This window comes from Mytilus edulis, chromosome 3, assembly GCF_963676685.1.
Source record: "Mytilus edulis chromosome 3, xbMytEdul2.2, whole genome shotgun sequence".
Classification (NCBI taxonomy): domain Eukaryota; kingdom Metazoa; phylum Mollusca; class Bivalvia; order Mytilida; family Mytilidae; genus Mytilus; species Mytilus edulis.
The window spans coordinates 65,977,078-66,038,740 of record NC_092346.1 but is presented as its reverse complement, the minus strand read 5'-3'; the positions used below and the strand labels follow the sequence as shown (position 1 = coordinate 66,038,740).

General features: G+C 32.8%; 4 protein-coding genes and 1 long non-coding RNA gene across 5 annotated transcripts; 1 reads left to right on the top strand and 4 right to left on the bottom strand.

Annotated features, from left to right (window-relative positions):
* Nucleotides 1–4,421: 4,421 nt before the first annotated feature.
* LOC139514470 (uncharacterized) lies at nucleotides 4,422–6,602 on the bottom strand. Its single transcript, XR_011662622.1, has 2 exons — nucleotides 6,352–6,602; nucleotides 4,422–4,783 (listed from the first exon to the last, which is right to left on the bottom strand). It is a non-coding gene; the product is annotated as an uncharacterized lncRNA (long non-coding RNA).
* A 1,485-nt stretch (nucleotides 6,603–8,087) lies between these two features.
* On the bottom strand, nucleotides 8,088–10,937 carry LOC139514469 (salivary glue protein Sgs-3-like). Its single transcript, XM_071303777.1, has 2 exons — nucleotides 10,516–10,937; nucleotides 8,088–8,258 (listed from the first exon to the last, which is right to left on the bottom strand). The coding sequence occupies exons 1-2, from the start codon at nucleotides 10,903–10,905 to the stop codon at nucleotides 8,109–8,111; spliced, it is 540 nt and encodes a 179-aa protein (XP_071159878.1). The 5' UTR covers nucleotides 10,906–10,937; the 3' UTR covers nucleotides 8,088–8,108.
* Nucleotides 10,938–15,242: 4,305 nt separating this feature from the next.
* LOC139514467 (transcobalamin-1-like) lies at nucleotides 15,243–29,656 on the bottom strand. Its single transcript, XM_071303775.1, has 12 exons — nucleotides 29,497–29,656; nucleotides 28,430–28,525; nucleotides 26,121–26,199; nucleotides 24,680–24,730; nucleotides 23,880–24,078; nucleotides 22,742–23,016; nucleotides 21,590–21,738; nucleotides 21,150–21,225; nucleotides 19,939–20,046; nucleotides 19,271–19,427; nucleotides 18,162–18,283; nucleotides 15,243–15,362 (listed from the first exon to the last, which is right to left on the bottom strand). The coding sequence occupies exons 2-12, from the start codon at nucleotides 28,457–28,459 to the stop codon at nucleotides 15,301–15,303; spliced, it is 1,308 nt and encodes a 435-aa protein (XP_071159876.1). The 5' UTR covers nucleotides 28,460–28,525; nucleotides 29,497–29,656; the 3' UTR covers nucleotides 15,243–15,300.
* Nucleotides 29,657–31,905: 2,249 nt separating this feature from the next.
* Nucleotides 31,906–42,335, bottom strand: LOC139514466 (uncharacterized). Its single transcript, XM_071303774.1, has 6 exons — nucleotides 42,249–42,335; nucleotides 42,039–42,131; nucleotides 36,478–36,605; nucleotides 35,007–35,098; nucleotides 34,133–34,392; nucleotides 31,906–32,267 (listed from the first exon to the last, which is right to left on the bottom strand). The coding sequence occupies exons 2-6, from the start codon at nucleotides 42,109–42,111 to the stop codon at nucleotides 32,047–32,049; spliced, it is 774 nt and encodes a 257-aa protein (XP_071159875.1). The 5' UTR covers nucleotides 42,112–42,131; nucleotides 42,249–42,335; the 3' UTR covers nucleotides 31,906–32,046.
* LOC139518175 (uncharacterized) lies at nucleotides 37,624–41,677 on the top strand. The gene is made up of 2 exons (XM_071309865.1): nucleotides 37,624–38,822; nucleotides 41,112–41,677. The coding sequence occupies exons 1-2, from the start codon at nucleotides 38,387–38,389 to the stop codon at nucleotides 41,675–41,677; spliced, it is 1,002 nt and encodes a 333-aa protein (XP_071165966.1). The 5' UTR covers nucleotides 37,624–38,386.
* Nucleotides 42,336–61,663: the final 19,328 nt, after the last annotated feature.

Below are 61,663 nucleotides of genomic sequence, written 5' to 3'. Positions count from 1 at the left end.
GGTGCTCTCTGACATTGCCTCTTAAAACGACTGTCATATTCCCGACTTGGTACAGGCTTAATTACCACTATTTAAAGAGGCAAAATATACCAGAGGAACAAAAGACAAACAATTGTACTCAAAACACAACACATTGAAATAAAGATTGAGCAACACAAACTCCACATTAAACTGTGTATTAACCTAGCTAAATAAAATAAATGTGCATAAAAACAGCTAACATCTGTTAATTCAATGACCACACAATTACCCTTATTTACAAAATACAGAGATAGTTCTGTCTCATTTATTTGGTCATGTGAGTGAATTATTGCAATCGAAACATCTTTTGATTTTTCGTTTATAGTCTTTTGTGTATTATTTTTTGAACCGTTATAAATACAGAAAAATTGAAAGGAGTATACATATTAATAACCTCTACCATTTGTCCATATGCGTCGAAACTGTTCAACAAATTCTTGAAATCAAAACTATGATATTTAGAGGTAAAATCTATTGATATATGATTTAAAGTATAATATATGATAATATACAATATATTATGATAAATAAGCACTTTAAATCACAAAACAAAATATTATCAAGGCAAGTTTTAAAATATTAAAAGTCAAATGTTGCTGATATAGTAAGTAGACTGTCACTCTTCATAGGAGTGATTGCCTTCAAATGAAGAATTTATTTTACTCTCTTTGTTGTTTTCAGCAAAATCTAAAGAAAATAAAGAGAGAGTTGAAGCAAAGGAACTTTTGCTGCGAAATGAAATTTGTTATTAACAGCTTCAATTTTATTTCTCGACAAATGTCATTTTAAAATTCATATAGCTGTTTTAATGTTGTACTCAAATTCTCCAGATTCAAAAAGTACCCCTTAGATATTGTTGGAGCACGCTCATACTGATGAATAGGTATAATGAATTACCCACTTCAGCAAGTTCTGATGATTTCCATTTCATTTTCGTTGTTAGATATTTGGCTTGGATCTGTAGGACAGACAACACACGCTTCCTTGTCGTTAGTTCCTGGTACGTATGATTGGTGTTTCAATGTGTCATTACAATTTATATTATACTATCAGAATTGTAGCTAAGGTAAATTTCTATAGTACTATCAGAATTGTCACTGATGCTAGTTTCTTTTATATTCAGAATTGTAAATATGGTCATTTTTTTTTATTATTCTACAGAATTTTTACTGGGTCAATTTTCTAGTATACTATCAGAATTAATTGGCATGAATGTATCACTTACATTTTTTTTTGTATTTTGTAAATAAGGTTTATTGGGTGGTTAAAGAATACAAATTCTATAGTGTGTACCAAAATCCTTACTATAAATTATTGTACAAGGTATACATACCGACGCTCGAATCAAAACATTTGGAAAGCCAAATCAAATGCGAGGTTAAAGACAATTTAAAACAAAAAACTTTAACATGTTATGCAAATTGTTGCTTAGGCACCTTTTGACAGAATATTAAACCTTATTGGTTCCAATATAAACATTTTTTTTTTATTTTGGTTCGGCAGACACGCATTTCGTCTACGCTTGCAATCAGTGACATTCGGAGCAAAACAGTTGGTGAACGAAAACAATACGAAGCTGAAAAGACTTAAAACCTGTTTGCCTCTGTTTTATTTCTTTTCTATCCTGTAACTGTTTTAAAACTTAAGACCACACATTTTTGCCATTACTTAAAGGTGATGCTATTTTTCTATAATACATGTATATATAGGGATAATATCTGTAAAAAAACAAAATATAGTGAAATATGAATTGATTTCCTCGGTATGAATAATATGATTTAAATAAACACAAACTATCTCAAACCCAAACTGACTTGCATAAAACTAAGTTAATAATGATGTATTACAGTAAAACCATATCTAAAATAGATGCAAATGAAACAGCTTGTGCACATATATATTAAATATATATTTACTGTGCATATGTACTGTGCAAGATTTTGAAAAAATACTATGTTTTGAATTTAAAACGTCTGATTTTTTAATTCCTTACCTTTAAGTAGTTTGGTTCAAAATTCGTATTCTATAGAAATAATATGTTTGTCTTTGTTATAGGTAGTAAACGTAGTCTTTGTTGTACTTAGTATTAATGTTATAGATCGATCATTGGCATTACACAGTATATGACGTATTACAGGTTATCATCAAGGTAAACAGGATGTACGAATTGTTTTTACTTTATCTAAAATGTACCTTTAGTTAAACAATCCCGTTTCATACGTAATGTCATTATCTGAAAGCTGACAGTAATACATGTTAATGTTTGTCTCAATAAAGCAAATCTTAATACTTCGACTTCAAACTCGTCTGTTAAGTCCCATTCCGTTGTGAAAAAGCAACTGTTTCTTTGAACACTGTTTTCTTTAATTTGACCTATGCTAGCACCTCCGGGATTTTGATAGAAAATTGTGGCCTCAAGCATCACTAAATATACGTTGATTGTCAAAATGCGCATCTTGTGGATAGTCTGATTCATTGCACGCCGTTGGCTATAAACCCTGTTTTGTTTATAGCTTTTCATTTATTTAATAAGCTTTGGATTGTCAAATATTTTGGCCTCAACCACTACTGAAAAGACATTGATTGGCGAAATGCATATCTGGTGCAGAACCATTGGTACCTTTAATGTTTAAGAGCTTTTTTTTTCTTCGAAATAATACTCTTAATTGCATTAAAAACGTACTGTTCGTATATTCTCCGCTGATAAATTCAAAAATCATGATTGTCTCAGTCAAAGTTTATCTCTAATGGAAAAGGTAAAGTAACATTAACACCGATCTCAAAGGGAAATTCAAAACAGAAAGACATTTTTTTTGTAAATGGACAAAATCAAAAGCTCATATACATCAAACGAATGGAGAATAATTATCATATTCCTGACTCGGCACATGCATGTAGAAAATGGTGGATTAAGCCTGGTTTTATAGCTAGCTCAACTTCTTACTTGCATAATACAATATAATTCACTTTTATGTTTTGGACCCTTATGAAATAAAGCTTATATCTCATTCGTGTATTTAGGCTTTTAAATTTTTAGGTGTAGGCGTTTTCTGTTGAACTTCATTATAGAAAAGCACTTCAGACAATCAAATAATGTATAAACCAGTCAGAAAAGCAAAAAGTGTATAATTTTTGTTTCATATATTCTTCGAGATTATTATACTGTTTGACATTCATTGCACAAACACTTTTGTTAACATTGATAATGTGTAAATTATTGGGTAATTGGTTATTAAAAAAACCCGAAACATCGGATTGAATTCATGTTATCGGTATATAAATGCAGTTCCTATTAAACTACTGGCACCTGTTGTGTCTTTTTCTCCATAAATTAAATTTCGGAGGACGTTTCGTATTCGGTTATGTCATTAATGCAAACAAGAAAGAAGATGTAATTAAACATATCCTGGAAAATCTGAAATGCAGATATATTAATGAAGTATCAAAAAGTTGTTGTAAGATTGCCAATGAGACAACTCTCCACAAGAGACAAAATGACACAGAAATAAACAACTATAATAGGTTACCATACGGCCTTCAGCAATGAGAAAGCTTGTTACAGTTGCAATGAGTTGAAATCGTAATTAATATATCTGTGGAAGCTTGTAAGAGTCAAGAGTTGTTATATTAATTGAATTTATTCATGTACAAGCAACAAGTCAGAAAGAAGCATTGAGTCAAGAACATTTACTGTTCCCTGATTGAATCATTACCTAATTCAGTTTTGTTCACTTTTTAGGTCTTTACCTTGACTTGCAAATTTTCAAAAAGTTAATTATATTATAATAGAAAAAAAATCAAATTCTTAATGTTTTCGGCGAAACTTGTAATGAGTTTAAAACCTCGGTTCAAATATGGCTTATGAGAAAAAGTTATGAGTCAACGAGATAGCAGATAGTCGGCCTACATACTTGTTTACTAGTTTGTTTGGTTTTTTTTGCTTTTTTATTCATTTTTAAAAAAAGCTTGTAAGACCATAGATGTTTGCATAAAAAAGCCATATAAATAAAATAAAACAAGAATGTGTCCATAGTGCACGGTGCCCCACTCGCACTATCATTTTCAATGTTCAGTGGACCAGGAAATTGGGAAAAAAATCTCTTATTTGGCATTGAAATTAGAAAGATAGAAAGCTTGTGTACTAAGTTTCAAGTTGTTCGGACTTCAACTTCATCATAAAATACCTTGACCAAAATTTTTAACCTGAAACGAGACAGAAGGACGAAGGAAGGACGCATGGACGAACTAACGGAGGCACAGACCAGAAAACATAATGCCCTTCTACTATCGTAGGTGGGGCATAAAAACTCGATGTCTTAATACTCATTTGTTTTATAATCTTCATAGTTTTTAAAATACAAGGTGAAAACAACATTTTGACAAAGTATTAAAAACAACTATTTCGTTTATAGTTTAATGAATAAAACTGACATCATTTTCTAAGCTTTATAAATTTATACATATTTATGATAAAGAAACAGTTAAGAAATAAACATATAATGAAGTCTTTTCCATCTTCCTTTCTCATTTTATTTGACAGTTTATTGCAGAGCAAATGCATGATCGTTGTACTCCCTGTTTTCTGTATTTGTGGCGGTGATTTGTTCTATTTTCATCAATCTTTGGAGTTTTTCGTTAATTCTCTGAACTGGTATTCGTTCGTAAACTGTTCGTTCGCTGCTATTGTGATCCATGGTTCTCCTAGCAACTGTCTTCCCGATCTGGCTGTCGAGAAGTATTTCGAGTATTCTTGTCTCTAGAGCTAAAATTATATATGTCACATGTCAGAAGTTATATTTATGATTATAATTGTTTGGTTAACGTCCAGTAGCAAAATTTATTGCATAAATAGGATGATAATTAGTATACCACATGTGGAGCAGGATCTGCTTACAGTTCCGGAGTACCTGAGATCACCCCAATTTTGGTTGGATTCGTGTTGCTTAGTCTTTGATTTTCTATGTTGCCTCTTGTGTACTTCTACTTGTCTGTTTGGTTTTTTCTTTCTTTTTAAGCCATGACGTTGTCAGTTTGTTTTCTATCTATGAGTTGGTCTGTCCTTCTGGTATCTTTCGCCCCCTTTTGCAAATTATGTATATCAAAAGGGTAATTAAGATTGCCATTGATAGGTTGTGCATGCCGGATAGAGCTTCCCTTGAAGTATACAACCTTCAGAAGAGTTATTACAAGACGGATTGGTACTCTCTCGACAACATTAACGGAATACACGTTCCAATTCTAACATTAATGCGTATTTAAACATAAACCGCAAAACAAAACAAAAATAGACATTTCTCTATAGCTAGGTTAAAGTATCGGATGAAACATTTTTCTCTACGTATGTCAAACAATGGGACGTTCAAACGTTTAAATATACAAATTGTCAAAAAGAGGGAAAATATATCAATAACATGCTATTCGTGGTGAACTTCAGTGAGAAAAACAATGCGGAAGATGTAGAATGAGCATCTATAGAGTAGCAAACAACACTTAAAGTTAAACAACGAATAAGGGCAAATGACATACACCTTAAAATAGTTCTAATTCGTCTAGCGTTTACACTAAAGTGAATAAATTGTAAAAAATTGACGATTTAAAACACAGTGCTGATGTTTCTAAATTAAGAGGAACAATTCATATTCAAATGAATGGAAGATTTTGCTAGTTTCTAAAGTAATGTATCCTTCGCCAGTAGAATTATATTATCATATTGAAACGCTAAATTTAGAACAAACAAGAATTTAAAAGACACAACCCCGTTTACGGACCCGAAACATTACATGCTTCTTTGTGTTGGTTTTATTTGGTCCCTGTGTTTTCAATGTTAATGGTGATAATTAATGTGTGTAATCTTAAGATTTAATATATTTACAAATGCATTAACCTAGTGAATTTAAGAGAAAAGATTACACAATTCAGACAATGAAATTAAGCAATTATATATTATGGTGTAACAAATAAGTGGTATATTTGGAGTTAGTTTTCACGTGATAGAAAAAACTCACCAATTGATAAACAAAACAATAGGTACTCATCATGAAATTCGAAACTTATTTAGTAAAACAGGAACTTCTAATCCTTTTGGAGCATCTTGGTTTACTCCCGGTTTTGAATGGCGCTGACTCTCGCTCAGTCTTTGTGATCGTTTTTCGGTGTAATGTTTCGGGGACTGTTGTAGACGTTTAGCCGTTTTTTGCCTAGTCATGGTGTCACATGTTTGTCTTCGACTTGTAGTTTGTAATTGCCCCCTTGTGATTGTTTCCCTTTTTTCAATATTTTTAAACTCCCGCCTTTTTATTGTATATAATAAACGTTCAAATATATACTTACAAGATCGTCGATCAAAGCGGTCATCGTCTTCTTCAATTTCATGGGTGTTCACCCATACAGTTATAGACATAATATCAAATTGATAAAAATAAAGTCCACCAATGCTGACTACCCCTTTGCCTTTGTGTGAAGGTTTTGCTGACTTATCGCGGTTTTTCGTTATTGCATTAAAAATTGCTGGTACTAACTTTCCGTCGTATCTTCCCGTGAAATAAAGGTAGAAATCGACAGTTGTTTCCAATATATTACCATTAAATGTTTTCCTAAAATATTCAGATAAAAAGAAAATTTAATTAGCTGTATACTATCATTTATAGCTGTGTTAAAATATATTGTTTACAAACTCAACCATGATCCCTTATTATTTTCAACCAATGAAAACTGTACATGTATATGGAAGAAACAATAAAATAAATAAAACTCGTTATTGTGCACGATCAACGCTTTTACGATTCTAAAATATTTCCAAGAGGGGTATTCAAGTTTTAAATACCATTTATATGCTACAACCATGACATAACGTGGTATCGAAATGTTTTTGTTAATTTTCCTAAGACGTTGTCAAGGAAAAAGAGGTACGAAAGATACCGATGGGACAGTCAAACTCATAAATCTAAAACAAACTGACAACGCCATAGCTTAAAATGAAAAAGACAAAAAAACAACAGCACACATGACACAACATAGAAAACTAAAGAATAAACAACACGAACCCCATAAAAAAAACTAGGAGTGATCTCAGGTGCTCCGTAAGGGTAAGCAGATCCTGCTCAACATGTGGCACCCGTCGTGTTGTTTATTTGATAACAAATCCGGTAAATAGTCTAATTCGGTAGGTCACATTCATGAAAAGGAAGGGGATTGTAGTTACGACGTAAGGAACATATCCGATATCATTATTGAAACGGTTATTCAATAACGGTTAACCAATTCGTGATGGCGTCCGTGAAATTTACGAAGGGATGATTTCAACTTCACCATTTGGAACTCTTGGTTTAATAGCTTCCTTGTGAGCAGCAACCCTCTATCAAGAAAATCATGATAAGAAATACAAGCATAGGAATATCGTATCAATTGGGAGATATATACCCCGTATGCAGGTGGTGCTGGAATGTTGCTACTAAGAAATGGAAAGTTCACAATTGGAAAGCTGAACTCATCTCTTTTGTCGTAAAGTTTTGTTTTCAACCGACCGTCATTGTCAATTTCTAGATGTAAGTCAAGATATGAGGCCGACTTAACTGTATCTGTAGTATCCTTTATCTCTACCTCGATTGGATAGATGCGTTCCACATAGTCACCAAATTTTGAATTATTTAGTGAAAGAACATCATCTATATAGCGAAAAGTAGAGTTAAAGGATATTGCTAACTTCTTATCTTTCTTCCTAAGAAGTTCCTGCAGATTAGACCGTTTGGTTTTCCCGTTTAAATGGTTTTACACTAGTAATTTTTGGTCCCTGTATAGCTTGTTGTTCGGTGTGAGCCAAGGCTCCGTGTTGAAGGCCGTACATTAACCCCCTTATGGTTTACTTTTATAAATTGTTATTTGGATGGAGAATTGTCTCATTTGTACTCACACCACAACTTCCTATACATTGTATCTACTCAATTGTAACATTTCTTATGTACATGTATGCAAAATCACAATAAAATGTATTTATAAAAAGAGGATCAATCGTTATGTTTTCAAGATTCGGTACGTTACAAAAGTGTTATCTACAATAATACCTCAATTGTTCCTATGTTAGAAGTTTTCTATTTTGAAACACTTAGTAGAATATTACTCAATTCTGGGATTCCAAACTGAGTCGTCCCATTTGTCAGCATATCTAACTGAGTAAGAATAGAATTGACAGTGGCTATGTCTACGTTTGTACTATTGTGAGAATTTACTTCTTCCATAACCTGAAATGCAGAATGACAATATGTATATAACAAGACAGAAGCTTTGCGTATCAATAGCATTGTATTTGTTGGAGGTGTCGTATTTTCAGAGACCTATACAAATCTTTGATTCACCCAAATAAAGTTGTTTCCGTACTCAATGGCTGCATACCTTACAGCAATTTGTTTTATTAATAAAATTAACGGTACCAATTTTCTTGCACCAGATGCGCATTTCGCCAATACATGTCTCTTCAGTGATGCTCGTGACCACAATATTTGAAATCCAAAGCTTTTGTAAAAGATGAAAAGGTCCAAAAAGTATAGCCAAATTCGTGAAAGGAATCAGAGCTTTGCATGAGGGAGATACATTCCTTAATTTATGATAATTTCTAATATTTTGTAACAGCAAATTTTAATAACACAAAAATTCCGTATTTTCATGCCAGTACCGAAGTACTGGCTACTGGGCTGGTGATACCCTCGGGGACTAATAGTCCACCAGCAGAGGCATCGACCCAGTGGTAGTAATAAAAACTGTGTACGTTATTTAAATCGGTGGCATTTTATCAAAGGTTATGGTTGTCTTTCTGTTATTGTTTAACATCTCACCCCTTATTTTATTGATTTTGTATTTACATTGTGTCATAGATATAATATATTCGTTAAGTGTATGTTCACTTGTTTGTGTTTATATGTCTTTTGCTTGAGGTAAGTCATTTCAATTGATATTTTATAGTAATAAAATTTAGAATGGAAATGGGGAATGTGTCAAAGAGACAACAACCCGACCAAATAAAAAACAACAGCAGAGGGTCACCAACAGGTCTTCAATGTAGCGAGAAATTCCCGCACCGGAGGCGTCCTTCAGCTGGCCCCTAAACAAATATATACTAGTCCAGTGATATTGAACGCCATACTAATTTCCAAATTGTACACAAGAAACTAAAATTAAAATAATACACGACTAACAAAGGCCAGAGGCTCCTGAATTGGGACAGGCGCAAAAATGCGGCGGGGTTAAACATGTTTGTGAGATCTCAACCCTCCCCCTATACCTCTAACCAATGTAGAAAAGTAAACGCATAACAATACGCACATTAAAATTCAGTTCAAGAGAAGTCTGAGTCTGATGTCAGAAGATGTAACCAAAGAAAATAAACAAAATGACAATAATACATAAATAACAACAGACTACTAGCAGTTAACTGACATGTCAGCTCCAGACTTCAATTAAACTGACTGAAAGATTATGATTTCATCATATGACCATCAGGCACAATCCTTCCCGTTAGGGGTTTAGTATCATACCATCATAACATATATGAGAACATAACCCGTGGCATGCCAACAACTGTTTTTAGAATAAATGTGTTTAGTTCCGATGCAAAGACCTTATCAGTGACTCAATATTAACGCCAAAATATGCAATCTTTAATGACTTGACAACAGTATCGTAATTATATCCCTTCTTAATAAGTCTATTCAAAGGTTTTGTAAGTTTCTGAGGTGAATAGTGACACCTTTGTGCTTTATAAAGAATTTTTCCATAAAATATTGGATGTCAAATACCTGAAGTCTTTCTACGTTGTGATGTTACACTATTATTTCAGGTTTAGGATGGTACCCATTACAATATTTAAACCCGCAGCATTTTGGTTGTACCTGTCTTAAGTCAGAAACCTGATGTGCATTGGTTGTCGTTTGTTGGTGTGGTTTATGTGCATTGGTTGTCGCTTGTTGGTGTGGTTTATAAGTGTTTCTCATTTCTATTTTTTATAAAGATTAGACCTTTGGTTTTCCTGTTTGAATGGTTTTACACTAGTCATTTTGGGGCCTTTTATAGCTTGTTGGTCGGTGTGTGAGAGCCAAGGCTCCTAGTTGAAGACCGTACGTTGACCTATAATGGTTTAATTTTACAATTTATGACTTGGATGGTGATTTGTCGCATTGGCACTTATACCACAGCTTCTGATATCTATTGTAAATTATATTCAAAAGCAGACTTTTCTACTTATCTATATCAGTGCATGGTATAATTTAAAACAAAGCATCACAAGTTCTAGATAAAGGGAAAAGATACTTAGTCGATTACAAACCATAACATTGTGATTTGTAAATGAGGCTTAGAAATTCAAACGACAATGTGTAATCGTCATAACATTCATTTTGTATTTGTTTATTTTTATATTTTAAATATTAACTTTTATTTAATTGCGTGACAGTTTGAATGTAAATTAAATGCATATAACCTAGATTAGGACATTATTTTACTTACTGCTTTAAGCGTCGGTGGCATATCTGTGAACGAGATGTTTAAGTTGCTGTTGTCTATAACATGCAGCAACAGGTCCAAGAAGTTAATGGTCTTCGATGGTGAAGTACTTTTTGAAACAGTTGTCATCGACACAAGGTTAACCGGTGTTGGTTTAAAGATTTTTGTCGTTGTCGGAAATGTAACGATGCGCTTTGTTGTTGTCGGAAACGTGACGGCAGCTGTTTTGCTGATATACGATTGTAATGTTTTGCTAACATAATCAGTTTCTGCTGTAGGTAATACAGTAGTGGTATTAGTTGTTGGACTGGTTGTTTGTGATGTACTAGGTGATATTGTTCGGTTCATTACTAATGGAGAAGCCTGCAAAAACTTAGATCTCCATCTCCACATTCTTCAGTTGATATGTTAATAGAGGCTGAAGCTATAGTAGTACCTAAAATATATATAGCACAAACATACAAAAATAAACCTTTAATCAGACATGAGAAAAGTTGGTTGATTCTAAAATACATGTTAGTTTAAAAAAAAGAAAAAGGCTAATTCATTGGGTTCATTCTAAACTCAGGATACCTTGTATAACGACATTATTGTATAGTTCCAATTACGTTTATTTTTTGTTAAATTATTACTGAGCTATGTTAATAATTATGTTCTACTTTTCTTCATCGTTTCTCTATCAAGTGTTTTGATTACATGAGTTGCGGTTGCTACTCTTTATTAATCACACCTGGTAGTAATTCTGTGGAAACTATGTGTTTTACATCACCAACAGCCGCTACTCTGTTTGACATGGAATCATTATGTGTTATTGTCCTCTCAAATGGAGATGTGTTAAACGTCTTCACTACGACAACTGTTGTAACAAAGCCAGTTGTTGTCAGCCTTTGTGTATCTAGACGAAAAGGTTAGAAAGTATCATGACAAAATCTTTCAGATAATCCTTGTCTTTTCCAAGCTATTCTATACCTCGAAAGATTAAGAGCTTTTATTATCTAGATATTTTGACATAGGTATGCCTTCTTTTTACATCGTTGTAATTACACTCCCTTTATCTCATATTTTGTATTTATAAATACATTGTATGTACAAAACTGGTGATTATATAAAAATACAAAAATATTTTTTGTCCATAAATTATGGTAATTTATCAGATTCAGTTTTACAAAACATGAATAAAACTATGCTTTGGGTATATGGTAAAGAATAGCCTAAAAGACGTTTGTGTATTTGTCCTTTACAATTAAAAAAATCTACATGTTCACAAATAGCGATACTGTACCTGAGATTTCACGTGATGAGAATAATCTTGACTCGTTTGTCGTTGTATCTTCAGAAGTTAATATACTCTCAGTTGTTAGCTGTATAGGATAAATCACCTTACAACAAAACACAAGAAGTCCTACGATAATTTCTCCTGAAAGAAAATGAGCTGTTCGTCAAAATGAGATAAACCTAGAACATATAAACGTCCATACTGTATGATTTTCTCGTCTATATCATTTGTATTTAACAACTAAAACCTCCGATATTTGACAAACAAACTCGTAATAAAACAAATTGGTTGTCTGTAGTATCGCAATTGAAAATGTGTTGTTCCTCGTTCACATTATTTAGTACGTATTAAAGAATACACTACACACTTTATTCAACAACCATTACGATAAATTGTATCGGTGTATGCATGTTAAGCTTATCCTTACCGTTTTCGACAAAAAGACATGGCTCTTCATTTTGTGCGACACAATTTTATTATGTCATGATCTATGCCCTTTTTAACATTGATAGGCATTATATTTGTTGATATTGTACACTGCGCGTTAGCGAGGTGTGAAATAATGTCAAGTATAATGCTTATCCATTTTAAAATGAGCAAGGAGCATGACACGAACGAATTATTTCGATTCTGATAGGACAAATACAGTACTTTTATATGTCAAAGCGTACGCAAACATTTAAAAAAAGTAGGCTCAGCTCGTTTCTTCCCCACGGAGTCTGTACATTATATTTCATATTTTCAAAATAACTTTAAAAACTAAAAGGAGGGTAAATATATTTTGTTTGATAAACAATAAATAATAAAAGTTAATGTAAGCTGCTAAAATGTATTGATTTTTAATTAAAATAACAATGAAATTAACAAGAATATAAACAGTAAATGTGTGCGCATGACTGTGTCAAACATATATGTAATGCTAAATAAAATGTACGGTTTTGCTTACTTAGCGTAATACTGACGTCATATTAGAATATATATTTGACACATGCAACTTTTATTGAATTGCTGAATATCATATCTATTTGCAATATTTTATATTCATTGTTTTGTGGTGTATATGCGTATGTTTGTGTGAATTTCAAAACGAAACCCTTACAAAGTATATCATGACAATTTCAAAATGAGTATTTCTACGTGTTCATTTTAATTAATTCAGTTTTTATTACAATTTTGTGCAATCTTGAAGGTATTTGTAAAGAACACACCACTGTTAAAAAATAAAAGAAGAAATTGAGTTGTTTGTTTAAAAAAATCGAATGCGTTATCACCGAAAAATTTGTTTTTAAAAGTTTAAAAAAAATAGCAACGTTACATGACTATTAGAGTTAAAACAAGGAAGGTAAAACAATAATTTACCTTTTTGTTGTAACATTGTATGTGTTCGTGAATATCCAATTTCACTTTACATCTTTCCTGTCTTAGAATGCTCAACATTATGACGCCTTCGAAGAAAAATCATTTACCTTGTTTATGTGGGAAAACAACAAATGCTTTATCCGACAATGTCCGTTATGCTGACAAATACAAATATAATAAAGTCATGATTACATTCGAAATAGCCAGTTCTTCTTCTGTAAATGTCATAAATTAAGTGCTAAGTTGCGATTTTTGTATAGTTTTGTTTGAATAATGATCATCAAAGTCAAATGGATTTGTCTTTGGTGATATTTATTTGCTAAATTTATCTTTGTACTGGGTTACTCCTGTTAAGACTTTGTCTTTCTGAATTTTCCTTCAATATGAAACCCGTTTATGGTTTTCGGGAAATATGATAACAATCTTAAGTAAAAAAATTCATTGTTTTGTGATGTAAATGCGCATGTTTGTGTAATTCCAAACGAACGACCCTTAAAAAGTCATGACGAATTATAGAACGAGTATTTATACATATTCATTTTAATTTATTCAGTTTTACTATAATTCTGTTCAATCTTGAAGATATTTGTCGGAACACAGCAGTATTTTATCAAGACTACAAATTATTATAATTTGATTTATGATGTTTTCAAAAAGGAAAATTGATCAACTAGTTACCTTTTGAAAGAAAAGAAAACATTTTAAAGTATGGATGTAGGGGATACATACTATAGCAATACGTATTCAAATTAATATTAAATTGTTAAATACAGTAACAATACAACAAGATTTCACTAATCACACTTTGTAAGTGATTTCTCATTCCCGGATAAATTTGTCCATGTTTATCTTTGGTTCTCTTAAAACCTAGGTCCGTTCATGCAGGAACTTTCGGCCATTTCTAAAGTGGTTTCTTTTAGCCTATATTTTTCATCACTTTTTTAGAACTATTTCATTGGATTTCATTTGACAATTAATTTACCAAACATATTTAAAATTTACAAATACAATATCCTTTATTAGTATTATGTGTGTTTATAATTTAGGTTTATGTGTATGTTCTGAGATTAATATGGCGTCTATTTTGCATAACTGCTAATCATTATTGTTTATATGCATTTTGAAGCCTGACTCCAGATGTAAGATTGTCTTGCTGCGCTCTTTTCTACACTTTTATCTGGTTGATGTCTCTTTAACCCATTCCTGTTTTCATTCTCATGCATATGTTTGTAAATATTCATATAAGTATGTAATTGAGTATACGTAAATAGGTGCAAATACTGAATAGCAATATCTTGAGATCAAACTACACTTAAATGAAGCAGTTGAAATAAACATTATGTATTATTTTCTAGTAGTATGGCCATAGATTAGGAAATTGAGTGATCCAAACATGTCTAGGTGACGTCAGTGTTAAAGTAAGTATTAAAAAACTAAGTTATGTTCAACAAAAATAACGAGAGAATTAGTGAGTAACTTAAATTAAATTGTATTTGTTTTCGTTATTCAAAAGCCTAACGTGTGCTCCAATCTTTTCTGCATAAAAAAAAGTCATTCATATCTTTCGAACAGCAAGAAATGCACTGTCATTAAATACATATTTCTTGTCGTAATAAATTCTACATAGCACACCTGGTTAACCAAATTTAGGTATGTTTCTCGTGGGAAGCTGTGCCATGGGTTCATACCAAATATCTTTTTTAATTGGTCAAAAATCGTCTCAATTTTACAGTTTATTTATTCTAAGGAGACTGACGATTTGAGCCAATTATCATTTAGCTGCTTAAATATAAACGGTTAATCTTAAAGTTCTAGGCACAGCATACTTTTTAAAATATTCTCTATGTTTAGTGAATATCAAGACATTAGAAAATTACTTCCTTTTTAAAATTTATGATCTATTGTCATTATAATGTCTTTTTATCAAAATGACATTTAGATTGATTGATTGATTGTTGGTTGCTTAACGTCCAGTGCAAATGACATTTAGAAGTCTATAACATATTCCAGGAGTATTTTAAAATCCGTTTAAAAAGAAATTAAAAAAAATGAACATTTTGATATTTAAAAGTTGATAGCTTTTTATTTATATATTTCCACTATTGTCTCCTTGAATCGTTAATGCTGTATATTTCCCGAAGTTGTACCAGAGATTACCATTTAGCCAGCTTCAGTGTAAAACTTGAACCATCAGTTGGAAAGAATCTGTCCGCGACTGAAACCAAAATACATTGTCACTTTATTGCAATACAGATTATGAATTCGATCAGATTATAGAATTAAACGCCTTCTTAAAGGAATTTATTAGTGTATAAACTCGACCAATTCACTAGCAAACAAATAAAAGGACTTTTATGATATGTTTGTGAGTGACTTGGTCCAGTTTATTCAAGAATAAATTTCTTTAAAAAAAGCGTTTAATCCTAATAATTCTTCAAACTTGAAGATAAGGAATTAAATTTCCACACTCTGAACCTCTGTCACATGTAATTTGTATATCTATGTCATCGAATTGGTTCGATGCATGACTATATATTTTGATTAACGTAAAAATAAATGTACTCCATGGCTATCTGACAAAAAAAAATAACTGCAAATATATCTTACTATCATTAAAATGAATGTTTTATGGTTTTTTTTTAATTTAATGATGCACCCAAAGTGAAAATATACATTTTTAACGTCGCCGTCGTCTTGTTTACATTGGTTACAAAAAGAAGTTCGGTCAACGTCGTCTATCGAAAAATAAACAACGTCAAGAACAACTACCGGAAGTCATCTCGACCAATCATATCAAAGTATTCCCTTATGAAAATCATATAAGAATTATTAACTAATAAACGTTTTATGTTATATAAAATGATATAACATTGTTTAATATGAAACCACTTGTAAAACAAATCAAGATCCAGTTGTATCGATGTATGATAGTGTTCTGTTATAACACTGACCATCGATGAGTTACTTAAATGGATACCTAGACTTAATTTTAACCTTTTCAGCAATTACTATACAGAAGGTACAGAGAGTTTTAATTTTACTATTCGTTTCTTACAGTGTAGTGTCAAAAGTAAAATACATTTTGTTACAACAACAACAACAAAAATGATCTCCGAGGGAAATTCGAAACGGAAAGTCTATTATCAAATGAAAAATTTAAAAACTCAAACACATCAAACGAATGGAAAACAACTGTAATATTCCAGACTTGGTATATGTATATCCTTATGTAGACAAAGGTGTCTCAAACCTGGATTTATCACCAGCTTATTTAAAACTGCTCACTTGTATGACACACGCATGGAAAACATCACATTGAAATAAACTCATAATAGAAAACGATTTGTGAGCAAAACAAACAGACATACCAATTATTCGGTATAGGGTTTTCGCATTGTTTGGGTAAATCCACGCAAATCTCCATTTGAACTGTAGCAGATAGTTGTTTCATTAAAAATCATATTACATCTCCTTATTCTTATATATAATATAATAGGTAAACAAATCATGAGATACAACATTAAATATTGTGTTAATAGTTATCAAAGGTACCAGGATTATAATTTAGTACGCCAGACGCCCGTTTCGTCTACATAATGCCGGCATCACACATTGGCGTATATACCGGCGTGCACCAAACGTACATAGAAAATTGACAAAGTCGATATACGTTAGTTGCACGACAGAGGAACGCTAAGCAATCGTTAAACGTACGCCGAAATACAAAGGTATACGCTTAGTGAACGCTACAACTCGAAGAAATTTTTATGCAGCATCCAGCTCAAGCGTGGGTCTAGCGTATACCTGTACGCTACACACACGTTATACATACGCTAAAAGTGAATTTAACGCGCTACAAATAAGTTGGAGACACGTTTAAGGCACGTTGTATACGCTCGAAGAACGTTCGGTTTTAACTAAAACGTATGCGAGAGTGTTAGTAACATACACCCCATAATAGAACGTCCTAGACACGACTGGGACGCGTCTTAGATACGTTCAAGAAACTTTTTTACTTCGTAGCGTGCAGGCATACGCCAACATAAGTTTCTTGAACACCCGATAAACGCTTAGATACGCTTCTCGTACGCCCAATACACGCTTAAAGCTCGTTGTGCACACGTTACAGATATGACAGGTTGAATGCATCCAAAATTACTAGCGTACATGTACATGATTTTTCAACACACCCGGCGTCCGTCGGAGCTATACGCTGATGTGTGACGCCGGTATTCGACTCATGAGTGATGCTCATATCGAAATATGTATAAAGTCAAACAAGTACAAAGTTGAAGAGCATTGAGGATCCAAAATTCCAAAAAGTTGTGCCAAATACGGCAAAGGTAATCTTTGCCCGGGATAAGAATCTTTAATCACTATAAAAGCATTCAACGATGTCAATAAAGGAAAGCAAAAAAGGCGCGTAAAGAATATCATTAGACAAAGCACATAAGGAAAAAAGAAAGAAATAAGTATGAGCATCGATATTCTAGTGTTGACTTAATAAATCTACCCTATCCATCGGCTTATGGGGTCTCCACGTTACTCGACAACATTGTGTTCCTGCATATTTCAATACATACATAAAGTCATAAATTATAGTTATTTATAATATTGCGAGATTATTTTTACAGACCCCGCCAATTTAAAAGTAGTAGGTATTAATTGCAAATGGGCGAGATCAGAAAAAAAGACATATACTCTGAGCGTCGTATTGTCTCTTGTACAAAGATTAAGGTTTTACGTTGTTTTTAAAATCGACATACTTTCAATTGTATTTGTTGATTTTTTAGCTTTACTTTATTAAAATCGTCAACCACAAATTATTCAACCTAATATTTATAATCTGCACTGTTTTACTGAGACCTTTTTTTACTATTTTGAGTAAAAAGAGTTCGAAGAATATGTTACAAAGCTATATAGATATACAGATATATAAGCCTCGGCATTCCCAATCCGAGAAAGATGTAATGATAATAATTTTGATTCCGGAGACAATATATTTGATTATTACCTGTAGACAACGGAATGTCATTAGAATCCAATAGCTGCCAATATTGTCTATTTACAGTTAGAGCAGCCATTCCACAAACCGATATGATCGATTGACCATATGTTGTTGTAGTACTGGTAAAGCTAAAATAAATAAAGGCAACAGTAGTTTACCGCTGTTCAAAATTCATCGATAGAGAAAAAACAAATCCGGGTTACAAACTAAAACTGAGGGAAACGTATCATATATAAGAGAACAACGACACAACAGAGACAACAAAACAAATACAACAAAACGTGAGTAGCTTCTTCAAAGTTATGGTTTCTGAGTGTACGTTGTTAATTTCGGTTTACTATTAAAAAAAATTTCAAATGTTTCAGTTTACTCCTTAAATTACTACGTATGCTCTGGTGTACATAAAAAAATGATTCTTTTTTCTCTTTTTGTCATTTTTATTATCAACTTCAAACATGTTTCATCTGGAAAAAGGTTAACTTCATGTTTTGAATCAAATTGGATCTTTGCCAAGTCAGGAATATGACAGTGCTTTTAAACTTTTTTGGATTCGAGCGTCACTGATGAGTCTTTTGTAGACGAAACGCGCGTCTGGCGTATATACAAAATTTAGTCCTGGTATCTATGATAGTTTATTTACAACCACTGGGTCGATGCCACTGCTGGTGGAGATTTATTACCCCGAGGGTATCACCAGCCCAGTAGTCAGCACTTTTGTGCTGACATGAATTATCATTGAAATTTATAAATTAAATGTTTACAAATTTTTCAATTTTTGAAATACTAAGGCTTTTCTACCTCAGGCATAGATTACCTTAGCTGTATTTGACAAAATTTTTAGGAATTTTGGTCCTCAATGCTCTTCAACTTCGTACTTTATTTGGCCTTTTTAACTTTTTTGGATTCGAGCGTCACTGATGAGTCTTTTGTAGACGAAACGCGCGTCTGGCGAATATACAAAATTTAGTCCTGGTATCTATGATGAGTTTATTGTTATCCATTTGAATTGTTTGAGTTTTTGATTTCGCCATTGATTAGGGACGTTCCATTTGGAATTTTCCTCGGAGGTCAGTATTTTTGTGATTTTACATTGTGTTGCTTATATAAGTTCTTACCTAAAAGAAGAATCCACCGCTGATAAATTTAGCAACGCATTAAATAACGTCTGACCTTCATGTATAGAAACTGACCACACTCGGTTGAAATGACCTGATACGTTGTTTCTAACCGTAATTTTAACCGAGAATATCTTCGACGAAGGAGTAGTAGTAACTGAAAGAAAATAAATAAAGTGGGCTTAAAATAACACAATATCAATAAAGTATTTTAAGCTTATTTTAAAAGATTAAATATATTTTTAATTATTTTTGAATTGTATCTATATATTTATTATAAACAAATAAATATTTCTTCAACAATTCTTCATGTGTGTTCATCACTCTGTGTAACATTTTTTTTAAAACATATTGTGAAAAAAAATTCCAACCACTGTCTGGTCAGTATAAAGTCTATCTGGACAAAACAATGTGTATATACAGTACTTCGTATATTTAAATTTTAAAAAAAAGAGAGAGAGGGAAATATGACACGTATCCGTAAAACGTATCGTACTAAAGAAGAAGAAAATCAGTACATTCTCATATGCTTTCTTTACACATTATTTCACAAGAGGTTTTTTTTAACTAATAATAGTTGCGTAATAATAGTTTAAAAATATAACAGTTTGTTTATTTCTTACTTATACTAAATTGAACAAGTTCATCTTCAATTCAGGACGCTTTACCTATTATATCTGATATACAGGGAGTTCTGCCAACATCGATGTACGACTTTTTGGCCAGGGCTGGTAACACAGACAGCAACATAAACTTCGGTGGATTATTGCTTCTATCTGCAGTAAACATTTTGAAACAAAATAACATTATTACAGTTCAACTTATCAATACCATTTTAAGAACATGTTGTTTTGCCAAACAAAATGTCAGCAGTTTAAATTTCTAAAACAAATGCAAAAAAATTAACTATCGGTTTTTCATGTTTTTGGAAAAAAAAATTGATATTGTGCAAAGGATGAAGAATTGGAATTCTGTATTTCTAATAAATCTTGTATAATACATTAGACGATTACTTAAAATATGACGGTTTCACACATATCGTAGTTAAAACTTACTATCTTCTCACAAAATACTGCGAATTTCAATCAATTTCATAGGATCTTTCAAGAATCGGTTGAGAATGTATTTGTCTGAATTTGTCCTTGAGCACTAGCATTCAACCAATATCAAGCGAAGACTACCTAAGCTAGAATTCATGTATTATCATACAGATGTTGATCCTTTATGTGCTGTACTTATCCCCTTTTCAAGTGACTGCCCATTGTGTGAGCTAGATTAAGAAGGTTTTCTGTATTCTGTTGTACTTTGACAACATGTGGACTATCATATTAAACAGAGGGATTTTTGTACATGTGTACTAGTTTCATCTCACCTCACGTTGTGCCTGTACGAAGATAGTTGAATATCTGTATTTTTGTCTCAAGTCTGATTGTTTTTGTACCCTTTTCAATGTAATATCTATATTTAAAAAAGAATAAATCGTGCTTACACTTCAATTATTTGTTTTACCAATATCAAAGCAACAATAAGTCACATGGTTGGTTAAATAGTTAGAACATTATGGTCAGTGACTGATAATCTTAGGAAACTATATAACCTATGTCGCTGAAATATGTCTTGAATATAAGAATTCAAAAGTGATCTTGTGAAACCGTCTTCTTTTTCATACATAAATTTCTGACGTGAATATATATAAATTTCAGAATATTCTTATTGAGCCATTAGCAAGACCTTATGAGTGAATGAACCAAGAGAAGAATGTGTTTACGGTTGTCACTTTTAAGCAAGGATGTATATTTGTATTCATTATTGTAGAACGTGCACTGGATAAAAATGTTAAGAACTATGAATCCTAATAAATATGTGAATATATACTTACCAATAGAATTTGCCATGAATGATATTCCAGCATCTGAGAGTGATTCCAATGATTTATTGTTGCTTGCAAATATTGCCTGATAAAGGTAAAATAAGAGTTTAAAATTAACAATTTAAGAAAGACTAGCTTATATCTGTATATCTTATTTTTGGAACAGCCATCCTGAAGTTATCATTGAATACCGTTAATGATATGTTATGGTTGTATAAGTGTGTCCTTGAGTGTATAGATATAGGAAGATGTGGTGCTGTATGTATCTCTTCACTGATATAAATATAAAATTTGATTTGTTATATATAACATTCATTTTAAAATTCTGTAAAAAAAAAAATAACTGTCTCTAATTTCTCTGGGAACTATTTTGAAACCACTTTTCAAAGTTTTAACAATTTAAATTTTTGACCGAACTATATACCAAAAGCTGGCTGTGTTTATATTACCTGTACTGCTAATGCTGTAGAATATTCATTGCCGTATAATCCTTTACTATTACGTTTTTGTAGGATATATTCTAATGCTGCCTTTGATTGTTTAGAATATGAAGCATCATTGACACAAGCATAGGCTAAATAAACCATCGCAGCTTCGTCTGAAATTAAACATTTGTAAGTAAGTTACCACATATACTCGTTTATAATCATACTATTCACGATACAAAAAAGAATGTTATTACACTATACAAAAATTGACTTAGATGTGTATATTCACTTTTGGTGTTAATGAATGTCATTAGTTCCCTTACTTGATCATAGATTGTTACTCGTATATGGTGTATTTCTTCTAATGATTGAAATAAACTGGTTTTGTAGAATTTTTAAAAAATCGAATAATTCTGATAAGTTGTTGAGCAGTTGTTATTAAACAGCATGATTCTATGTATGTCGGCGTTAATTTTTATTGCAGTTTAATGTTTTTCCTCTTATAGTTGATGTGTTTCTCTCGGTTTTGTTTTTTTAACCCGATTTGTTTTTTGGCAAAATTTTGTATAGTATTGTTTCATTTATTTAAGATGGCGAAAAGCCATGAATGTAACTTTGAAAATGAAACAGATTATTTATTTAATTATGTATTGAAATTTCAAAATAAAAATATCTTCTGATGAAAATCGTATTTAAAAATAAAGATTTTTTTTAGGGGTTTTAAAATTATTTACAACTGTGGACGACGTAAAAAAGAGAAATCCATATTTTTCTGTTTTTATAAATCATGGGGCCAGTACAGTTAACTGTAGAGAGCATTAAGTTTTTAAAATAATAGAATATTTTCAGACTTATATATATAAAGATATATATATATATATAAGGACGTCTGAGCCAGTGACAACTCTACAACAGATTTATCCATCGGATCACCAGCAGTGATGGTGATGCATGGCTGTGTACATTCTGTATATACAACTCGTCTAAACATCAACCCAACAATGTTAGATCTGTAAATTTGCTTTCAAACATAAACATACCTTATGATTCAAGTTAAGCATTGTATTCATGATATAAGCATGTATTAGTTTTAAGCTGGAAAGTATATGTTTTTATCATCATATTTACTAATTGTTATAACACGATTGGCGTCTAACTTCCAATGATACCTACCAACACCAAATGTATAGTTGCCTGGTTCAGTAGAAATATCTTTCAAATAAGCTGCATCTACAGTAGCGTTTGCGTTACATAATGCTAGAACAACAAGTGCATATGCAAACTTGTTGTTTTGAAAATGTTTCGAAGATACATTTAGATGGTTCGATAGTTTGTCTATCAAGTTATGTCCATAGAAGTTTCTTGTGTTTTGACATGTAGCTGTTAGTCCTAGGACGTAATAAGCTAACTTGCCGCGTCCCCATGCTGGATTTAATAGTGCTACATCGCTGTAAGAAGACAACAATATGTGTCATGAGATCTTATATAAGATTTTTGTTTTATTTTATTAAATATTAATACTTTGATAGCCAAGATTTTGAAACAAACACACATACCTGGTTATATATACATGCATATATATATATACGAGTCTAAATTGAAAACTACGTTCAAACCTATGACTGCGTTGGATAAAAACCGCAATTTTTATACGTGTGCATGTCAAACAAATTTCGTTGTAGAAGGATCTAAAAACAGCACAAACAACATTTCCCAAAAGACCAAAAGAGTGAAAAAGTATATTTAAACAAAACGCATTTGACTAACAGGTCGAACAACTGATGTTCTTTAACATAGAATGTTAATCGTTTATTCAATGAAATGCCACTCAAAAAGATCTTGAATCAAATTGAAGGGTTTTTGTCGTGTTAACAAAAACTTCAATACACCGTTCATTTCTGAACCAGTAAGTTGTCTCATTGGCAATCATATCAGATCTCCTTTCTTTTATATTTCGAGTGAAGATGATTTGTAACGATATTGTTTAATGTTTTAGGATGTGTTATATAATCATAAAGACCGCGTCATCAAGTACATGGGTTGTAAAATTGGGAATACGTCAAAAGAACAGCTAGCAAACACTAAGAAATAATTGAAAAACAAACATTAAAACCCAAAAAGAAACCTAGAAATCATTATCGTAATAATTTAGTTAAAAAAGTTCTTTCAAACTTGTGAAATGAAAATAATAACATTACAAAATTCCAACAAATGTCATATAAATAAATGAGCGCACTAGACTTATACAATATGTAAATACTTTAACGCATTATACTTTTTTGAAATCTGCAAATATTAGAAATTTTCATACTTGCTGATTGCAGATAACAAATCCAAGTTCATTTGTTTCACACTTATATACGAGGCAGGATCTTTCTTCGAAAACCATGCATCATTCGCCAAATGAAGTGCAATTATTGCTTCAGCCTCAGAACGCTCTCCCCATCCCCATTCAGTATTTCTTTGTTCAAGAAGCATACGAGTGCCATCCTCTATTGCGCATTGCCTAACTGTAAGGATGATTATAAAATAATAAATTATCTAGTTGCCTTTTATACAACACATATAAAACACAGCATTACAAGTAACACCAAATTTATAAATTTAACTTGTAATTGATCGTTGAAATATCCCTCTTGAACAATGCTTCCTTCAAGATGAAACGCCTAAAGGAGTTGAATAATTATTTTTCAAAAAAGTTATGAACCCTCAAATTATATATTTTTTTTCTTCTAAAGAATTGTCCATAAAGTTTAATAGATACTTGAAATAATTATTATTGGATTTTCCAAAGTCTGCAATATTTAGCTGTTCAAAAGGATTTCATAGAAGAAAATATATGTTTGCCTTTTTCTATATTTTTAATCACAAGGTTAACTCAATATAATTATATGTAAACTACCTTCGCATACTGACAGTTGTCTTCAATTACTTATCTTTACATATTGATCAGTCGCCTTTTTTTCACTTTATCAAAAATACATTTACTTTGACTTTTTCATTGACATTACTTTTTTCGTTAATTATCACATTTACATTTGAACGCTCGATGATAATTCAATTCTATAATCAATATAAAAAAATTAGGTCTTGTTTTGTCATAATTCACACCTTTGTCCCCGGTAAGCATAATTTGACCGCTGCATCCGGTATGGTTTTCTCCTACAAAAAAGCATTTGGAACATTAGCATCATGATTAGACGAGTCTTCAGATTAGTGCATATACTTTATAAAATAAATAGAAGTTTATAATATTTTGTTTCAGGACAGTTTGACAACACGAATGCGATAGGTGAATGGAAATGTTCTGGATATCATACATTACACTATATTACCTGGGGTTATTAGATATAAAAGCGCATATTTTGTCTGAACCAGATTAATAAAATCTTATGATGTACTATTGACTTTGAAAGTTGCGTGACTGACTGGAGTCGACCAACAAACACATTTGACGGCTGTTCTTTTCTTTCGAGGTTGACGAGAATTGCCTTTTTTCTTTTGTATAAAATTGAGAATGGAAATGGGGAATGTGTCTAAGAGACAACAACCCGACCAAATAAAAAACAACAGCAGAGGGTCACCAACAGGTCTTCAATGTAGCGAGAAATTCCTGCACCCGGAGGCGTCCTTCAGCTGTCCCCTAAACAAATATATACTAGTCCAGTGATAATGAACGCCATACTAATTTCCAAATGGTACACAAGAAACTAAAATTAAAATAATACAAGACTAACAAAGGCCAGAGGCTCTTGACTTGGGACAGGCGCAAAAATGCGGCGGGGTTAAACATGTTTGTGAGATCTCAACCCTCCCTCTATACCTCTAACCAATGTAGAAAAGTAAACGCATAACAAAACGCACATTAAAATTCAGTTCAAGAGAAGTCCGAGTCTGATGTCAGAAGATGTAACTAAAGAAAATAAACAAAATGACAATAATACATAAATAACAACAGACTTCTAGCAGTTAACTGACATGCATATTTGTTGTATTAAAGTATTATAAAACAGCATTCATACATGTAAATAGAGAAAAGTTTTGATGGATACGATATCAACAAAATAGGCTGAGGTTTTCAATTTCAGGTGATAGCACTGTGTTTCTAATATTTTACTTACACTCGATTCAAGTGATATTTATTGTATGCAATAATATTACGGACTTTGTTTTAGTGAAATAAATATAAATAATTATTTTAAAATTTCCATTAATGTAGAGTCAAACCCAGTCATTACATGTGTTTGATTAATGTGGTTACAAAATTATAAGTTAGAAAAAACACTTTTGAGACTATAAAAGGGAAAAAAGCTAACCGCGCTTTTTCGTTACGATTATAAGGAAATTAGTTTTTCGAATTTAAAAACAATTTTCATAATTCATATCCTATTTTGTATATTTTTTTCAATTAGGAAGAACGACTCAAATGAAAAAATCTCAAGTAAACCGACCGTCATGGAGTTTATTCGAATACGTAATTAAAAAAAATAATAAAATCAATTATAGATTAATCAAAGATCATTAAATTCCCAATCTGAAAAAGTTAAGATACCTTTAGGTAGCAGAAAACCTCCAGCCATCTGAATCAAGATGCTAAGGATGGTAATGTCTTTAAACATTTCTACCAGGATCTAAAATTGAAACAACAGCAATTTTACACGATTTTATATTGCACAACCCTTGACTGTTAAAGACTGCTACTATTTTAGTTGTAACAATTATTCTATCAAAAATGATTTTAATACATTGACAATATTTGAATATCTTTTTCTATGTTCCGGTTTGATGTACTTTTGTTTGTCTTTTTCTTTTTTTAGCCATTGCGTTGTCAATTTTTTTTCGATTTATGAATTTGAATGTCCCTCTGGTATCTTTCGCCCATCTTTTAAATGCAATTAATCTTGCATGATTAATTTTATATAATAAAAATTTGAAGGTGTATAAAACAACCGTTTTAGAATAGACATAAAACACTATGTTGTATTACCCATAACAAAGAAATTTAGCTTTTTTTTAATATGATGGACATGTAATCAGTAAAACCGTCGTGGGTTTTTTCTTCACCGGAAAGGAATATCAAATAATCAAATGATAACCGTGATTAAATAGTAATTATATATAAATACGGACCTCAGTAGCCACTGTCATTTGATGCACATTGTCTTCATTATTGTTGTCTTTAGAAATTTAAAAAAAAGGAAAAACAAACCTACTCAAATTTTCCGAATAGGAAAAGGTAAAGTCTATAGAACCTGACGAAGTCAAACACTCGACTACATCATACAGGTAAACAACTTATGTTTCTCTCTCGGTACTGTACATGTATAATAGCTAGTTTAACGTCTCATTTATTTGACAGTTGCATGTAGTACGTACTGTAATATTGCCACAAACCAATGAGCAACTCTAACATACAGTGCAAAACGTGATTATAATTGTGATCCGGAAATCATAGATATACAACATAACTAAATTGAATAATCCTAACAAATATGCACTTTATTCTTACAAAGACGCCAGTAATAATGATTTAAGTAGTTGAAAGTTAATATGGCATAATCGTTTACGTGTACTGCAAAGTATGCCTTAACGAATTGAACCAACATTCCCTGAATTCATTACAAGTATAGTGCATTTCCAGTACATGTAGTTTATAGATTTGACACTTAAACAACTTTTAATTTAATGAGATTTCGACGAAATTACATAGACTCTTTTTCCTAACATGACGCCTCTTCTTTATTTTATAACCCGGAAATGCCTAACACAAAACATCAAACAGCTTGACGAGATTATAAAACAGAATTGATAAATAAGGATAAGAGTGTTACTAATAGTCCAAAGGAATAAATATTCAAAATCATAAGATAAAACTATCCTATCCGAATATAATATATGTAGTTTAAGCAATAATTTTAACGAATTCTCAAGATAAATTCAAATGGAAAGCCCTTTATCAAATGTCAAAATCAAAAGTTCAACACACATCAAACCAATTAAAACAACTGTCGTATTCCCGACTTGGTACAGGCATACCACTATTTAAAGAGGCAAAATATACCAGAGGAACAAAAGACAAACAATTGTACTCAAAACACAACACATTGAAATAAAGATTGAGCAACACAAACTCCACATTAAACTGTGTATTAACCTAGCTAAATAAAATAAATGTGCATAAAAACAGCTAACATCTGTTAATTCAATGACCACACAATTACCCTTATTTACAAAATACAGGGATAGTTCTGTATCATTTATTTGGTCATGTGAGTGAATTATTGCAATCGAAACATCTTTTGATTTTTCGTTTATAGTCTTTTGTGTATTATTTTTTGAACCGTTATAAATACAGAAAAATTGAAAGGAGTATACATATTAATAACCTCTACCATTTGTCCATATGCGTCGAAACTGTTTAGAGGTAAAATCTATTGATATATGATTTAAATTATAATATATGATAATATACAATATATTATGATAAATAAGCACTTTAAATCACAAAAAAAAATATTATCAAGGCAAGTTTTAAAATATTAAAAGTCAAATGTTGCTGATATAGTAAGTAGACTGTCACTCTTCATAGGAGTGATTGCCTTCAAATGAAGAATTTATTTTACTCTCTTTGTTGTTTTCAGCAAAATCTAAAGAAAATAAAGAGAGAGTTGAAGCAAAGCAACTTTTGCTGCGAAATGAAATTTGTTATTAACAGCTTCAATTTTATTTCTCGACAAATGTCATTTTAAAATTCATATAGCTGTTTTAATGTTGTACTCAAATTCTCCAGATTCAAAAAGTACCCCTTAGATATTGTTGGAGCACGCTCATACTGATGAATAGGTATAATGAATTACCCACTTCAGCAAGTTCTGATGATTTCCATTTCATTTTCGTTGTTAGATATTTGGCTTGGATCTGTAGGACAGACAACACACGCTTCCTTGTCGTTAGTTCCTGGTACGTATGATTGGTGTTTCAATGTGTCATTACAATTTATATTATACTATCAGAATTGTAGCTAAGGTAAATTTCTATAGTACTATCAGAATTGTCACTGATGCTAGTTTCTTTTATATTCAGAATTGTAAATATGGTCATTTTTTTTTATTATTCTACAGAATTTTTACTGGGTCAATTTTCTAGTATACTATCAGAATTAATTGGCATGAATGTATCACTTACATTTTTTTTGTATTTTGTAAATAAGGTTTATTGGGTGGTTAAAGAATACAAATTCTATAGTGTGTACCAAAATCCTTACTATAAATTATTGTACAAGGTATACATACCGACGCTTGAATCAAAACATTTGGAAAGCCAAATCAAATGCGAGGTTAAAGACAATTTAAAACAAAAAACTTTAACATGTTATGCAAATTGTTGCTTAGGCACCTTTTGACAGAATATTAAACCTTATTGGTTCCAATATAAACATTTTTTTTTATTTTGGTTCGGCAGACACGCATTTCGTCTACGCTTGCAATCAGTGACATTCGAAGCAAAACAGTTGGTGGACCAAAACAATACGAAATTGAAAAGACTTAAAACCTGTTTGCCTCTGTTTTGTTTCCTTTCTATCCTGTAACTGTTTTAAAACTTAAGACCACACATTTTTGCCATTACTTAAAGGTGATGCTATTTTTCTATAATACATGTATATATAGGGATAATATCTGTAAAAAAACAAAATATAGTGAAATATGAATTGATTTCCTCGGTATGAATAATATGATTTAAATAAACACAAACTATCTCAAACCCAAACTGGCTTGCATAAAACTAAGTTAATAATGATGTATTACAGTAAAACCATATCTAAAATAGATGCAAATGAAACAGCTTGTGCACATATATATTAAATATATATTTACTGTGCATATGTACTGTGTTTTGAATTTAAAACGTCTGATTTTTTAATTCCTTACCTTTAAGTAGTTTGGTTCAAAATTCGTATTCTATAGAAATAATATGTTTGTCTTTGTTATAGGTAGTAAACGTAGTCTTTGTTGTACTTAGTATTAATGTTATAGATCGATCATTGGCATTACACAGTATATAACGTATTACAGGTTATCATCAAGGTAAACAGGATGTACGAATTGTTTTTACTTTATCTAAAATGTACCTTTAGTTAAACAATCCCGTTTCATACGTAATGTCATTATCTGAAAGCTGACAGTAATACATGTTAATGTTTGTCTCAATAAAGCAAATCTTAATACTTCGACTTCAAACTCGTCTGTTAAGTCCGATTCCGTTGTGAAAAAGCAACTGTTTCTTTGAACACTGTTTTCTTTAATTTGACCTATGCTAGCACCTCCGGGATTTTGATAGAAAATTGTGGCCTCGAGCATCACTAAATATACGTTGATTGTCAAAATGCGCATCTTGTGGATAGTCTGATTCATTGCCCGCCGTTGGCTATAAACTCTGTTTTGTTTATAGCTTTTCATTTATTTAATAAGCTTTGGATTGTCAAATATTTTGGCCTCAACCACTACTGAAAAGACATTGATTGGCGAAATGCAGATCTGGTGCAGAACCATTGGTACCTTTTATGTTTAAGAGCTTTTTTTTTCTTCGAAATAATATTCTTAATTGCATTAAAAACGTACTGTTCGTATATTCTCCGCTGATAAATTCAAAAATCATGATTGTCTCAGTCAAAGTTTATCTCTAATGGAAAAGGTAAAGTAACATTAACACCGATCTCAAAGGGAAATTCAAAACAGAAAGACATTTTTTTTGTAAATGGACAAAATCAAAAGCTCATATACATCAAACGAATGGAGAATAATTATCATATTCCTGACTCGGCACATGCATGTAGAAAATGGTGGATTAAGCCTGGTTTTATAGCTAGCTCAACTTCTCACTTGCATAATACAATATAATTCACTTTTATGTTTTGGACCCTTATGAAATAAAGCTTATATCTCATTCGTGTATTTAGGCTTTTAAATTTTTAGGTGTAGGCGTTTTCTGTTGAACTTCATTATAGAAAAGCACTTCAGACAATCAAATAATGTATAAACCAGTCAGAAAAGCAAAAAGTGTATAATTTTTGTTTCATATATTCTTCGAGATTAGTATACTGTTTGACATTCATTGCACAAACACTTTTGTTAACATTGATAATGTGTAAATTATTGGGTAATTGGTTATTAAAAAAACCCGAAACATCAGATTGAATTCATGTTATCGGTATATAAATGCAGTTCCTATTAAACTACTGGCACCTGTTGTGTCTTTTTCTCCATAAATTAAATTTCGGAGGACGTTTCGTATTCGGTTATGTCATTAATGCAAACAAGAAAGAAGATGTAATTAAACATATCCTGGGAAATCTGAAATGCAGATATATTAATGAAGTATAAAAAAAGTTGTTGAAAGATTGCCAATGAGACAACTCTCCACAAGAGACAAAATGACACAGAAATAAACAACTATAATAGGTTACCATACGGCCTTCAGCAATGAGAAAGCTTGTTACAGTTGCAATGAGTTGAAATCGTAATTAATATATCTGTGGAAGCTTGGAAGAGTCAAGAGTTGTTATATTACTTTGAATGTATTCATGTACAAGCAACAAGTCAGAAAGATGCATTGAGTCAAGAACATATACTGTTCCCTGATTGAATCATTACCTAATTCAGTTTTGTTCACTTTTTAGGTCTTTGCCTTGACTTGCAAATTTTCAAAAAGTTAATTATATTATAATAGAAAAAAAATCAAATTCTTAATGTTTTCGGCGAAACTTGTAATGAGTTTAAAACCTCGGTTCAAATATGGCTTATGAGAAAAAGTTATGAGTCAACGAGATAGCAGATAGTCGGCCTACATACTTGTTTACTAGTTTGTTTGGTTTTTTTTGCTTTTTTATTCATTTTTAAAAAAAGCTTGTAAGACCATAGATGTTTGCATAAAAAAGCCATATAAATAAAATAAAACAAGAATGTGTCCATAGTGCACGGTGCCCCACTCGCACTATCATTTTCAATGTTCAGTGGACCAGGAAATTGGGAAAAAAATCTCTTATTTGGCATTGAAATTAGAAAGATAGAAAGCTTGTGTACTAAGTTTCAAGTTGTTCGGACTTCAACTTCATCATAAAATACCTTGACCAAAATTTTTAACCTGAAACGAGACAGAAGGACGAAGGAAGGACGCATGGACGAACTAACGGAGGCACAGACCAGAAAACATAATGCCCTTCTACTATCGTAGGTGGGGCATAAAAACTCGATGCCTTAATACTCATTTGTTTTATAATCTTCATAGTTTTTAAAATACAAGGTGAAAACAACATTTTGACAAAGTATTAAAAACAACTATTTCGTTTATAGTTTAATGAATAAAACTGACATCATTTTCTAAGCTTTATAAATTTATACATATTTATGATAAAGAAACAGTTAAGAAATAAACATATAATGAAGTCTTTTCCATCTTCCTTTCTCATTTTATTTGACAGTTTATTGCAGAGCAAATGCATGATCGTTGTACTCCCTGTTTTCTGTATTTGTGGCGGTGATTTGTTCTATTTTCATCAATCTTTGGAGTTTTTCGTTAATTCTCTGAACTGGTATTCGTTCGTAAACTGTTCGTTCGCTGCTATTGTGATCCATGGTTCTCCTAGCAACTGTCTTCCCGATCTGGCTGTCGAGAAGTATTTCGAGTATTCTTGTCTCTAGAGCTAAAATTATATATGTCACATGTCAGAAGTTATATTTATGATTATAATTGTTTGGTTAACGTCCAGTAGCAAAATTTATTGCATAAATAGGATGATAATTAGTATACCACATGTGGAGCAGGATCTGCTTACAGTTCCGGAGTACCTGAGATCACCCCAATTTTGGTTGGATTCGTGTTGCTTAGTCTTTGATTTTCTATGTTGTCTCTTGTGTACTTCTACTTGTCTGTTTGGTTTTTTCTTTCTTTATAAGCCATGACGTTGTCAGTTTATTTTCTATCTATGAGTTTGTCTGTCCTTCTGGTATCTTTCGCCCCCTTTTGCAAATTATGTATATCGAAAGGGTAATTAAGATTGCCATTGATAGGTTGTGCATGCCGGATAGAGCTTCCCTTGAAGTATACAACCTTCAGAAGAGTTATTACAAGACGGATTGGTACTCTCTCGACAACATTAACGGAATACACGTTCCAATTCTAACATAAATGCGTATTTAAACATAAACCGCAAAACAAAACAAAAATAGACATTTCTCTATAGCTAGGTTAAAGTATCGGATGAAACATTTTTCTCTACGTATGTCAAACAATGGGACGTTCAAACGTATAAATATACAACTTGTCAAAAAGAGGGAAAATATATCAATAACATGCTATTCGTGGTGAACTTCAGTGAGAAAAACAATGCGGAAGATGTAGAATGAGCATCTATAGAGTAGCAAACAACACTTAAAGTTAAACAACGAATAAGGGCAAATGACATACACCTTAAAATAGTTCTAATTCGTCTAGCGTTTACACTAAAGTGAATAAATTTTAAAAAATTGACGATTTAAAACACAGTGCTGATGTTTCTAAATTAAGAGGAACAATTCATATTCAAATGAATGGAAGATTTTGCTAGTTTCTAAAGTAATGTATCCTTCGCCAGTAGAATTATATTATCATATTAAAACGCTAAATTTAGAACAAACAAGAATTTAAAAGACACAACCCCGTTTACGGACCCGAAACATTACATGCTTCTTTGTGTTGGTTTTATTTGGTCCCTGTGTTTTCAATGTTAATGGTGATAATTAATGTGTGTAATCTTAAGATATAATATATTTACAAATGCATTAACCTAGTGAATTTAAGAGAAAAGATTACACAATTCAGACAATGAAATTAAGCAATTATATATTATGGTGTAACAAATAAGTGGTATATTTGGAGTTAGTTTTCACGTGATAGAAAAAACTCACCAATTGATAAACAAAACAATAGGTACTCATCATGAAATTCGAAACTTATTTAGTAAAACAGGAACTGCTAACCCTTTTGGAGCATCTTGGTTTACTCCCGGTTTTGAATGGCGCTGATTCTCTCGCTTAGGCAGCAACCATTTGATTTTCTGTGGGGGGGGGGGGGGGGGGGCTATGGGTTATTTTTCTGGACAAATTTTTATTTTCGCCTGCGGCGAAAAACAATCTATTTTTTTCGCGACAAGTCGAAAACATTTTTTTTCTTTCAATTTTAGCATTACATATAGTGGCAGCTGAGGGTGAAACAAACAATTTTTTTTTCTCAGAATCAAAAACAAATTATTTTTTTCTCCAAAAACTGGAAACAAACTTTTTTTTCCAAAAAAATCCATAGCCCCCCCCCCCCCTCCCCCAGAAAATCAAATGGTTGCTGCTTTAGTCTTTGTGATAGTGTTTCGGTGTAGTGTTTTTAGGGATGGTGGAGACGTATTTTGCCTTGTCATGGTGTTACATGTTTGTCTTCGACTTGTGGTTTGTAATTGCCCCCTTGTGTTGCCTTTTTCAATATCTGTAAACTCCCGCCTTTTTATTGTATATAATAAAAGTTCAAATATATACTTACAAGATCGTCGATCAAAGCGTTCATCATCTTCAACTTCATGGGTGTTCACCCATACAGTTATAGACATAATATCAAATTGATAAAAATAAAGTCCACCAATGCTGACTACCCCTTTGCCTTTGTGTGAAGGTTTTGCTGACTTATCGCGGTTTTTCACTATTGCATTAAAAATGGCTGGTACTAACTTTTCGTCGTATCTTCCCGTGAAATAAAGGTAGAAATCGACAGTTGTTTCCAATATAAGACCATTAAATGTTTTCCTACAATATTCAGATAACAAGAACATTTAATTTGCTGTATACTATTATCACTTATAGCTGTGTTACAACCTCAACCATCCCTTATTATTTTCAACCAATGAAAACTGTACATGAATATGAAAGAACCAATAAAATGGATAAAACTCGTTATTGTGCACGATCAACGCTTTTATGATTCTAAAATATTTCCAAGAGAGGTATTCAAGTTTTAAATACCATTTATATGCTACAACCATGACATAAGGTGGTATCAAAATGTTTTTGTTCATTTTCCTAAGACGTTGTCAAGTGAAGCACATGTAATTATGAATGTTGAATTTAAATTATGAATGCCTCTCGATTGTTGTCAATCAAAAGTACCGAATATAAAAAAAACACCATAGGCATGGCATGTTTAGCGTGGAAAAACAACTGAAATATTTCAATTTCGCAGTAAAATAAACCCAAAGTAATCTCGGTCGTCTTCCATTTTTAAAATTCCAATCTAAGAGAATGAAGATAAAAATAAAATTGATACTGACATCCTATGCAATTTCACAAACAGCTATGTACAAACTGGAAAAGAATTATAATTACTATAATTTTATGCAAATTTGTCTATAAAGCAAGCTTACACGTTGAATTTCTCGACTTCACACTTTTCAAACTTCAAAGGTTCTGATCCAGAAATAATGACGGGGAGATCTCCATGGAATATTTTTTCGAGCTGTAAATAAAGTATAATTTGTTTGAAATTATATATTATGTTGTGTGTTATGCTTAGTCCACGTGTCTGTCCGACAACACGTCTACCAATCACTTTATCTAAATACTTTCATGTGAGGGGACAGGTATAATCTTAATGTCCTTTAATCAAAGGGCCGACTATTCTTCTTTCTAACAATGAAATGGAAAACAAATACTAAAACTGCTTGCAACTACATGTACCATCTCATATGATCATGGAAAGCTAGTCTTCAAACGACAGCGTGTACCAATTATCCCTTTCCAAAAAGATATCACAGAATCACAAATTCTCTTCAGCTTTTGTGTTTGTGGTTTACAGTTTAAATTAGAAGAAACGACATGGTTTATTTTCAGAAGTATTTTTGTCTAGTACTTTTTCTCTGGTTTAAGTTAAAAATTAGTTTTGACACAGAACATGTTTATTCTCTCATTCTATCTAATGAATTAAATTTTTCTGTCTGGTACAAGTGAACTGGGACTCTCGTGTTTATCAACACATAATGTACACAACAAGAGTAATCCATGATAAATCATGTCGCGTTACATTGTTTTATTCCGATGGAATAATTCCATATCCGTCCATACTGAATAAACCATAAGTGAACAGTGTACTTTGACCTATAATTGTATACGTTTTACACATTGTTCCTGGGATAGAGAATTGTCTCATTTGCACTCATACATGTACCACATAAAATTGAGAAGGGAAATAGGGAATGTGTCAAAGAGACAACAACCCGACTAAGAGGCAGACACCAACCGACGACCACATCTTTTTATCTCTACATAGAGCTATTTAAACATTTTCGTATATTATATGACAATTACTTGTGATACGTAATTAAAAATCATACATATCATACATAGGGGGAAAATGAGAAATAAACCAATCGTGTTATACAGATTAAATCAGAAGAAATGAGTCATAATAAATGCATGAATTTTGGCTATCGGCGCTTTTCAAGCAATATGTATTCATACAGCAACATACTTGTCGATAAGGTCTCAATTACCTATTTGGAAGACCTACCATATTATTTAAAAATTTGGTTTCCTAATTTTTTCTACAGACTCAAACATTTTACCTACATGTATTTGTTATTTTGTTGTTAATAAATTAATTTAAATTTCTAGTAATACAAAACACTAAATTGTGTTTTGTGCATGATCTACGATATCCAAATAACAAGCTTAAAATGAACAACGCAATGAATATAAATAAAACATATACTAGTATATTGATAGAAGAACAAAGTATAGGTAGTCACCTTAAAATTGGTATATAATATGGTGAATTCCCGGTCTAGTAATTTTTTCTATAATAGTACTAAATAAATAAATAAGATTTTGCTTACTAACCTTTGAACAAAATTGGCTTGCTTTTCTCTGAAAATCGTCACTTGATTTGTCATTCAATTTCTCGGAGAAGTCTTCAAGGACGTCGGAAAGATGTAATTGTATTTTAACTTCGGTATCAACATGAGAAACTAAAATGAAATAGAGAGCTTTGTTTGGAATCACTATGATACGATAACATAAAACAATGGTCTTTGTCGACTTTAATTACATGTACATGCAAAGTACGATGTCTGAAACAAGCAAAAACACAAATGTTGAAAATGGCTTTGAACTTACCGATTTAAATGGAAATGTGTATGAATTAATACTTTAATATTGCTTGTATTTCTAATAATACTTGTAATATTTTTAAGTTACTAGTATGTTGTTTTGTATGACGTCTCTGTTTAGCCATTTATGATTAAGTAGCTTAACTTTTATGTTCCGTATAACGTACAACCAAATACGGGGGTAACAAATATTAGGAAATAAAGACAAAACGCAGTAAAGAAAACTAGGATGTGATATCCCGTTTGTATGATGGGAAAATCATATCAAAAGATTTGATTGTGGAATGATTTGAAATCATGCAAAAACCAAATCTTTTGATATGAAATAATTCAATAAAGATTTTAAGTAATCTATGGGAACGAAATCGCTGGCTTCATAATCTACCAGCTATACATAAATAACGACCCTCTAAAACTATGAAGTCAGAACAGACAATAGAATAGCGAGCTTCCGGAAACAAACCAAATGTAAGTTGGAGCTGAAGGGAGACATTCTCCAAAAGGGAAACATTTTAACCTACGATACTATCCTCTATCGTCTCTTTTGGAGAGAACATACTAAATGAGCAACTGAAAAGTGCTATAAAGTAACAAATAAAGACCATCACAAACAACAATAGCATGAAATTACACAGAAACTGTTCACAAATTGATAAAATGTCATTTTCGGTAATTTTAAATATCAAAAGGACAATTATTAATGTTTTTAAAAGTTGTTTTCAAATTATATCCTTTGCGTAAATTTCCGCAGTATTGATACAAATTCCTTGATCATTTAATGGCAAAGGTGAGTGTTATTAAAAGTCTAAATTAAATAGAATTTGAATTTTTACTGATTTTTGGCAGTAACTGTGTTTCATATTATTTCTGTATTAATGTGAATATTTTATTTAAATATATTATTAATCATGGTTGAAATCGCAGGGCAGTGATTGCATTGCAATCTTATCTGGTAACTATGTACATTGTTTATATCTCCTGCGCCTCTATATCATAACGTTATTCATATTGACCAATCAGGATGCAGCATAGGTACCCTTGATATGTCTGGCATTTCATATCAACCAATCAAGAACTAGTATTCATATTTCCCGCCTCATTAATTAGCCAATCAGATTTAAGTAAATTATCATCGTCTGGCATCATCGGCAGTTTCAGCATTCAAAATAATAACTTGCAGCAGCGAACACCTTGTTTAAACTAAGGCTAAAGATTTTTATTCTCATACTTATTAATTATAAGTTTAACAATCGAAAGTGGACGTTCTATACAGTACAATGGAAATCTTACATTTACAGTACTATGAGATGAATTTACGATACTATTAACGAAAGTTTGATTTCATCTGTGAAAACTTCAGGAATTCGGTGATAAATCCATGGAATTCAAGATATAAACTCGCGTGGTACAGCGTAATTAATACCGATGAAACGGTGATTTATTCGCAGAATCGTATTGCATGTGCAAACCAGAACTTTTAAAGTTGAAGAGCACTAAGCTGGAACGTTCTAGACATCACAAGTTATACCATATTAGCGTAACTTCGGAAGCAGACCGGGAAATCATGTTTTGGTGCAGTAACCAATGATTGGAAATATTAACATTAACTTTGCTGTGATAACGTGCAATCAGTTAGCAAGATGACTTTGGAAGGTTCAAGCTCCAAGACCATGACAGACGTGGAACGGGTTCTAACTTGGGCAGATGCGAAAAAGCTTAGCGAGGCCACGGCAAATGCAGTAATAAGCCTAGGATTTGACTCAATGGAAGCTTTGGCGCTTTTAGAAGGCGAAGATCTTCAGAAGACCAAAATACCGATTGGACAACAGAAACTACTCCTGAAGAGCATAAGGCAGTCATTTAAAGCAGAAACTGAAAACGCGCCAAAAAGCAGTAATGGTGGACTTCCGGCATGTCCGACTACAGAAGATGCGTGCGCACCGGAAGTGACAGACATTCAAGATGGCGGCAACAATAACAAAAACAATCCAACATCCGGATTGACAGATACGTGTGTTGGCAATGTTTTAAATCAATTACAACAGCAGCAATCAGCATCTGGTGTCATAAATCAAGGTAGTGCTTGTTTTAATAACATTCAGTCCTGGCAGGACCCACAAATATTTATTAAATCGTTAGGAAATAACAAAACTAACTCTAATTATTTAGACATTGTAGATTTTGTCATGTTATCAGGGGTTAACATTGGGGATAACGATGAAAGGATTGTATCAGAATCGGGTTCAGGTCAGTTAATTTTAAAATCTGGACCTTCTAAACCTAAGCTAGAGTCTTTAAATGTAAGCCAATGGTCAATGGCAAACTTGGCAATTTTATATAAGTTATTAGAAGAGGGTCATCTAGTCCAGAATAACATTCTGGACTATTTATCATATGCAACTCGTACATACCAATTGTTTCTTTCGCATGATGTAACATCAGTTTTCTTTTATGATAGAGAGTATCGCAGGTTGCAGAATTTTCATAAGTTTAGATGGGGAACTGATGTACCACATATTCAAACTGTGTTTTTAAAATCAAAGGGTAGTAACTCAAACAAGTTTTCTAAACCTCCAGTTTCTACATCTAAGGGTTTTAAACCATTTTCCTCTCACACAGCTGGTGGGAAAGAAATATGTAAAAAATTCAACTCCAGGCTAGGTTGTTCACTTAGTGGGTGCAAATTTGAACATGTGTGTAATGTCCCAGGCTGTGGACAAAGACACTCTGGCTCTGGGCATCAGTCTAGCTTTCCAAAAAACGGTTAGGCCCAGTAAAACCTCTGCGTGACCTTCACCTTGATGCTTGGGTTACTGAACTAAAGTATGACTTTGACAAAGAATACTTACTTCATGGTATAGAATTTGGGTTTGACATTGTGACCTCAGCAGCTAATGAGTTACCATCAGGAATAGTTGGTAAAAACCACCCATCCGCTTCACCTAACAACCCCCTGTACGAAAAAGCTCATTTGCAAATTCTAAATGAAATAGAACGTGGCAACTATGTTTTTGCTGAAAAAACTCCCCGCATTATAAGTCCATTAGCAGTTATACCTAAACCAGACGGGGGCGTCCGTATTATTCATGACTGTAGTAGACCAGAGGGGTCTGCAGTAAACTCCTTTGTTGGTGAAATAGAAAAACAAAGATTTCAAACTTTAGATGAAGCATCAAAATTAGTTACTCCAAACTGTTATATGGCTAAAGTAGATTTGAAAACCGCTTATAGATCTGTGAACCTTAGCTCACAAAGTCAAGAAGTAACTGGTTTAAAATGGACCTTCCCTGATGGAACAGATTATACTTTTTATGATACAAAGCTCCCATTTGGATCAAAATTAGCACCCCATATTTTTCATAGGCTATCCCAAGCTGTCCGTCGTATGATGTCACGCAGAGGTTTTACTATCATCGCATACTTAGATGATTTTTTTATTTGTGAAACAACAAAGCAGCGTTGCATCCAAGCATTAAACATTTTACTCGCACTTCTTCGCAAGTTGGGATTTATGATAAATTGGTCAAAAGTGGTTGACCCCACCACTAAATTGACTTTCTTAGGCATAGAAATTGACTCTACTGCAATGGAGTTAAGGCTTCCAGGGGAAAAGCTTTCCCTACTTAAGCATGAATTGGCAGAATTTAGTAAGCGTAAAAGAGCATCAAAAAAGCAATTGCAATCTATAGCAGGCAAACTTAATTGGGCATCAGCAGTGGTTCATGGCGGGAGAGTATTCCTTCGCAGAATTATTGACGCAATTACCCCTTTAAAGCATGATTGGCATAAGGCAATCCTCCATGGCGAAATACGGCATGATATTGAATGGTGGAAAAAATTCTTAGAGACTTTTAATGGAAAGTCCCTCATTTTAGGAAAGATCCCCTTGTCATCAGTATACACAGATGCATGTAAGCAGGGGGGAGGGGGTTTCTTTGGATGTGACTGGTTTTATACGAATTGGGAAAATGACTTCCCTGTAGTAAAAAATCTCCATATCAATGAGCTGGAGGCTCTTGCAGTAGTCTTGGCAGCGCAAAGATGGGGGAAAGATTGGGAAAATAAAAGAGTCGTTATATTCTCAGACAATATGACCACTGTTGCATGCTTGAATAAGTGCACTTCACGCAGCAAAATTTTGATGTCTTACCTTAGGGACTTGTTTTGGCTCTCTGCAACATATAATTTTCACATAACAGCTGTCCATGTTCCAGGGAAAGTAAATATTATAGCAGACTTCATATCTAGGTTACATGAGCCAAATGCGTTTTACCAATTTATGAATTTTTATCTTCCCAAACCACTGTTTTTAAGGCATTTGGAATCCCATATGTCTAATAAAGCCCTATCCTATCTTTTATGTAGGCATTCCAAGTGCAGGGAAGGTGCAGGAGTTGGATAGCCTAGTTTTGTTTTTCCAAAGCAGGATGTTTGCAGACTCAACGAAAAAGACATATATGTTGTATTTTAGAAGTTATGAATCCTTTTGCAGAGGTTTACTAATTCCTATGGTCCCAATTAGCAAAGATAATTTGGCCAGATATATTGTTTTTCTTACACAAAGGCTTTGTTATAACTCAGTTGTCAATTATTTAAATATTGTGCGCCTCCTGCATGAAGAGGCTGAGTTGCCTTACCCTATTGATACACATTTTGTCAAAGGTGTCTTAAAAGGGGTTAAAAGAGTTCTAGGGGCTGAAAAACGCCCAAAATTACCAATAACTCCTAAAATACTGTCTGGCATTTTTACAACTATAGACTTAAATGAAAGTTTGGATATAACTTTTTGGGCAGCTTGCTTAGTAGCATTTTTTTCCTTTTTCAGGAAATCAAACCTTTTTACACCATCTTTACAGGAATTTGGGAAAATTGGAACTCATACGATCGCCAATACCTTCAACCTGTCTATAACATTCATGGCCGAAACATAATTATATAAATGGTTTCAAGGCAATTTAAATTATCCCATCACAAGTAATTAAGTCACATTTAGCATTTATTTAGCATTTACTGGAATACATTTTCCTTTTATAAAAGATAAATTCTAAATACCTGGTTTAGGAACGGTAAATCTAAATATTGCACACAATTTTTTATTTAATGCTTGTATTCATTTTGTACGCGTCCCTTTTTAAACGAAGAAAAAGTATTTTTCAAAAATGAGCAGTGGTCTTATGGTTTCCTTTTTCACAAACAATTTTGAAGTATAAAGGCAATTAATTTATCAAATATTACCGATATAGTTTAAGAATCAGATTTAATATCAATTGTTTTATCTTTTAAATGACTTACCAACATGGTTTCTTTTGTCAACAGCTCCCTCAGCCAATATTGCTATGGTTAATATAACATATAACTTGTACATTCTGTTTGCTTTCAGAAAACCTGTACAAAACGAATTAAAATGAATCAGAATTGCAGAATTCAACAAATGAACTTATAAAATTGTCCTCTAATCCCAGAATATACTTGTTTGTTAGTATAATGTTAGGCTATTATCACCTGTAAAAACAGTGCCGTAATACTTATGTAAATATCAGATGTACCTTTATATTTATAAGCATTGTGCATAAATTTGATCATATCGCATCTTAATACATGAATCAGTAATCAACATTTATAAGATATCGTAAAACGTGTCACGATAGGCTTGACCAAAGTTTGAAACAGCCAAAGGCCAATGGATTGTAACTGCTTCTGTGTTTAGACCGTTGTTGTGAATAAGAGATGTTGTCGTGTTTTAATGACGCCTGTTTTGCGTATTTGTTTATATTTTTTTGGAAGTGGTTTTTGCTAACATACCATATGGTCATGTTATCATCTTATCATACAATGGTTGCCTTAAACAAAATATTAACAAAGCGTATAATACAGTACTTGCGGGTAATATTATACATGACTGGCCTTCAAATATAAGACAACAACATCACGTAAATCATAATTATCTTATTTTTCTGTTTATATATAAGAGGTTTTGTTGCTTACTTGTTCAATATGATACACAAAGAGAACAAATTTATGCAACTAACTGAACAACATTTGACTAAAAGTATGCATTATCGTTTTCTTACGTCAAACACGCAATGCAATGAATGTGTTTTTTAATTTGCTAGATGCGTTTTGTGCTTTTTGTAAATGTTTGTTTGTTTTGAGATTGTAACACAGTGTTGACTGTTGTTACCATATTAAGCCATTTGATTAGGGACTTTCCGTTTTGGATTTTCCTTAGAGTTCAGTATTTTTGTGATTTTACTTTTCACTGACAAGCAAAATTTTGTTTTCTTCTCTAAACATCTGGCGGTAAATATTCCTTATTTGATCTTTGATGATAGCACAGCATTTGTAACGCTTCGTCGAGTGTATTCTATACGTGCATGTTATGAAAGTCTTTAACGTTGACGTCAGATCTGCCATCGACCCCGATTTCTCAATCAGACTGATATGAAATATCCACTGAAATAGCACCAGTTTTGCATACTAGATATAAGAAGATATGGTATGAGTGCCAATGAGTCAACTTTATGATCCAAGTCACAATTTGTAATAGCAACTATTATAGGTCAAAGTACGGTCTTCAAAACGGATCCATGATGTTTTTGTTATTGAGGACTTCAGTAATATTAAATTTAAAGAAATTAGAAAAATATTGAAATACTATGGATTAGAAATATTATCCATAGCTTTGTACACTGAACGGAGTAGACTGAAAAATCTGAATGCAAATGTATTTGCTGTAATTCATGAAAATCTCTTACAACATTCTTATACGTTTCGGCAATACAATTTATCAACCGATTGATTGCAGGAACGCCTATGGGCTCCAATTGAGCCGCATTAATAGCAGACTTGTTCCTGTGCATTTATAAATCATTGTGTATTGCCAAACTAGTAAAGACCCGTCTAAATCACATTCGGTTGACAATACTTACCGTTCTTTTGGTGATATTTATTCTTTAACTCGTCAAGAAATCTCTACATGTACTGTCAATATTTATCCAAAGGAAAATTCGCATTTTTACAGAGATGTTTACCGAGCCCGAAAATTTAGAAACGATCCGGGTAAACAAATCGATCCATCAAATAAACTTTTTTAAAAGATTACCAATACAACACCGCATTTAGACCTTTGAAAACGTTTTTATTGATATCAATATTGGTTTTTTTTATTAGTTACTGAAAATTAAATCAACAAAAAATATTATTGGCTTTGAACTAGCTGTCAGTAACTGTGTGTACTCTCAGATCTGTACTTGTTGTGGGGATGTACCAGTACCCGTGGACGTCTACTCAGTGATTTAGTTAGAGGTATATCTATTTGTATCAATATAATGAGTGAAACCTTTTTCAACAGATTTTATAGATTATTCTTACGTTGTGTTGTTACAAAACTGTCCCAGGTCAGGAAAGGGTTGGAACCTTCAAAACTGTCCCAGGTCAGGAAAGGGTTGGAACCTTCAAACAAAACTGTCCCAGGTCAGGAAAAGGTGGGAACCTTCAAACAAAGCTGTCCCGGGTCAGGAAAGGGTTGGAACCTTCAAACAAAACTATCCCAGGTCAGGAAAGGGTTGGAACCTTCAAACAAATCTGTCCCAGGTCAGGAAAGGGTTGGAACCTTCAAACAAAACTGTCCCAGGTCAGGAAAGGGTTGGAACCTTCAAACAAAACTGTCCCAGGTCAGGAAAGGGTTCGAACCTTCAAACAAAACTGTCCCAGGTCAGGAAAGGGTTCGAACCTTCAAACAAATTTAACCTTTTGTGAGTACCTGTCGCAAATCAGGAGCCTGAACTTCAGTGTTTGTCGTTTGTTGCTGTGTTAAATATTTGTTTTCCGTTCATCATTTTGTTTATAAATTAGGCCGTAAGTTTTCAAGTTTCAATTGTTCATTTCTGTGCCTATTTTAGAGCTCACTATGCGATATGTGATTTGCTCATTGTAAAAGGCCGTACGGTGACCTATAGTTCTTAACTTCTATGTCATTCGGTCTCTTGTTGAAAGTGGCCTCATTGGCATTCATACCACATCTTCTTTTTTATATTTACTTTTTATTAAATATTTCAAATTAAAAACAGCAGTAACTGTCCTCTTCTAGATATTTCAGTTAAGCAAGGGTACAATTAACTCTGTAGAAATTTTTGGACAAAAGGGACAATTTTTCGTTCCCTATTGTTAATGTTCCTTTGGCATCGTCTAACAGTGTTTAATATCCAAACTCATCGCTATGCCCGTATATGTAGTTACTTTTGGATTTCAGTGAACGTAATCTATGTATGAATGGTAAATAATAAAGAAAATCTTTCGTTACCACGATATACTGAAAACAATTACGTCTTCCATAGATACAAAGATTGCCTGTACCTTTAGACAAACACTTAGTTAATAAAGATGTTAAGAGCCGCCCTTGAAATTAAAGAGCTGTCTCACTCACATTCATCACCTGTAAAATGCTGCAGCATATAATTATGAAAATTATCATAAAACACCACCTTAACACACAACATGGCTTCTGGGAACACATGTCCTGTGAATTACAACTTATATTCACTGTCCAGGATCTTGCAAAACTGGAAAACCGAACAAACAGATGTCATTCTTTTGGGTTTCTCCAAGGCATTTGATAAGGTACCACATAGAAGACTAATGCATTAATCACATCACTATGGAACACGAAGTAATTTCCATTGCTGGATGAAAGAACACCGAACATCGCCCTCGAATACGGAAGATAGGACACTCCACCTTTCCAATCAATACTTCCCCTTAAATTAATGACTTAGATAACACAGTGAACAAATCATCAATCAGACTATTTGCTGATGACTGCGTTTTGTACAGGGCAATAAAAAACAACACATACACAGACCTACTCCAAGAGCATTTTGAGACTCTAAAAGCATGGAAAAATGATTGGAACTTCATCCCAACAAATGCCAAGTCATACACACTACCAACAAGAGTAAACATATACGGAATTGTTGATGTTTTACCAGTCCAGGAATCTGTACAATTTTTCAGGAAGATGATAGCGATATAATCGTAGCTTTACATGGTGGCATTACCGATTTTATGCATTCTTTTAACTTTTGACAATTGGGGTCACATGATGTGTTGCTTGGCAGATCATATATTTCAACTGTACGGAAAATTTAAAGGCGAATTATCTGGGCATACTAGGTTTAATTTTGGACACTAAAATATTTGCATCAAACAAATGAAGCCTGTAGATACATATACATTTATGCCAATTGTAATTATTTTTTGTGTATGTGAATGTGCTATAATTGTAGTTTGTATTTATATGTTGTTCATTTCTTCTTGTTTTTAAAAAATGTAAATCTTCAGTATAATGGAGGAAATAAAGAGAATCAATCAAACAATCAATCGATTATGGAACAGCCAGCCATTAACTATTCTATCTTTAACTCAATAGACACCTTCAAGTGGGATTTGCAGTCGACACAGTTGTGTTCAGAAAGTGGGCGACAGATACCAGAGGGATAGTCAAACTCATGAATCGAAAATAAACTGACAACGCCATGGCTAAGAAATAAAAAGACAACAGACAAATAATAGTACAAAAACACACAACATAGAAAACTAAAGACTAAGCACTGTTTGTGCGTTTCTAGTTGTACATATTATGTCAAACTGCACTGGAATTCACAAGATTTTGCCCGATTTAAATTCAAACTGGTCGCAGATTCTTTCAAATCTAACTTGGATACAGCAGCATGTAGGATTAACAATCATGTAGGATTCGTTGTAAAAAAAATATCCCGAAATGTCTTTGAATGAATTTGGTATCTTTGACGCAGATGGCTGTCATCACTAGGAAATGATATATTACTCTATCATCTACCAGATACACTTTGTGGCGTATGATGTAACCTGTTTGAGCATGTATGCAGCAACAAACGGTTCAGTGGAGCTAAGAGAATATTTTGTTTTTCAACTCATAAGTGTAGTTTCCTTTTACTAATCAGCGATGGTTACTTAATATTTTTTAACCGTTTGCGACTATAATGGGCAAAGACGGCGACAAAACAAAAACACTATAATTCAAAGTGAGTAACACAATATATGCACAATTCAATGTGAAACGCTACTTATTAATGCCTTTGATCCGTGCTGAGTTCTGAAAGCCAGGGCCAGTGTTCAATGTTGCTCTCAAGGATTGCACATACTTATGATTGATAGATAAGCATGTGTTCAATGTAGTGCTAGTGCTGAATGTCCAACAATTAATGATAATATGAAACGTTACTTATTAATGCATTTGTTCCTTGCTGATATTCTGAAAGCCAGGGCCAGTGTTCAATTTTTCTTTCAAGGATTACACATGAGTGATACATGTAGATAATCATGTGGTTAATGAAGACTAGTGCTAGTGCTAAACGTCCAACAATTAATGATATTGTGAAGTGAAAGGTTGAGGGTTAATTTTGTATCTTAGCTATTATAAAGATTACGTTACTGATAAATAAAGATAAAGATAATTATCAGGAAAAGGATTACAATTTATTTTAAAGTTTGTTGTTGTTATTTACATATTAATCTGAGGTCCTCCTATGTTTTGTATTGTATGCCATGGTTGTGCATTATACAGTTGCCAAATACATTTTGCATGTTTTACATTATGGAAACTGTTTCCAAGATAAATGGCTTTATTTTATAACTTCAATCCATTTGAGTTGTCTCCTTTACACCAGGTATATGTTAACCGTTATAATTTCATTGGTATTAAGCTGTGCGACAATTTATATATGATATACAATACATTATTATAATCTAGCGACAAGCGCATGTAGTGCTTTATAAAAAAAACTAGAGGCTCTTAAGAGCCTGTGTCGCTTACCTTAGTCTATGTGCATCTTAAACAAAGGACACAGATGGATTCATGACAAAATTGTGTTTTGGTGATGGTAATGTGTTTGTAGATCTTACATTACTGAACATTCTTGCTGCTTACAATTTTCTCTATCTATAATTCACTTGGCCCTTTAGTTACAGAGGAAACTATTTTGTAAAAATTTACAAAAATTACCAAATTAATGAAAATTGTTAAAAATTGACTATAAAGGGCAATAACACCTTAAGGGGTCATCTGACCATTTTGGTCATGTTGACTTATTTGTAGATCTTATTTTGCTGAACATTATTGCTGTTTACAGTTTATCTCTAACTATAATAATATTCAAGATAATGACCAAAAACGTCAAAATTTCCTTAAAATTACCAATTTCGGGACAGAAACCCAACAACGGGTTGTTTGATTCAACTGAAAATATCAGGGCAGATAGATCTTGACCTGATAAACAATTTAAAGCATGTCAGATTTGCTCTAAATGCTTTGGTTTCAGAGTAATAAGCCAAAATCTACATTTTACCCCTTGTTCTATTTTTAGTCATGGCGGCCATCTTGGTTGGTTGGACGGGTCACCGGACACATTTTTTTAAAACTAAATACCCCAATGATGTTTGTGGCCAAGTTTGGTTAAATTTGGCCCAGTAGTTACAGAGGAGAAGATTTTTGTAAAAGTTAACGACGACGACGGACGACGACGGACGACGGACGCCAAGTGATGAGAAAAGCTCACTTGGTCCTTTGGGCCAGATGAGCTAAAAAGGAGACAACTCTCCACAAGAGACCAAATAATACAGAAATAACCACCATATATCACCAAAATGACACATGGAACAATTCAAACTAGAAAACTACCGGCCTAATTTATGTACGAAAAAATGAAAAAAAAAATATGTCACACGTCAACAAACGAGTCAGAGAATTACAGGCTTCTGACATGGGACAGGGAAATACATACAGAAGGTGGCGGGGTTAAACATGTTAGCGGAATCCCAACCCTCACATTAATCTGTGACAGTGGTGTAACACTACAACATAAGAACGAACTATAGAAATCATTTGAAAAAGGTTCCACTTATCGGATGGGTACACATAGACAAACATATAACAAAAACACAGAGTGGAAGTGGCCAGGTACTTGTATATCCCAACAACAAAAAGACACTAAGTACGAATCTGAGCGCAGTTACTGACAGCTAGTTGAAAGCCACTAACAACCATGTCTACTTCTGACTGTGTGAAATCATCTAAAGAATATATTTCATGTTTGTTAATGAGACCTCGTGTTTCCATCAGTCGAAAAGGCTTTGAAAGTGAGTTATTGTTTTAATTTAAAAAAGGATATGTTATTTACCCTTTTTATTTTCTTTCGTACATTGCAAATGGATAACATTATATTACATTGCAAGTAGGTTAATGTACATACAATTTGACGTTCCATCAAACAAGAAATACAAGTGTATTGAATATTTTTTTAGTCTCTAATTTCCATCCCATGTAAGGTCTTAGAATATATTGTAAACGCGTTTTGCAGAATCTCGATATTGACGACTTCAAGTCTAAACCTCCTGATTGCACTTGTGCTAGTTCCCAATTCACATATAATCCTGCTGGCCACGTTATTACCGGTGACCTTAACATTGTTAATAACACTTCTCTACGAAATGTGTTATCGAAAGGTCCGAAATATCGTGAGCCTAAATCCATCAATTGGAAATACAACTTTAAAATTTTGATGGATTCAGTCGAGGATTATGCCAGGCAATGGGCTAAACGTGAAAAGGAAGACGTAGACACTCTATCCGAATGGATTAAGGCAGTGAGGTCGTTAATACAAATCAGAATTAAGAAACTGAATGGGTCCATCAATGCCCATGCTACGTAAATCTTTAAAGACCAAAATGCTGCTAAACACTTATCCGACCTCCATGATAAATATGTTGTTGTCCCCGCAGACAAAGCCACAAATAACATCGTTTTTGCCTGTAAAAGTCACTACATTAATTGCTTGATAAACGAATTAGGTACAGACAATTCACTTGGAAACTCAACATATACCCTCACGACACTTACCAAAGAGGAAATCCTGGATAATCATAGGTCTGTTCTTTGTTCCTTTGGTATTTCAACCAAAGATGAAGAACTGGATCTTCCATCACTGTATTGGATACCTAAACTACATAAGTGTCCTTACAAACAACGGTATATTGCTGGGTCTTCCAAGTGCTCCACGAAACCGCTTTCTAAATTATTAAGATCTATTTTATCAGCAATCAAAGACGGGCTTCAAAGTTATTGTGAAACTGCCTATTCTAGAGGTGGCGTGAATCAGATGTGGATACTTAAAAATTCCAAAGATCTTTTAGAGTACATACAATCTAACTCTCTTTCATCTTGTAACAGTATTAAAACATTTAACGTTTCTACTCTTTACACAAGTATTCCACATTCCAAACTAAAAGACAAATTGAAAGAGTTGGTATTACTTTGCTTCATAAAAAAGAATGGCCAACGTAGATACAAGTATCTTGTCTTAGGGAGGGATAAATCATACTTTGTAAAGAATCACTCTGATTCAAACAAAAAATTCTCTGAAACCGATATTACCAAGATGCTTGATTTCTTGATTGACAACATATTTGTAACGTTCGGAGGACGTGCTTTTCAACAGACTGTCGGCATCCCAATGGGAACAAGTTGTGCCCCTCTACTTGCCGACTTGTTTCTTTATTATTATGAGGCTGACTTCATGCAGGAACTTCTTAGGAAGAAAGATAAGAAGTTAGCAATATCCTTTAACTCCACTTTCCGCTATATAGATGACGTTCCTTCACTAAACAATTCAAAATTTGGTGACTATGTGGAACGCATCTATCCCATCGAATTGGAGATAAAGGATACTACAGATACAGTTAAGTCGGCTTCATATTTTGACTCACATCTAGAAATTGACAATGAGGGTCGGTTGAAAACAAAACTTTTCGACAAAAGAGATGATTTCAGCTTTCCAATTGTGAACTTTCCATTTCTAAGTAGCAACATTCCAGCAGCACCTGCATACGGGGTATATAGCTCCCAATTGATACGATATTCCCGTGCTTGCATTTCCTATCATAATTTTCTTGATAGAGGGTTACTGCTCACAAGGAAGCTATTAAACCAAGAGTTCCAAATGGTGAAGTTGAAATCATCCCTTCGTAAATTTTATGGACGCCATCACGAGTTGGTTGACCGTTAAGGAATAACCGTTTCACAAATGATATCGGATATGTTCCTTACTACAATTCCCTTCCCTTTCATGAATGTGACCTACCGAATTAGACTTTTTACCGGATTTGTAATTACATAAGCAACACTACGAGTGCCACATGTGGAGCAGGATCTGCTTACCCTTCCGGAGCACCTGAGATCACCCCTAGTTTTTGGTGGGGTTCGTGTTGTTTATTCTTTAGTTTTCTATGTTGTGTCATGTGTACTATTGTTTTTCTGTTTGTCTTTTTCATTTTTACCCATGGCGTTGTCAGTTTGATTTAGATTTATGAGTTTGACTGTCCCTTTTGGTATCTTTCGTCCCTCTTTTGTACATAGCAACATCATGGATCACTTTGACAAAAATAAAATACTAACTGATGCACTACACGGATTCCGCAAAAGACGATCATGCGAATTCTAGCTCATCATAACCATCAACGACATTGCACCAAAATTAAAAAGCAGCAGCCAAGTAGACATCATCCTGCTAGACTTTGCAAATGCATTTGACAAGGTACCAAATCAAGGCCTACACACAGCTCCTGCCTACATAACAGAAACATAGAGAAATATTAGAGGGTGCTGTGTCAACACAAGTACCAGTACTCTCTGTGTACACCAAGGCACAGTCCTTGACCATTACTGTTCCTGGCCCACATTAACGACATGCCAGAAACAGCATCTACATCAGAGACCAAATTATTTGCGGATGACAGCCTTCTCTTTCGTACCATCACCAACCAAGCAGACAGTGAGCTTCTTCAAAAGGACTTATCAGCATTGGAAGACTGGGAAAACAAATGACAGATGAGTTTCAATGCCAAAAAATGCCTTGTCATTAGAATATCACCAAAAAAATTGACCAGTGATACAAACATCATACCAACTTCACGGTCATACACTAGACGCAGTGGAAGCGAGCAAATATCTTGTAGTAACCATCAGCAACACCTAACCTGGGATAAACACATAGACAATACAGTAGGCAAAGGAAACAGAACGTTTGGATTTATACGTAGAAACCTCAAAGGCTGTACAAAATTTGTAAAGACAGCTGCATATGTTTCCATGGTAAGACCTGTAGTGGAATACGCAACAACCCACAATAAAACAAAAGCAAATGAACAGGTACAGAAAACAGCTGCACGATTTGTGAATAACAACTTCACAGACCGACCACCTGGCTGTGTCACAAATATGGTCAAAAATCTAAAATGGGAAAGCCACGAAGAACGGAGGAAAACAAACAGATTATGCATGCTATTCAAAATCCAGCATTATCTTAAAGGCATATACCGTCACCAATTTTTAACCCCGAATGATAACCGAACAAGAGGTACAAAACCACTTCTTCCAAGAAAGAACGAGTACAGACGCCTACGGCCAATCTTTCTTCCCGAGGACCATCAGGGATTGGAACAACCTACCAACATTAGTTTCATCAGCCAACACCGTTGAGGGATGCAGAGCTGTCCTAAAGGCATGATCTGAAAGAAAGTAGGAAAAACAAGTTGTACATAATTTTAATTGTATATTATTGCGATAGTTTAGATGTAATTTGTAAATAGCCAAGAGAGAACTTTCTGTGTTGCCCGACACTGCGTAAGATTTTTGTGCGAAACCAATAACATTCAGCTTTGAATCCGGTTCCTTACCTGGAAGAAGAAGAAGAACATCTTAATTTTACAAATTAATTAAAAATTCCTCCTCGCAGGAAACAAAACAAAAAAAAACGAATTTGTCTGTATAGCTCTTTCAAAAATCGAGAGTATTATCATTAATCTTGAAGTTCTCATATTAGTTGAAATAAAGATTGTCATACATTTGTGTCTTATCAAATCAACTCAGAATCGTATATGTTATACTAGAATTAAGTATGTTTAAATTATATTATTTATGGTTTTTTTTTACCTAGTGTGTGATTCCATTCTCACTTATGGTTGTTTTTCATTAATTTCCACTTAGGACGTAACTTACAAAAATATGTCAAAATACATGTGGACCAAACATATAAAAAAAAATCAGCTGAAATGATTTATGCGATAAACGACAAAATAAATAACAATGAAATGATTGGCATTTAACTCAGTTTATAAACAACCTTTATTCATATATGACCATTATATGAATTTGCTAACTGTTAGTTCCTTTACTGTGTGGTCAAATTTGTAAATAATACATTTTCGTAATTGTTATTCCGAAAGCTTTGCGGAATACAAATCATTTATTGCAAACTAATCTACTAGTAAATCTGTAAACAACATTAATTATCACAGGAATAATCATTTCCAAACTGCTTTTAGCTGGAAATTAATTTTAGTCTTTAAGCTTATTTCCTTTATTAGCCTTCTCATTTCCGTTTAGTGTCCAGTCATTTTTCTCGTCATATCAGAAACGTTGTTTACGGAAATGATCTTCATTTCAACAAAAAACTGACCGTATGTCAAATTGTAGTAGGAATCAAAAGAAAGATTATTTCATTAAAAACACGACTGTGACCTTTGTATGTCTATTGTCTAAAATCTGTTTGAATTCATTTGATTTCTCTTCACATATAATAGTTTCTCTTTAAGAATTGTGTGATTCTTGATCATGAATTTCTACCAATTACTCAAAAGAGCAGCGGAGGTATTTTACGTATGTCTATCTTCTTGGACTTCTCCAAAATAACTGGAACAACTGGAAACCTTGTTAACCACATTAATTTCTTTTGGTTCAGTTTTAGAATTGATTGATGTTCGGCTATTTTAATCAGCCCTTTACTCCTTGCATATGTTTATATTATTATTGTCCATGATAATTGCGTCAAGTAAAAGGTTTCCAAAAGCATGTGTTATAAGGGACTAGCTGTGTACGGAAACATTCTGACAGTGTTTACACATTACATATTCTAGCACCAATCATAACTTCTTAATATTGAACGAGAAATGCTGGAATACAAATAATCCAACATTACAACAACCAAAGTTTAAAACGATACACACCAAGGCATCAAACAAATATAAAAAAAATATTTGAAAATGGAAAAGTTTTACAGTATAGCATCAGAAGAGAAAAAAACTTTTCATCTACATCGACTTGTTTAGTTTGGACTAGGCATCATAGTAAGACGAATGCTTGTGAAACTTTTGTTACAGGGATCTAAAAAGGTTAATACATCTGAATATTTGTTTTGTGTGGTATGAAGTTCCTTGGTGTACTTCCAATTCTTAATCTTCTAAAATCTGTTTAAATTTCAGATTTATGATATATATAACTAGCACTTTAATAAATGTACATTTTATATTTCAAAACACAGATTTTATTGTTTCAAAGTTATTGATACTCAGAGAAGTTTAAGTAGAAATTACATAACTTTTTCAGTTAAAAGACTGGCAGAAGATCCCAAATGGAAAACGAACTGACAATGTCATGGTTAAAATGAAAAACGAACTGACAATGTCATGGTTAAAATGAAAAACAACAAAAAGACAATCAAGTCAACAAAACACAACATACAAATTACAGACAAAACGAACCCCAAACATAAAAACGGGGATATCTCAGATATTTCCAGATGAGTACGCTGATCCTTCTCCACATGTAGAAATCCGTGGTGTTGCACATGTTATTTCAATCGGTGCAAAGTTTTATTCAGTAGGTGTTATTGAGGAAAAAAGGTTGTGATTGTCATGACAAAATTTGAAATATCCATCGTCACAAACGGTCAGTCTTTGACTATGCTGTTTATATTTATGATGTGCAGAAAATGTAGCATTTAACACTCTTTCGCGTACAAATATTCTTAATTAACTATAAGGGGACATCTGTTTCGAGGCTTATTATTCAGGTATACTATCCGTATTATAAAATTGTGAAAGTTTTATAGCGACAATAATATATATATTTTAGATTTGATGAACCTTCCTTACTAAAAGATTTGTTTAAAACAGAGGTGAATGATCATATACTTATCTTGAGCTTATAAAGTTCAACGGATTGTGTTTATATTGAGTAAGCAATCAATTATACCCCGGCGTCGCTATTAACCGAGTTTTTAATCTAGAGATGCATAAAATATCAGACTGTCTCGTATTTTTCAACTACTGTGCAAAAAATGACATTAATGTTTACAACTTATTTCGCGTACAAACATTCTTAATGTAGTTTTTCTTAATTAAAAGCTGTAAATCAAAACATGTTTATGCGTTGCGTAATTGCAGAACTGCATATGTACATTGTTAATTATGTATTGTTTTACCTTATCTACCATCACAGATAAGAGCTTAACATGTTTGTGACATGCAATCATTTGACTTAAAAACAAAATCGAGATATTTATTACCAGACTTCAATAGTATCATATTTGCACTGGTTAAGATTGATTAAGTTGTTCTTTTGAAAGTCTGTTTTCTTGGTTAATAGTTCAGAATTATCTAATTTTCATTCACCAATACAACATACATGTGTTATCAAACATGAGGTGTTGTATCTGATGGAACATGCAAGCGGGCGCAAATCTCTTCCCAGATCTGAGACAGCACAATATTAGGACGAAGTATAGAAATCAGTTAAAAAGGGCTTAACTCATCAGATCGATACAAATCACAAAAACAAATTATAAAAACACAAAAGACATAAACTACAGAACTGTACGTACAAAGGTTACTCAAAGCTATTCCATCAGTTTTCATGTTAATTTTAGTCTAGACACCAACTTATTAACTATCGAGATGAACTCCGAAGACTGCCGACGTCACATAACCCGATATAAACATAAATATAAGTATATTAAATAGATAACGATCTCGCAATTGAATTTTTCTATATCTGTTTGATTTTATCTTATAAGTTAGAAATATAAGTTAATTATCATTTTTACCTGTATGAGATATATATTTTGATGATCAAATCAGTCAACGAAGTTTACTTTTGTTTTACTTTATATTAGTGTTGTCAACGGTTAACCGGTTAACCGTGTGAACGACCGAATACCGAATACCAAAATCGCTTACCGGATTTTTTTTTCAAATTAAATAGATTTGATATAAATTTTTATTGAAATCATTAAATAGTTATGATTTATTTAAATCGTCGTGGTAATTGATTTGACAGATCAATTGCCGGTATATTGAAATTGCTATTGTTAATCCGACAATCATAAATTAATTGGGCGATATCTTTTTGCGCCAAAAAGTAACTCATTTGCGCCACAACTCAATTGCGCCAATACTTCTTTTGCGCCACCTAATTTTCAACTACAGATATCATTTGCGCCAATAAAATAATCATCTAATTGCGCCAATTTTATTTATTTTTATTTGAAATGATTCAGGTCCGTTATTGGTTCTTCAGGAGTTCGAAGGAATTTCTGCGCATACTGGAGGAGGAAACAACGCATTATCCTTTATGTGTGTTGATAACACGTAATCAGCGAACTTTTCTATTTGTGTATCATTGTGGCATATCAGGAATTAAATCTTCTACAAAGCTATCGCCCTCATCTTTTGGTTTAAGGAAAAGCTAATCCAAAGAAATGGTAAATTCGCAGGACTAAATAACGACGTCTAGAAAGAAGTCTCTTACTGTTTTGTGTATTCTATCTTCAAAATCTATAGATGAATGGTGGTAATATTCAAGGACGACCGGGTTTCCTCTATCAGACTCTATTTTCTTGAACGGTATATCAGACATCTTGACTCGTGAACAAATATTCTATTACTAAACATGATTCTTTTTATTGAGTTTCCTTAAATTTTATGAGTGTTCAGTTTAATCTTAAGTGGGAAGGTTAATTATAGTACATGTATGGTAAAGGTTAAACATGTACCATTATGATATAGGTAAAAAAAATATGTACATGTAAATGTGGTGCATTTCATTTCATTTATTGGCACAGTTAATACCATCAAATAAAAGAGAGTGGCGCAAATGATACCATTTCAAAACTGCAATTGGCGCAAATTGATTCTGCCCGTTTCCTTAAGATCTTGCCCCGAGCTAATAGACAATTTGACGAAAGTGTAATTAATGACCAAGGAAACATAATTAGTATACATGTTTTGTTAACTTAAAATCAGTAATACGATTGATTGAATTTTACGATTTATATTTTTCATTTTTGATCTAATATTGTGAATCTGAATGTGCAACCTCCGTCGTGCAAAGCTTTGTCATACTATAAACGTAATGCTAACTCAAAAATTGTGAAATCCAAAAAGATGTGAATGGAATCAATGTATACTTGATAATACAAGTAACATGGCTAATCATTTCAAATTGAAACACTCCTCATTATTTTCGGAGACACCAAGAGAAAAGAAAGAATAATCGGTTGCGGACATATCCAATTCTACTAGATCAAGAAGTTTTTATTTTTAATCTGAAAATGGTATAAACACCATAGTTGCTACGGTGCAAAGCTATCGCCCTCATCTTTTGGTTTAAGGAAAGTTAATCCAAAGAAATGGTAAATTCGCAGGACTAAATAACGACGTCTAGAAAGAAGTCTCTTACTGTTTTGTGTATTCTATCTTCAAAATCTATAGATGAATGGTGGTAATATTCAAGGACGACCGGGTTTCCTCTATCAGACTCTATTTTCTTGAACGGTATATCAGACATCTTGACTCGTGAACAAATATTCTATTACTAAACATGATTCTTTTTATTGAGTTTCCTTAAATTTTATGAGTGTTCAGTTTAATCTTAAGTGGGAAGGTTAATTATAGTACATGTATGGTAAAGGTTAAACATGTACCATTATGATATAGGTATAAAAAAATATTTACATGTAAATGTGGCGCAATTTCATTTCATTTATTGGCACAATTAATACCATCAAATAAAAGAGAGTGGCGCAAATGATACCATTTCAAAACTGCAATTGGCGCAAATTGATTCTGCCCGTTTCCTTAAGATCTTGCCCCGAGCTAATAGACAATTTGACGAAAGTGTAATTAATGACCAATGAAACATAATTAGTATACATGTTTTGTTAACTTAAAATCAGTAATACGATTGATTGAATTTTACGATTTATATTTTTCATTTTTGATCTAATATTGTGAATCTGAATGTGCAACCTCCGTCGTGCAAAGCTTTGTCATACTTTAAACGTAGTGCTAACTCAAAAATTGTGAAATGCAAACCGATGTGAATGGAATCAATGTATACTTGATAATACAAGTAACATGGCTAATCATTTCAAATTGAAACACTCCTCATTATTTTCGGAGACAACAAGAGAAAAGAAAGAATAATCGGTTTCGGACATATCCAATTCTACTAGATCAAGAAGTTTTTATTTTTAATCTGAAAATGGTATAAACACCATAGTTGCTACGGTGTATTTGATTATTAAAAGTCCATCTTCGCCGGGAATCCTCACAGACAAGTCTTTATATTGGCAAAGGATAAACTTTAATCAATCGTATCATAAAAACGTAAATTTATGACTTGGATGGAAGGATGTCACATTGACGCTTATACCACATCTTCTTAGATCTATGTGTAGGGTACTATACTAAGGCCTTCAAACATCAAACTATCGGTTAACCGGTTAATCGATCGAACGATTATCCGAGTAACCTGGTTAGGCAAAAGTGTACAATTTGACAACACTACTTTATATGTTATTGTTGAACACGACTCGTGCATGCGCAACCAACCTCTTATCAGCTACTGGATTAAAACGAATCTCACATGAATACGGATTCCAACAGGAGGAATTATGCATCCGCAAGTGAATTGTTCATCATTTGACAGAATTGAACCAAATTGGCTTCTAAAAGAAAAGTATTATTTTGTTATTACAATTTGATTAATGATTGAAACAAACAAAACAATATAATAATTTTTTCATGTCACGTAGCCAATGCGCCTTTAACTCCAAAAATACCTGGTAAGTCACAAGGACAGACGTTTCCTGCTATGCACGCACCATACTTCATACATACTAACATATAGTCAAAATAGTCCATTCGTTAAATTACAGATAAGACAACTATTCTGGTACCTAAAAACTTAAACAAAACTACAATACATGTCAAAATGAGTTAAAACACAAAAACATAGCGATTCGGCCAACCAATACTTGATGGTGTTAGTAAATGTAATTTGATTTCAATATGTAAGTCTATATGTTTATTGTTGTGAAAAAAACGTGTTTCCATTTTTACGAACTGTGAATCCCTCTTTGAATGCAAAACATCTCATAAAACACATTGATTTCAAACCTACAGGAACGTACGTCGAAGATCGTCTTGCTAATGAAAAGACCTTTCGATATTATAACTTGTTTATTTTTTTACATTTCACGTTAACGAACGGATATTGTTGGGGTTTGATTTGTTTCTTTTTTTAATATTCTACTTATATTCTACTTATTAAAAGAATGTCATGATTACTTTAAGTATTTCAATGTTTTCTGTCATAGAAAATACTTTAAAGTATATACAAGACATGTATTGATTTGCTTTGACTGCTTAAATTGACCTGTTGGTCATCAACTATGTCTAGTTTATTATATGTCAGATTTGCCAAATAAGATGGCAACTGGTGTTAAAATAATGAACATATAGCAAGTATTGATATGATATTTCAATTGAGCTGTAACTTATATATGATTTGATTGGTACGGCTGTACAACAGTGCACAACACCAGTAATCAATAATACCGTTTGACTTATCGTGTCGTTTGATGCATAGAAAAAAGTACAATAACAAAAATACCAAACTCAAGAACAAATTCAAAAGGAAAAGTCCCTTATGACATTACAAAAACAAAAGCTCAAATACATCAAACGAATGGAAAACATTTGTAAAATTCATGACTTGGTACAGGCTATCCTTATGTAGAAAATGTTGGGTTAAATCTGGTATATAGCTAGCCTAATCTCCCACTCGTATGGCAGTCGCATAAAGTTCTAGATGTTTATTAATTTTTTTTGCATTTTAGCCTACTCGATTTTGCTAATACTAAAAGTAATATTTATGACGTATGGATGCCTTTAATTAGCTCTAACGATACATTTGGTAAGATTAACAGTACCTAAGTTGATGTGCCAGATGTGCATTTCGAAAGTTATTGCCTCTTAAGTAACGATCGGGGCCAAAACATTTGATTATTTCAATGCTAATACAAATGTTGAAGAGTAATTCAAATCAAAGGGACCCAACTTATAGCGAAACATGGACAAGGAATCAGAGCTTTGAACGAGGGAAATATAGTCCTTTATTATACATTATTTAATTAGTTATCAAAGGTACCAGGATCATAATTTAGTACGCCAGACGCGCGTTTCGTCTACATAAAAACCATCAATGACGCTCAGATCAAAATATGTATAAAGGCCAAACAAGTACAAAGTTGAAGAGCATTGAGAATCCAAAATTCCAAAAAGTTGTGCAAAATACGGCTAAGATAATCTATGCCTGGGATAAGAAAATCCTTAGTTTTTCGAAAAATTTTAAGTTTTGTAAACAGGAAATTTATAAAAATGACCACATTATTGATATTCATGTCAACACAGAAGTGTTGACTACTGGACTGGTGATACCCTCGGGGACGAAACGTCCACCAGCAGTAGACTCGACCCATTGGTGTAAATAGTTATCAAAGGTACCAGGATTATAATTTAGTACGCCAGACGCGCGTTTCGTCTACATAAGACTCATCAGTGACGCTCATATCAAAATATTTATAAATTGAAACAAGTACAAAGTTGAAGAGCATTGAGGACCCCAAAACAGTAACATCGAATTCCAGCAAATTACAGCAAATAATTATCAAACAATATTCGTATTTCCCTGCCAGTACCGATAAAGATTCTACAAAATATTTCGTCAACATGTGACTTGTTTGTACAACTTGTTTGGCGGATCAGTTTTGTTATTTTTAAAGTTTCTATCTATGGCTTTCAAAATAATAGTTAAAACCTTAAAAACAATTGGTAAAAATCTCCATTAAAAAGCAAAACCTCGAATAACTAGTCGACTAGCGACTTTGTCCATGCAAACTTATTTGTAGATCTTATCATGCTGATTTTATTTTGATATTCAAAGTTTCTATCCATCTTTTTTGTGTATGTGTTTACGGTAATAAGCCAAACATTAAAAATTGGTAAAAACTCGTCATTAAAGAGCAAACACCAATTATGAGTCGATTGACGATTTCAGTCCTGTTGACTAATTTTTAGGTATTGTCTTGATTGTCATTTTGTTGTTTAAAGTGTCTATCTATTCACCAAAGTTTATACGATAACTAAAAATTGGTAAAAACAATAACTCCAAAAACAAGTTCGACTGGAGAATTCCGCTGTTTGTAGATCATGTCTTGTTAGCTATTTGGTTAATCAAAGTTTCTATGTCACTTTAATAGTTTTCAAGATACAAGTAAAAAACGCTACAAAGTCATAAAAAGTCAATAAAGGGCAATAACTCTAATAAGTAGTTTTATGGTGATTGCGTGCGACAATTTAACTTATTTGTCGATATTGCTTTGCTGATTATTTTTGCTATAAAAAGTTTCTCTTTGTCTATTATAATTTTCAAGATAATCATTTAACGGCAATAATTCTTATTGAGATTTTAACATCTGTAAACTACTGTTGTCTTTGTCCTGATTATATTTAAGTAGTAAAGCCAAATTCATGACACAGTTAGGTTAATTGTGACGTGTCATGCCGGATGGTTGTATACATGTATATCAGATAAAAGAGGAACGAGAGATACCAGAGGGAACGTCAAACTCATAGATTGAAAATAAAAATAAAAATCACAAAAATACTGAACTCCGAGGAAAATTCAATCGGAAAGTCCCTAA

Bases quoted from the DNA above. Each gene is read 5' to 3' on its own strand.
- LOC139514469 (XM_071303777.1), bottom strand. From the start codon at position 10,905: ATGTGGAGATGGAGATCTAAGTTTTTGCAGGCTTCTCCATTAGTAATG. The intron at 8,259-10,515 runs GTAAGTAAAATA...TCTGCATTTCAG, and splicing joins TGCCACCGACGCTTAAAGCA to GTTATGGAAGAAGTAAATTC.
- LOC139514467 (XM_071303775.1), bottom strand. From the start codon at position 28,459: ATGAAATGGAAATCATCAGAACTTGCTGAA. The intron at 23,017-23,879 runs GTATGAAAATTT...GTCTTCTTACAG, and splicing joins TTGTTATCTGCAATCAGCAA to CGATGTAGCACTATTAAATC. The intron at 19,428-19,938 runs GTAAAGCGTCCT...ATTTTCTTTCAG, and splicing joins CTGTATATCAGATATAATAG to TTACTACTACTCCTTCGTCG.
- LOC139518175 (XM_071309865.1), top strand. From the start codon at position 38,387: ATGACTTTGGAAGGTTCAAGCTCCAAGACCATGACAGACGTGGAACGG. The intron at 38,823-41,111 runs GTAGTGCTTGTT...TCTTTTATGTAG, and splicing joins ATCTGGTGTCATAAATCAAG to GCATTCCAAGTGCAGGGAAG.
- LOC139514466 (XM_071303774.1), bottom strand. From the start codon at position 42,111: ATGTACAAGTTATATGTTATATTAACCATAGCAATATTGGCTGAGGGA. The intron at 36,606-42,038 runs GTAAGTCATTTA...ATTTCATTTTAG, and splicing joins TGACAAAAGAAACCATGTTG to TTTCTCATGTTGATACCGAA. The intron at 35,099-36,477 runs GTTAGTAAGCAA...CTTTATTTACAG, and splicing joins CAAGCCAATTTTGTTCAAAG to CTCGAAAAAATATTCCATGG.